The sequence below is a fragment of the Ursus maritimus genome, unplaced genomic scaffold, assembly GCF_017311325.1.
Source record: "Ursus maritimus isolate PB19 unplaced genomic scaffold, ASM1731132v1 scaffold_21, whole genome shotgun sequence".
Classification (NCBI taxonomy): Eukaryota; Metazoa; Chordata; class Mammalia; order Carnivora; family Ursidae; genus Ursus; species Ursus maritimus.
This window is the reverse complement of record NW_024424564.1, coordinates 47,812,070-47,881,305: the sequence shown is the minus strand read 5'-3', so window position 1 is coordinate 47,881,305 and position 69,236 is coordinate 47,812,070. Positions and strand designations below refer to the sequence as shown.

Genomic DNA, 69,236 nt, shown 5'->3' with positions numbered 1-69,236 from the left:
GGCTGGCCTAAGAGAAGGGGATCCCGGGCCGACAGGGAAGTCAAAGCTGGGGGAGAATGGTCTGGAGGCAGCCTCGGGAGCCAGGAGGACCCTGTCCCACCTCCAGGCTCGGCAGAGGGAGGGTATGAGGGAAAGAAGAGCCCCCTTAAGAAGGCTGCCAGGGGGGGCGCCTGGGTGGCACAGTGGTTAAGCATCTGCCTTCGGCTCAGGGCGTGATCCCAGCGTTATGGGATCGAGCCCCACATCAGGCTCTTCTGCTATGAGCCTGCTTCTTCCTCTCCCACTCCCCCTGCTTGTGTTCCCTCTCTCACTGGCTGTCTCTATCTCTGTTGAATAAATAAATAAAATCTTAAAAAAAAAAAAAAAAGAAGGCTGCCAGGGGAGTGGGGTTGTGGGGGGAGGCCAAGTTACAGTGTGATTTATAATTAGGAATGTTCCGAGTGGGGCTGAAGACTCAGGGACCCAGGCCATGTTCTCTCGCCCCTGGACCGTGAGCTGAGAGCCCCGGCTTGTTGGGGATCTAAAGAGTCTGGGCCTGGCAGCCTAGGGCTGTCCCAGCCAAACAGCCACCCCCTCCTCACGGTCCCCCTCATTCCCCCCCACCAAGGGGAGTTGAGCATAATTCCATCCCTGGAAGGGAAGTGTCCTCCAGAAACACAGGGGTATGAGCCACCGTGCCAGGATCCAACCGACACTCTGCTCACATACACGGACCTGGGGCCCAGGCCCCCCTGCTGTGGGCCCCCCCCGAAAGCATTGTGGGGGTGTGGTTCTTGATATCACTTCTTCAAAGACTGACAGGTCCAAAAGTCCCCCAACCTGGAGTCCGCTAGGAGCAAGAGTGGGGGTTCTTTGAGGATAGAAAGGTTGGGAACCACGAGCCCAATCTGACTCTCCTTTTCCCATTTGACAGGTGGGGAAACTGAGGCCCAGAGCACATGGCATCTTGCTCAAGTCATACCACCAGTCAGGGTCAGAGGGGGTGCAGAACATGGCCTCAGGCCTCCAGGCCCCAGACACTTCCCAATGGCCTGTCCTGCCTCTCCTCCCAGCTGCCAGCTGGTTCTCCCGGTTTCGGTGCCAAGTGCAGCTCCCTCGCCAGCTCTGCCATCTGCCCTTCCTTTCCTCCTGGTTCTTCCTCCTCTCCGCCCCTCCTCCCCCAGCCTTTGTTCTTTCTCCCCAGGCTCGGGCTTGCCTCAGAGCTTCCCAGGAGCAGGCGCAGATCCCTGCAGGAGCAGGTCTTGGGGCTCTCCCCATGTGGCTGGGTCTCCCTGAAGCGGAAGCTGCCTGCTGGGATTCCAGCCGCTCCACTTAACCTCTCTGGGCCTCAGCTTCTCACCTCAAGTGGGGTAACAGAACCCACTCGACCGGGACGCCACAGGCCTGGGTGGAGTGGATGTATAACAGGCCCTTTCGACACCCGTCTTCACAAAGCTTCGAGTCTGCCCCAAACCTAGCATTCCAATCGCAGGTCACAGATGAGGCTTGGAGAGGCCAGGACTTTCCAAGGTCCTGCTCAGGCGATCCAGCTCCCCACATGAAATCCCAGGCTCCCCCAGGCTCCCAAGCTCCCACACTGCCCCTGTGCACGAGGAAATGCCCAAGACACAAGGCAGGATCCGACCAGCCAACATCTGAAGACCTCCTTGCCACTGACTCCATTCCAGACCTAAGACAGATGGACCAGCCAAAGGTCAGCCACCAGCGGATGAAAAGATAAGAAGATTCCAAGACTGTTAGTGATAACCGCCAAAGGAGCATGTGATCGACCTCCATGGACGTAGTTCTCTGAGTCAGTGATGGGCCGTGCCAGGTGCTGGGAGCGGACAGGCTGGATGAGGCCACCCCTTTCCTGTCAGGACACGTGCCCGCAGAACCCTCTCAAGCCGCACTTCACACAGCAGCCACAGGGAGCGCTTCTCTGTTTGAAACCCCTCTCTGCGGCTGCCCACGGCCCTCAGATGAAGTCCAGTGTGTGCACCTGTCACCCGAGGTCTTTTGTGAGCCGCCCCCTGCCCGCCCCTCTTGAGCGCACTCGGGGTGTGACGTCACTCTCACTCACACACCCGGGACCCCCAAGAGCTCACCATCGTTTCTAAAGCCCGCTCGGACCTCACGCCTCCGGATATTTGCACATGCTGTTCCCTCCACCTGGAATGTTCCCGCCGCACTTCTTTATCAGAACCAACTCAGAAGTCACCTCCCCCTGGAAGTCCTCCATACGCCCCTGGCAGTGGTAGCGACTCCCTACTGGATTTTCTTCTTGTAGTGTCTCAAGCCTGAAAGAGTACGTGTCACTGGACTGAGGGTGTCTCTGGTGGGACACACAGGCCGGTGCAGAGCAGGGACTTGGCATTTGTGGAATGAATGACTGAATGCCAGAGCCAGCCAGAGGTTCTATCTCCACCCCGGACCCCCTTTCCCCACCCCACAGCTCCAGGATTTTGATGCAGGATGGCTAGGGAATGGTGATCTGGACAGGAGAGGGGACAAGGGGTCTCATCTCGAAGCTGCTGGGTTTCCAAAGCAAACTCAGCTTTTATAGCCAGCGTTCACTGGGATGATTGAGGGTGCCGGTGACAATGAGACCCCGTCAGGCCCCCTTGGTGCCACGGCAACCTAGACAGGGAGGCCAAGAGGGTATACTGAATGTGGACCCCGCAGACCTCCAAGTTGTGCCTTATTCTGTCGTGGGGGGGGGGGCGTGATACCCACCCCACTCACAGAATCCTGGGATGTTACTGCCAAGGCCCTTCAGAAATCAACCCTGAAAAGGCCGAAATTTCAAACGTTCTAGCATTCCAGATGGAATTAAACATTCCAGTTTAATGTTCTCAAACTGAACATTAAAACACCAACTACCCTCTCCTCTACCGGCGCCAAAATTCCTTCCCTGCAGGTCAGTTGGACCCTCTAAAAGTAAGATTGCAAAGGCCAGAGAAGGGGGTCCTTTATATGAAATCAGCTAGCTCCCTGCCAGAGCTCCGTGCCCCCCCCTTCCCCGGCTCTGGAACACAGAAAGGTGTCCACTGACGGTCTGCGAGCACCTCTGACCTAGCTTGTCCTCCTCACTAAGCTGGGGAGACTGAGGCACAGCGGTGGTCACAGCTGGTTCGGCGAGGGGAAACCTAAAGGCACCTTCTCCTGGCCGCCAGCCGGAACGGCCCTGTCTCCCTCCAGCCCTCCAGCCAGGTCAGAGGCAGCAGCTCTGAGCGTGCCCTCATCGTCGGGGCCCCACCTCAGCCATGCCCTCCTCACCCCAGGCAGGAAAGGTCCCAGTCAGCTGAGCCAGAGGGCTGCCAGCTCCCTGCCCACTTAACCAAAGCGCTCAGTGCCTGCTGTGCAAAATCACACTACCAGGCCTGGGGGCCAGTGGGTGGGGAAGGGGGGGCAGAGAGGAGCTACAGAAGCCAAAGAGGAGGTGCTGGGGGATCTGTGTCTGCCCCGGTGGCTCAGGTTCTAGGGCAGATCCAGGATTGCAGAGGCCCCGAAGCTTATATGGTATGGGGGTCCCTCTTTCAGAAATCAGATCTGTTTTTTACAAATTGCACAAAATCACCAGCCCACGAGCCCACGGGGCTAGGGCCGCTCCACGGGAGTGGTCCTGTTAGAGGGACCAGGCGTCCGGGTTTGTGTGGGACTGATGGGGCTCCCAGGACACAGGACTTGCAGCGCTAAAGCTGGGAAAGGTCCAGCAAACCGGGATGAACCGGTCACCCTAGCCCCGGAGCTCAGGCTTCGTTAGCTTGAAGGTGAAGCCTGGTGCCTCCCTGACCCCGTGCGGCCCCAAGGGAACACCAGGGCGAAGGACAGGTCTCCAACCGCATCTTCTCCATGCTCGTCAACGTGTTAAAACATGTTGGCCCACCACACATTTTCGAAAAAGCCTGGAAGGAAGCACTGGGCCTCCCTGAGCGGTGGGATCATGCATGATTTTTTTTCCTGATTGTTTTTACCGTGGTAAAACACACAGGATATAAAATGTCCTCATTGCTAGCTGTACGGTGGTATTAAGTCCAGTACGTTTATATTGTTGGGTGACCACTGCAAATGATGTTTATACTTTCCAGACATCAGCAAGCATTTACTTTCGTGATCAGAAAAAAATACTATATATGTTTTAAAGGTGTCAGTCAGCCAGTATCAGCCACCTGTGCTCACACAAAGGTAGTGAGCAGAGCTAGGAGGCGGTGGGGGGATTTGGGCATTAGATGGTGGTTGGCCCAGATGACCTTTATCCTGCCCAATCCCGAAAGCCGGCATTCTGACCTCTCCCAGCTCCCGGGGAAGCAACCAATGTGCTCTGGAGACTCCAAGATTTGGGTTCGGATCCTCTGTCTGCCGCTTATGTGCTCAGGAACCTTGGGTCTCTCTGAGCCTGCTTCCTCGGGTGATGCAGGCCGTAGCGGGATGAGCTGGGTGACCACGTGCGCCCCCCCTGCACACAGTGGGCTCTCCATCAGTTACTCCTCCTTCCTCCTGCTTGGAATGCCTCCCCGCACCCGGACGTGAACAGAGGAAAGCCCTGCTCATCCTTCAAGGCCCAATTTGATAACACCTTCTCCACGAAGCCTCTCTGATTCCCACGGCCGGGAGACCCCTCTGCTGGTTCTCACGGCCTCTGCCCGGGGGGTACCTGGCTTCCTTCCCAGTGGGACTGTGCCATCCCCGAGCGCTAAAGGCTGCGTCTGAGTCATGCTGCCTTCCCTAGGGGCCGAGCGGACTTGATGAAGCTTTGCTAAATGAAGCCATCACAGGCAGAAGTGCCCCAAGCAGGCAAACTGCCCACACCTCCCTCACAAAGCCAATGGCTTCGCCCTCCCAGGCCCGTGGTCCAGGGGCTGGCAAAGGGGAGCAGAGCACACAGCTGGCCCCTCGGATCAGGCAGGTGCCGCCCCAGAGCTCCATCTCTGCCGAGGGCCAGTCGGGGTCTCTGGGGAGCTGGAGACTGGCACAGATGAATGTTCTGGATGTGCCCAGGGTGCCAGGCCCGCTGCCAGGCCCTGTGCTGCCACGGGGGCTTCCCTGCCCTCCCCGAGCTCCCCATCTGGTGGGTACTTGAGAAGAAAGGGGTTTACACTTGGCTATGCTTCTTGCAGCACCACGAGGAGGTTTTAACGTTTTCAGACAAAGGACAGTTAGCTTCCTTTCTCTCTGGGAGGCCAGAGATAAACACCCAAACTGTCCCACCCATCAGACCCTAATATTGCCCCGAAAACCTAGCAAGTGAGGGAGCTTGAGCACCCTGAGGCCACAACTGGCCTTAGGTGTAGCCCCTTGGGGTCGCTGATAGTGACCCTGCCCAGTGTCCCCAATCCTAGACCTTCAGGTATGGGCCCACAAGAATAGGCCCCAGGCCTGCAGAGGCATGACCCTCTAGTGAGGGTATCTGGGCAATGGCCAGCAAACCCTAGGGGGCCCCAGGCACTCCCTCCTGTAACGGGCCTTCTTCTCCTGGGGTACTGCCCAGACCATTTGAACCCCTCCCTCTGTGCTCACGGTCTCTGTCCCATCCTCCTCCCCCACAGTCCCGGGTCTGAGCAGGGACCCCCTACTGCTGGGGGATTCTGACCCCCACCAGGCCGGAGGTCCAGAACAGGCCTCTCTGCTCTTCCCTGTGGGTAGAGGACCTCTTCCTTATCCCCTCCACAAGCATCCAGGTGTACTTGGGCGGGGGGCGGTCTGGATTCAGGAAATATCAGAGCCCAAAGTGGCTCCTCCCACGTCTCTACAAATCGGGAAACTGAGGCATGAGAGAGGAGTTGCCTCTCCCCACCTCAGTGTGTAACTCCTCGTTTCCCATAAACATTTCTTGGGTGGTTCCCAGCCCAAGGTCACGCAGCGAAGGAGAGGCAGTTCCCGGGTGGAAGCCAGGTATCCGGCTTCCCAACGAATCTCTCCATACCTTCCGGGCTAAGCCATCAAACCTGGTTTCCGGCCCTCACCTCCTTGAACGTCCGCGGCAGGCGCGGCGTGCACCCCGTGAGATGATCCACGCCCTGATCCACCCCACCAAAAAGGCCACCTGAAACCCGGGCTCAGTCCCACCGCCGCTGATCCGCCCGTGCGGCAGCGCGCACCCCGAGCCGCCAGCTGCATAGCTGCGGCCTGGAGGTCACGGCGATGGGGGGCCGCAAGCGAATGGGGGCGCCGGGACGCAAGGGCGCCGTCGGCAGAAGCGGGAGCCCCTCGCCAGCGCTGAGACCCCCGCCCGGGGCCCGGGAGGGAGGGAGCGGCGAGCGCCGGCACCCCGCCGGAAAGCTCCCCGCCGGTTGCGGCACCTTTGCCCGGGGTCCGGCGGGGTTGGCGTCCGTCCGGGCGCGCCGCCCTTGCTCGAGCCCCCACGACACGCCACCCCCAGCGCGGCCGGGCCACCCAGCCGTCCTTACCCAAGACACGACGCGCAGAATGGTGTGCGGCTGCCGGACCAGGGTGTGGGGGTCGAAGGCGCCCCCGGCTTTGCCCGCTCCGTACGCACCCCCTTCCATCGTGGCTGCACCCGCGCGGTGCCCCCCGCTCGGCGCGCGCCGCCGGCCCTGCGCGTGCGCGGCGCCCCCGCCCCCTCCCCGGCTCGCGCGGCCGGCGTGGTCGAGGGCTCCCGCCAGGGGGCGTCGTGCGCGGAGGGCGCCGGGGCGCGGGCGGGCAGTGGGCCGCGCGCGCTCGTTCGCGGGGGCGCGCGTGCTGCGGACCGGGCGGAGGGCGCGCTCGTCGCTAGCGTCGTGACCTCTTTGCGGAGCCCGAGCCGGGGGAGGCGGGGGCTGCCGCAAATACAGGACGTCCCCGCCCCCGGGCGGCCGCTCTACCCGGCCGTCCTGTCCCCATCACAGTCCCGCGGTGCCTAAGGCTCTGGCTGAAACCCTGTTCGTTATTCGTTTCCTGTCGCTGTCTGCCCCCCAACATAGTAGGGCAGGGGCCGCGTTTGTCTTCCTGCACAGTAGGTGCGGTGTGAAGATTTCGCAAATGGATGAATGGACCACGAATGAATAACCCCTCTCTCAGAGCCCTCCGAAGCACAGCCCCCACCTCCCCGAAGACCTTTCCACTTTGCCTTTAGGCTGACATCAAGTGGGCCCGTGTCTGCGCACCCCACACGCCCAGCCTGGAGGGGCCCCGACACCTGGTACAGAAGCGGAACCTGAGGAAAGGCGATAAATTTTTTTATTGGACGTAACACCTCCCCCCATACACACACTATCCTTTTCCTTAAGTCAGCAATTAATTACATAATTATTTGTTCATTGTTCTCTTCTGCTAGTGTGTGGGTTCTATCTCTTTCGCTGCTGGAGCCAATGGCCTGGCACACAGTAGGTGTTCAATAAATAGACCCTACTCCCCAGAACCGCGTCAAAATTTGGGTTAGACCTCCAGGTTTCATGGAAACAGGCAGGGTGGAGGAGTGCTAACTGGCTGCAGTAGCAAGAACACCTTCCAGCTCTGGCTCTTGAAATGACCTGCAGTCCTTATGGCTTCTCTCGAGGGCTCAGGTACCTCCACTCGTTCCAGGATCAGGTTGGATGAAGATATGCTTTGCTGCTGTGTCTTGTCATTCTGTGATGACAGGACACAGGTCTGTGCAGAGGAAACGTGTGGTGGGTGTGCGGGCACGTCTTATAAATATCACCTAGGTAAATGTCCATCTTAGGCTCTGTTCACTGAGGGTTAATTCTGTGCCAAGCTCTGTGCTAAGGGCTTTACATACATTACCCCCATGCAATCCAGCAACCTCATAAGGTAGCTGCTATGATTATATAAAACTTCTAGAAGAAAACACAAGAGAAATTGTTGTGACTTTGAGTTGGGCAAATTCTTAGATATAACGCGAAGAGCATGATCCCTAAGAGAAAGCAACCGATCAGTGGAACTTCATCAAAATTAAGAACTGCTCCTCAAAAGTCACTCTTACAGGAACGAAAGAAGGCAAACCACAATCTGGGAGAAAATCCTTACAAAGCATACATCTGATAAAGAATTTGCATCCCAAGGGCCCCTGGGGGGCACGGTTGAGTGTCACAATCTTGATTTTGACTCAGGTCATGATCTCAGTCAGGGTCCTGAAATCAAGCTCCGAGTTGGGCTCCGAGCTCAGGGAGGAGTCTGCTTAAGTTTTTCTCTCCCTCTCCCTCTGCAACTCCCCATGCTTGTACTCTCTCTCTAAAATAAATACATAAATCTTTTTTAAAAAAAGAATCTGCATCCCAAATATATAAAGAACCTGCAAAGTCAATAGTAAGAAAATAACCTGTTTTTTAGAAAATGGGAGAAAGACTTGAACAGATACATTTCACCAAAAAAGATACATAGATGGCAACTAAGCACATGAAAATATGCCCGACATCACCAGTCACTAGGGAAATGCACAGTAAAACCAGGACGAGACACTTCCACATACCTATTAAAATGGTTAAAAAATTTAATTTGACAAAATCGAGTGCTCAAGAGGATTTAGAACAACTGGAACTCTTGTACCTTGCTGGTGAAAATATGAAATGGTACAGCCACTTAGGAAAACAGGTTAGCAACTTCTTATAAAGGTAGCTTAGACGTTTACCATAGGACCCTGTAATCCCCTCCTAAGTATTTACCCTAGAGAAATTCAAAGTTATGTTCGCTAAACCCTTGTACAAGAATGTACATAGCAGGGGCACCTGGGTGGCTCAGTCGTTAAGCGCCCGCCTTCGGCTCAGGGCGTGATCCTGGCGTTCTGGGATCGAGCCTGGGATCGAGCCCCACGTCAGGCTCCTCTGCTGGGAGCCTGCTTCTTCCTCTCCCACTCCCCCTGCTTGTGTTCCCTCTCTCACTGGCTGTCTCTCTCTCTGTCAAATAAATAAATAAAATCTTAAAAAAAAAAAAAGAATGTATATAGCAGCTTTATGTGTAATAGCCCAAACTTGGAAATAACCCCAATGTCCCTCAACTGAAGAATGTATAAACAAACTGTGGGACACTGCGTGCAATGGGATACTACTCAGGAATAAAAGGGAACGAATGATTGATACGCTCAGTGTTACAGTAAGTAAAAGAGGCCTGGTTCAAAAGACCACAGACGGCATGTTTCCTTTTATGGGTCCTTCTTGCGAAAGCAAACCTATAGGGACAGAAAACAGATACTATGGTTGCTGGGGACTGGAAATGTGGTTGGAGGGCACATTAGAGGATTTACTAGTAAGGAGCATGGGAAAATTTGGGGGATGCTGGAATCCTTTTCTATCTTGTTTGTGGTGATGGTTATACAATTGGCAATACATGTTGGTCCATAAAAAGGGCGATTTTCACTATATGTAAATTATACACATTTTTTATATGGTAAAGAAATCTGTGTGAGTGTGGTGGGCTGAATGAGTAAGTAATATTCACATATTCATTCACTAAATCTTTATTTAAAAATTTTTTTTAAAGATTTTATTTATTTATTAGAGATGGAGAGAGAGCGCATGAGCAGCGTGGGGAGGGACGGGGGGAGAGGGAGAAGCAGGCTTCCCGCTGAGCGGGGAGCCCAACTTGGGCTGATCCCAGGACGCTGGGATTATGACTTGAGCTGAAGGCAGACGCCCGACTGAGCCACCATCAATAAATCTTTATTTGAAGCCCACCTTACCGAAGGCTTTGTGCTAGGCACGGGGGCATTCGGGGTGAAGAATTTAAAGACTGTTTCTAACCCTTCCAGCATTAAGATTTGATCACACCCATGAATTTAAATCTCAGAAAGAGTGGTGTTCAGTAACTTGAGCTCCAGATGGAGATATTCTTGGGTGGAAGTCCTGGTTCCCTCTGACAGCCACTGAGTCACCTCGGGCAAATGGCTTCACCTCTCTGGGCCTGTTTCCTCATATGAAAAATAGAAATTAGCATAGTACTTTATTATAAATAAACCTGAGGGGGTGCCTGGGTGGCTCAGTCTGTTGAGTGTCTGCCTTTGGTTCGGGTCCCTCTCCCTCGGCCCCTCCCCTCACTCTCTCTCTCTCAAAAAAATAAATAAATAAAACCTTAAGAAAAACAAACCCTGAGGATTATTGTCAGGATTAAATGAGAGAATGCACAAAATGTACTTAGAATAGTGCTTGATACAAAGAAGGAGCTCAGTAAACATGGTTGGCCTTCCCGTCCCAGTTGGTTTTCAGGGTAGGTACGTACAACAGGTGTGTAGGCATTTTCTTAGAAGCACAAAGTTACAAACGATGGGTAGGTTTCCAGGGTCCCCCATGAGCCTCTAGTTCATACCTAGCAGCATTGCCAGTTATAGAAATGTCCTTCTCTCTTACCGTTGGTGTTTACGTGTTCCCTGTTAACGGCAGGGCCAAAGGAGGAAGTCAGGCTGTCCTTTGTAGGTCAAGATTTTGCAAACCAAGAGCTGCCCAATCTTGCCATGTTCTGCACGGTAATCTGAGTTCCCAGTCCAGGCCGAGCTGTGACTCGCCATTGCTCCTCCTCTCCTTCCCCCTTGAGATCTGTTTTCTGTGAGAGCGCGGGGCTGCCTGGGCAGAGGGGCAATGTGTTCATTGAATTTGAGTGGATGAACCACAGCAGAATTATAATCTTAAAAATTTGCTACTGCGATGGGTGCCTGGGTGGCTCAGTCAGTGAAGGGTCTGCCTTCGGCTTGGGGGGTGAACTCAGGGTCCTGGGACTGAGCCCCACATAGGCTCTCTGCTCAGGGGGAGGCCAGCTTCTCCCTCTCCCTCTGCCTGCTGCTCCCCTTGCTCGTGTTCTCTCTCTGTCAAATGAATAAATAAAATCTTAAAAACAAAGCAAAACAGAAAAAAACCCAAGAAATAATTAACAACAACAAAAACTACTTAAAACCTAATATATTAGATTTTTAAAACACACTACTAAATAACCCATGGACCAAGGAAAAAAATTATAATGAAAATTAGAAAATACTTAGGAGTGCAAAGTAATTAAAGTGAAAATCTGGGAGCCTGCAGATAAATAGCGTGCAAGAGGAAATTTTTTTAATTTTTAAATGCTTAATTTTTTAAAAAGATTTTTTTTTATTTATTTGAGAGAGAGAGAGTGAGCAAGAGAGAGAGAGCAGGGTGAGGAGCAGAGGGAAAAGCAGACTCCCCACTGAGCAGAGAGCCTGAAGCAGGGCTTGATCCGGGGACCCCGGGATCGTGACCTGAGCCAAAAGCAGACGCTTAACCCACTGAGCCACCCAGGAGCCATTATTATAAAAGCCATTATAATAAAGATAATCCATGAAGCTAAAAGTCAGTTCTTTAAAAAGACCAAAAACCTGACATATTTTTTGCAAGACTGATCAATAAGACCGGAATAAACAATATTAGGGATGAAAAAAGCCTCTATCTACAGGTACAGCAGAGATTTTAAATAATAATTATTATAAAAAAAAGCAAGAGGATATTGTGAACAACTTTATGCCAATAGCCTTGAAAATAGACAAAAATGGACAACTCCCCACATATTTATAGAAAAATATAACATACTAAAACTGATTCAACATCAAAATCAGACAAAGATATTATAAGGAAGGAAAAGTTTCAGCCAACCGCACTCATGAATATCGTTGCAAACAGTGCTGAGAAAATACTAGCAAACTTAATCTTGCAATTCACAAGGTAATATGTCACAAACAAGTTGGGTTTATCCTAGGAATGCAGACTTGGCTTATTATTAGGAAATGGAGAAGTGTGATTTCTCCTATTAACAGATTAAAAGGTAAAAACCACAGGATCGTCTCCACAGACGCAAGAAAACTCTTCAATAAAACCAACACGCATTCAATAGAAAATCTCTTACCAAATTAAAAATAGAATGTCCTTAATTTAATAAAGATTATCTACAAAAATCGTACAGGATGGGTAAATTTCACAGATGAAACAGTAAAAGCATTCATTTTAGAGGCTCCTGGCTGGCTCAGTTCGCAGAGCATGGGACTCTGGATCTCAAGGTCATGAGTTCAAGCCCCATGTTGGGCATGAAGCCTACTTTAAAAAAAAAAAAAAAAGCACAAAAAAAGGAGCGTTCCTTTAAAAAATTGGAGAATAAACAAGAATGCCAGCCATCATCACTACATTCGACACTGCTCCAGGGGGGTCCCAGCTGGCACAGTGAGACAAGACAAAAAAGTTACATAAGGTATGAAGATTGGAAAGGAAGACACAAATATTTATTATTTTCACCTGATATAATTGTTCCACATAGAAACTCTAAAGAATGCACAAATTATCAGACTCGATAAGAGTTTTGTAAGTTTGCTGATCAGAATATCGAGATGCCAAAAGCAATTGTATTTTTATATTCCCATAGCCAGTAGTTAGAAAATGTAACTTTAAAAAGGGTGCCATTTATAATTTATTTTTTAAAAAGCAACTAGGAATAATTTAAAAGCAGGGAGGGGTGCCTGGCTGGCTCAGTCGGAAGTGCACGTGACTCTTGATCTTGGGGTCGTGAGTTTGAGCCCCAAAAATTGGGTGTAGAGATTACTTAAGTAAATAAATAAATGAAACTTTTAAAGGAGGGGGATAGACAGATCTTTAGAAAGAAAACTCTAAAATTAAAGGCAACAAAGACCTAAAGAAGTGGAGAGATAGTCGAGATAACTGTGTGTGAAGATCTCTATTCTTCCCATGTTGATGTGTAGAGCCAGTGCAATATATATATCAAATATCAAATATATACCAAATAGCAAAAGATTTTCAGTGGAACTTGATAAGCTGATTCCAAACCTCTTTTTTTTTTTTTTTTTTTAATAAATATTTACTTAGGGGCGCCTGGGTGGCTCAGTCGGTTAAGGTCTGCCTTCAGCTCAGGTCATGATCCCGGGGTTCTGGAATCCAGTCCCACATTGGGTTCTCTGCTTAGTGGGGAGTCTGCTTCTCCCTCTGCCTCTGTCCCTCCTCCCTCCCCCGTGCTCGTGCTCACTCTCTCGCTCAAATAAATACATAAAATCTTAAAAAAAATAAATTCTCTAGGCCGTTTAAAACAAAACAAAACATTTACGTATTTATTATTATTTTTTAAAGTTTTAATTTAAATTCCAGTTCATTAACATACAGTGTAATAGTTTCAGGTGAGAATGCAGTGACTCAACACTTCCATACAGCACCCAGCGCTCATCTGGACAAGTGCTTCCTTAATCCCTATCACCCATTTCACCCATCCCCCACCCACCTCTCCTCCGGTAACCATCAGTTTGTTCTCGATAGTTAAGAGTCTGTTTCTTGGTTTTCTTCTCTTTCTTCCCCCCTACGTTCTTTTGTTTTATTTCTTAAGTTCCACATGTGCATGAAATCATAGGGTATTTGTCTTTCTCTGACTGACTTATTTCGCTTAGAAGCTGATTCTAAAATTCTATGGAAAAGAAAAGGGCCAAGAATTGCCAATCCAATTTTGAGGACGAAGAGCAAGTTCCACCAGATAGACACAGCAGATGTAAAGGTTTATTATAAAGCTGTAGTAAATCAGATGATAGACCAAAAGAACAAAGGAACAGAATGCAGAGCCCAGAATTAGAACGAAGAACATTTGGAAATGTGATATACAGAAGTGACATTGCAAACGGAAGGATGGGCCATTTAGTAAGTGAGCAGTGCTGGGAACATTGACTATCCATATGGCGAAAGAAATGAGGTTGGGTTCCTACCTCACACCATTCACACAAATGAATTCCATGTGCTGGCTGGAAGTTGAAGACAGTTGCGCTCAGGATTCATTCACCCACCCCCCTCCTCACATTTGCCGAACCCAGTATGCCAACGAGGAGACTGCTAAAGCTGGTTTAAGGTGAAACCATGATTAGCTGGAGGCAGTAGCAACCAGGGGGACTGCTTTGAGCTGTCTGGTGGACCCTGAAGCTTTCTGCTCCCTACCATTCCCAGGGCACATCCTCCCCTCTCCTCAGATTTCTTGGGATTAACACAAACAAGGAACAGGCCTTTTCCTTCTCTCAATACACACAACAATTGAGATCCTTGTGCGGAGGGGAAAGGAACTCAGGGGCTAAAACAACTCAATACCTGAGTAGTACAACTCCCTGAAAATAAAGTCAATAAACGGCCTGACATACGCCATTTGAAGCAGAGGTATTATAGGACAAACAAATCAAGAATTTGAAACAAGTATGATGTGGAGATGGGGACAATTTAGCAATGTCAAAGAAGAAAAATAAATAAGGAAAATGAATCAAGCAGAAGAATATTAGAAATGAAAAATATGGGGACGCCTGGGTGGCTCAGTTGGTTGAGCGTCTGCCTTTGGCTCAGGTCATGAATCCAGGGTCCTGGGATCGAGTCCCTCATTGGGCTACTTGCTAGTGGGGGAGCCTGTTTCTCCTTCTGCCTGCTGCACCCCCTGCTTGTGCTCTCTCTCTGACAAATAAATAAAATCTTTTAAAAATTTTTAAAAAAAGAAATGAAAAATATGAATGTGGAAATAAAGATGGAGAAAATAGGAGCATGGATACAGCTAAAAAATGAATTAGTGAGGTAGGCAATTAGAGTGAATAAATGCCTTGGTAGAGTTTACCAGTGGGTGTGGTGCCCAGTTGTTCCATCAAACACTAGTGAAAGCACTTTGTAGAAGCGATCAAGATCACTAAATAAAGGCATTGACCCACAAGAACGTGGGTGGGCCTCACCCGATCAGTTGAAGGCCTTAAGACGGAAAAGAGAGTCTTCCCAGAATGGAGAGAATTTGGACTCCAGACTCCAACATCAACTCCTTTCTGAGTTTCCAGTCTGTCGGTCTGCCCTGCAGATTTTGGACCCAAGACTGCAACATCAACTCTTGCCTGAGTTTCAAACTTGCTGGCGTGCCCTACGGATTTCAGACTTGCCAACTCCCACAATCACATGAATTAATTCCTTGAAATAAATCATATATATGTGTGTATACACACACACACGCACGGGATTGGTTCTGCTGGCTCTGTTTCTCTGAAGAACCCTGACTAACACAGTGGAAAATGAAATCTCCCTGCACCTTCCTGCTTTATGTTGTAGTTACATGTATCGCCTCTGTATACGCCAGAAACCCCAGCTGTGGGAATTGCAATAAATCAAGAGGTGAAAAAAGGGACAGTTGGAAGAGGGACAAGGTGAAAGTGGGGGCCAGAGTGGCTTGATTGGTCTTTTTCTTGTCTTGTCTTGTCTTTCCTTTCCTTTCCTTCCTTTTCGTTTCGTTTCCTTTCTTTTTTTTTTAAAGGATTTATTTATATATTTCTTTGACAAAGAGAGAGAGCAAGAGAGCACAAGCAGGGGGAGCTGCAGAGGGAGAGGGAGAAGCAGGCTCCTGCTGAGCAGGGAGCCTGATGCGGGGCTCAATCCCAGGACTCTGGGATCATGACCTGAGCCCAAACAGATGCTCAACTGATTGAGCCACCCAATGCTTTTTTTTTTTTTCAAAGATTTTATTTATTTGAGAGATATAGAGCTAGCATGCACAAGAGTGTGTATGATGAGCAGTGAGGGGGCAGAGGGAGAGAGAGAAGTAGACTCCTTGTTGAGCAGGGAGCCTGATGTGTGGCTTGATCCCAGGACCCTGAGGTCATGACCTGAGCTGAAGGCTGATGCTTAACTGACTGAGCCACCCAGGGGCCCCACACCCAGTGTTTTTTAACATCTGTTGGAGATCCTTGCCTGACTCAATTAGGGATGACAAAGGGGTGATTTTCTACTTTTATTCTGTATTCATTAGCAGGACAGTTATCTGGTGTTTTGTTTTTAACAAGATAGTAGTAGGTCTTGGTTGGATTAGCAACATAGCCCACCTAGAATCCTAAAAGGTAAGTGGATGGGACCTGGGACCATCCATTAAAGACATTCTGGTCCAACCTCCTCATTTTCCAAAAAAAGGGACTCAGACCCAGAGATGGAAAGGGATTTGCTCAGAGTCTTCCAACATGAGCTTTGTAATGTCCCAGAAGAGCTTTCTGGTACACAAAAAAGACTTTTACAATTACTTGGATTTCAAGTTCAAATGATTTGCCCAAACCTTCCCTGGCTGAGTGGTGCTTAAGGGGATGTGCCCATCAGAATTATCTGGGGTTCTTTTCCGGCCTAGTTGTGCTTCCCCTTCCCCCAGCTTCTGATTCAGCAGGTCCCAGGGTGGTATCTATATTTTGAAAAAGTCCAGATGATTCCTGTTTTGTTTCTTCTCAGAAGTTCACTTTGATTTTTATTTTTAAAAATTGTTCAAGTAATTAACGATGAGTACATTCTTGTGAAGAACACAGCAGGCTATACAGAACCATCTGGGAAAGCCGCCTTCACACCCACCCCTCATGCCCACTGCACTCCTCACAAGTATCCCCAGTTTAAGCCACCTCCTGGTCGGCTGTCTATGAATTTACTCATTTTGCATGCGTGGACATGTATCTAATTTTTAAATAAATAGGATTATAGCATTTGTGTTGTTCCATGACTTGCTTTTTTTTACTTGATGATGTGTCTTGAAAGTCTTTTCATGTCGCTATATATAGACCTACCTAATTCTGGTTAACAGACTGCAAACTATTTCACTGTACAGAAATATCATTGAAGGAAACCAGAATATGACACCCCAAAATATGCTTCTTTGACATAAGAATTATTTTGAGCTGAAGGCAATTAAAAAGTAGCAAATACAGGAAAAGCTCTCTTTCCCTTCTCCCTTTCTAGGGTTTAAATTTTCCTTTACTGGAAACCACTCTAGACTCTTATGAACCCAGTGGCAGCACCAGAGGAATCTGAAAACAAATGGCATTCTGTTCGTTTCCCCCCATATATTTACTTTCCCACAGTTTGCCACCCTTGGAAGTCTAAAATGGTTTCCTTTGCCCTGTCGTTCTCTACAAATGTGTTGTTCTTTGCTGAATATGCCGAATAAGCCCAAGTTTTAGCCACCCCTTTGAGCTACTCATCCCCGGATTTCTCCCATGTATATATGAAATATACGTTGTTAACAGACTTCTGTTTGTTTTTTTTCCTGTGAATTTGTCATTTCTTATAGAGATCCAGCTGAGAACCTAGAGGGGCCGATAGAAGGAAAAACAATTATTGTGGTGATATATATAAATGGGTGTATTTATCTAAATCTAAAATATATATAGATTTTATTTATTTATTTATTTATTTATTTATTTATTTATTTGAGAGAGAGGGAGCACTCCAGCCAGGTGCCCCATTTGTGTTTTTAAATAGCATGGATGGCATTGGGCTGTAAATATTGCTGTTTCTTCCCTTTCTCGACTCAACATTATGGTGTTAAAACGTATCCATGTTACAGTAGGAACATCTGACTTGTTTATTCCCAGTGGTGCCCAGTGTCTCATCGTGCACATGCCCACATCTTATTACCCATCCCGGGGGTGGTGGACACCAGAGCTGTCTCCAACTCCTGCTCTATTTCCACTGTTCTCATTTGCTTCAAGAACCACTGAATTAAAGGAAAGGGAAGATAAGTGTTTCCATACCCACCTGATAAGGGGATAGGGAGCAGGGAGAAAGGGCTCCTATGGAAGAGCAGATAGGAGTTGTGACATTCAGATAAAATTTGTTTAAGCAATTATTCAGGTTACAGTGGTTAGTTCAGTTACAATGGTTAGTCTCCTTTCTGGCTGTGAGTCACCCAGACTGAGGATTTATGGTGGCTGTATCTTTCAGGAAGTCCTTTGTAAGGCAGCAGAGAAATTTAGGCAAGTTTTTTCTTTCTTGTGACTGATGTCTGTTCAGGTGTTTTTAGCTTAAAATAATCCCAATGCCACGGAAGTGAACTTTGGATCCCTACAACTGTTTGGTCCACAGATCCAAAAAAAATGTACTCTCTGGCCCTTTACAGAAAGCAGAAAGCATTTGTGGACCCCTGGCTAAGAGCTTGGACTTTAGTCCCTGACTGCTTGAGCTTGAATCAGTTCTCACCACTTTCAAGTGTACCTTTTTCTGTGGCTCTGTTTTCCCATGTACTGAAGGGAGGACACAGATGGGACCAAGCTCGTAGAATGGTTTGATTACAGGGTTACCATTTGCAAACACGTAGAACAGTGTCAGGCACGTAGTGAGTACTCCGTGAGTATTAAGTAATGATACCATCTTTTACTGAAAAGCAAACCCTAATTTTGATATGGCTTATGACAATTATTTTCCCCTCATGGTTTGTGTTTCTGGGGCCTTATTTTAAGACTTTCAGCATCTGTAGGTCACAGATTTTTCTCTCATATTTTTATATTATCTTTATAGTCTTAAATTGTTTTAATATACCTAGAATCTGCCTTTCTATATGGTGTATGTAGAAGATGCAATTTTCCCCCCAGAATAAGTTGGTTCTTCCCACACTGTATACATCACTCATCAACCCAACTGCCCCACAGCCTTGTGGCTCTTCAATCATGGATCAGGTCCTGATGTGTACAGAAATCTGCTTCTGTGCTCTTTCTTTATTTCCTTGGTCTCTGCCAGCCTCTCCCACACTGTTTCTATCACTAAAGCTAGAATATAAGCTCCCAGTGGGCAGGGAACGTTGTTTTATTCACTGAGGTATCCCAAATGCCTAGAACAGTGTCTGGCAAACAACAGGGACACAATAAGTGTATAGTGAATGAATGACTGTGGCATGTTTTAACGTCAGAGAAGGTGAGTAATGATTAATAGGCATTTACTATTTTTCAGGGGATCCTGTGCCCAAGAATCACACCAGGGTCACCCTAGGTCCTGAGAGAACCTGGCAGAAGTCGCCCAGCCAAGGAGACTATAGGACAGGTCACAGAAACCTTCTCACCTCAGAGGAGAGCTGCCTCCTTCTAGAAGACACACCTCACCTCCTCTTCCATCTCCAGCCCTCTCCCACCCTTCCAGGTATCTTGAGTGAACACCAAATGGATTCATCTCCAAATCCCCAACCCCCAGGGCAGAACCTGGCACACATTATAAGCCTAGAAGAGGTTGGTTGGGTGGGTGAACATTGAAACCTACGAACTCAACCCTCATACAGAATTCTTTAGTCTTGTAGCTCTCAATTTTGGCTACATTTTAGAGTTCTCTGGAGAACGTTCCAAACCGCCCGCTGTCTGGATTTCACCTCCAGAAATTGCAATTTGTTGTGTTAAAAAACAGAAATTCAACAGAGTAAAATTGAAGATCTAATTGGTTTTATTAAACAATTCATGAAACAGGCAGCAACCCACCTAGCAAGCAGAGGGGAGCTCCAAGAAGCTGTACAAAGTGGTAGCTTTTTTATAGGAAGGAGGGTGAGGCAAGGAAGTTACTAGCAAAAGAAACAGAAGGATTGTTCCAAGCAAGGTCACCTTCCCTTAGTGGGAAGGGCAGAGGTCTTCTTAGGTGGATGACCTCATCTTTCTTTGGGGAATGGAGGGGGCCCGTGTGATATATTCCTCATTGGTGCTGATCAGAAAATCTCAGACTCATGAAGACTGCATTTCTGGGGGAGGTGAAACTGCATTAGGTTAAGTATCAAGCCCAGTTTGGTGACTTGGCCTAAGGATGTCATTTTGGACCTGTGGTTTTCTTTTTAACGGTTCTGAGATTAAGCCTGGGAGTCAGAATCTCTGAAATCTCCCTGGGGTTATTCCAATGCACAGCCAACGCTGAAGACCTTCTACTTTACCTTGTCCCTGAAACCCCTCTCAATGTCTGCTGGCTTCGGGCCCCTCAATCTCTCAGAGCCTCAGTCATCTGGGCTACATAACGGGTAGTTAATAAGATGTATTTAAGGCCTTGCTGTTTAAAGGGTGTTCCGTGGAGCAGGAGGCGATCCAGTCTTCAGGGATCTGAACCCACATTCTAACAAGCTGCCTGGTGATTTGTTTGAGGATTAACTGAGATAATGGATATTATAATCACAAAATAAATTATATGTCATGACTATAACTGATGAGAGAAAAACTCTCTGAAGGTCTGAGATACGAGGGAAGCCATTCTAGATTTCCTTCTAAGCCAACATGACTGTATATAAACTCTGTTCAAACCCAAATCCTGATTTATGGCCCGCCACACATCCATCGTACACCTGCATTGTGAAAGAGTAGCCCGAAGGAAAACCATCTTGTCCTTGAGATATCGATCAATGTTCCTACTCCCTGCATTCCTTTCTGATAGAACTCTTGATTCCTGATGACTTGCTAACCTATAATCTTCTGAGCTTTTACAAGATGTAAAAAAGTATATAACCCGTAAAAATTGTTCATTCTCTGAAACATTTTCCTCCCTGTGAAGAGCCTGTTTCCCCAGTAGCTGTCCTAACTTGGGCTCAAATAAAATTCTTACTCTTAGAGATTTTAAAAAGGTTTGTTCGATTTGCATCAACATAACAGAATCTGGGTGTAACAGGCAATCCTACACATTCACTGAATGAATGAATGGATGAATGAATGAATGAACGAAAGACCCCCGCCCCTTGATTCAGATGTGATTGTTACTCTACTCCTAAGGAAACAAAGGCTCTGGTGGCTATTAGGTCAGTTGGTCAAACTAGGAAAATGCTGGGGGTTCTGGGCATGGTGTTTGCAGGGATGGCAAGAGGAGAAGGTTCCCAGAGACGTGAAGTCCAGGACACAGAATCACACCTTTGGTTCTGGGCGGAGGGGTTTCTAATCTTCATATTCCCCCAGGGAAGGGAAACACATGTTGGTTAGAGGGACCCAGGAGGTCCAAACCTGAGCCTCCATTGACAGTATTTACATATCCCCAGAACAAACAGGCTCACCCTTACCTTCATCCACAAATATTTATGAAACCTGCCTATGTGTTTGGTGCCGTGCCAAACGGAGATGCCCCTTCTTTAAAGCAACTGACATTGACAATTTAAAATCCACAGTTGGGCGGGGGGGGGGGGTGCATGCCTGGCTGACTCAGTCGGTAGAGCATGTGACTTTTGATGACTCTTGGTCTCCAGGTCGTGAGTTCTCCTGTTGGGAGTAAAGCTTACATACATACATAAAATCTACAATGGGGCGGGTAAGGTCTGAGGAGGGGAGGGAGACCAGTTTGTACTATCAGCTGATTGGGGAAGGCTTCCCAAGAGGTAACGTATAAGATACAATCCGAGGAGTGGAGGAAAAACGTGAAGATTTTGGAAGAAGGAAAAGAGCTCTCTGATTGTCCTTTTGCTGACATGCCGGAGCCTTGAGGATTATCTAGTTGGGTGTAGTTTTAGAAGATTCTTCCTTGCCCTCAAACTGTTTCACAGCTCTGTGGATTGTAGATAAAGTGTAGCTATGCAAATAGCCCTAATCTGTCCATACACAAATAAGTCGTCTCTGTTGGAAGGACACATCCCCCCAATGGAAAACTCCAGTTTTACATCTATTTGTAAATTCATTCTGACATTTCTTTGTTCCATATAAATGTGTGGTTCTGCATCTTTTCCTTTGAACCAGCTGTGGCATCTGTCTAGTTCTCTCGTTAATTAATGAGCTAAATAAAATCTTTGACATATGTTCATTTTATATCCGTACAAGAGTTGTGATCTTATCATCTCTTCATATTTATGCTTTAACAAGAATAAGTAGAAGTCAACCCGTGTTCCGGGCAGGGAGAGAAGCAGGTGCAAAGGCTCTGCCACAGGGAGGGCTGTGTGTGGAATGGGAGAGGTCTTCGTGGGGGGCCCCCTCGGGGACCCAGGGATGTGCTGGGACCATGGTCGCAGTCCCCCCCAGGTCTCATACTATGGGAAGGCACTGAAGGGTCTTGATCAGTGGAATGACTTGGTCTGATTCATGGTGTGAGATCTTACGCAGCTGCCAGGCAGAGAAGGGATCTCAGGGGCAGGACGGGGACAAAAGGATGCTTCTGGAGGCTGGTGCAGCAATCCGGGCAGGAGGGGACTGCTGCCTTGATTTGTGGGTTGACAACTGAGGAGGAAAGCAGTCTCTGTAGACAGCAAACAAATGGGGAGAGTGCAGGCAAAAGTCTAAAAGGGAACTCTGGCATCTGATGTCATTCTTAGGATCTATGTATGCTCTTGGCCTGGAGACACAGCAGAGAATCCAGTAGAGCCTGTCTTCCCGCCACCTCCATGCTAGTGGAGGCAGGAAAAGAGGTAAACCCTGGAAAAAGCTCATTCTGAGCAGGAACATGAGGGCTGGGGGTTGAAGGCATGTATTCTGCTGTGTGAAGCTACTAAATTATTTTTTTTTTAAAGATTTTATTTATTTATTTGACAGAGATAGAGACAGCCAGCGAGAGAGGGAACACAAGCAAGGGGAGTGGGAGAGGAAGAAGCAGGCTCATAGCTGAAGAGCCTGATGTGGGGCTCGATCCCATAACGCCGGGATCACGCCCTGAGCCGAAGGCAGACGCTTAACCGCTGTGCCACCCAGGCGCCCCAACTACTAAATTATTTTGAGACAATTTCTTTAGCTATAGAACGGAGCTGATAAGAGAGTGCTTTCCTCAAAGGGTTGATTGGATGATCGAATGAAGTGAAAGGTTGTTCTGCCCTCAATAACGGGCAGCTAACATTACTTCCCAAAGAATAATAAATGCGTTGGGCACATACAAATCATCGTCATAATATAAATAATACCAACCTGCATTGGTATAGTACTTCAAATGTTTTTGGACCTTCACTCTGGAGTAGAGGCACAAAGTAAGGATCTGTATTTGTTCCTTGCGGCCCCTGCAGCAAATTACCAAAAGCTTGGTGGCTTCAAACAGCAGAAATGTTCTCTCTCACGGTGCTGGAGAGGTCTGAAATCAGGGTGTTACAGGACTGGTTCCTTCTGGAGGCTCTGAGGAGGAAACTCTTCATGCTTCTTTCCCAGCTTCCGGGGGCTGCTGGCCATCCTTGGCTTTCCTTGGCTAATCGGTGTCCCTCTTCACATGGCCTTCTTCTCTGTGTTTCTCCTCCCCTTCGTTTCTCTTATAAAGACACTTGTCATTGGGTTTAGAGCCCATCCTAATTCAGGATGATCTAATCTGAAGACCCTTGGTTCAAAGAAACCTTTGCAAAGGACTGTTTCCCAAATAAGGCCACACTTACAGGTTCTGGGTGGACATATCTTTAGGGAACAACTTCAATCCACCGGAAGATCCATAGGTATTTATTTTCTCATATTGTGAACCAATTTCTCCAACCCCATCTGCTAACGAGTCCGTGCTCTCACACGGTTTGGGATGTCCCTTTTCTCCTGTATTTAGTTTCCATTTGTAGCCAGCCTCTGTCTGGGGTTCTACAGACATTCATCTGCCTGTTTGTCCTGCCACTACCACATTGCTTTTACTGCTGTGCTTTTGTAGTGCATAGGTCTTAATATCTGGTAGAGTAAGTTCCCATCTTGGTTCCATTTTTACAAAATTGCCTTAAATTTTCAAGGACCTTGACCCTCTCCATATGCCTTAGAATCAGGTTCCCACTATGCCTTGCCTCAATCCCTTGGGATTTTGGTTGGAATCCTAATGACTTTATAGGTTAGTTTGGAGACAATTGACAGTTTTAGGACATTAGGCCAGTCAATCCATGAATTGACTATGTCCCTCCATTTATTCGGGTCTTCTTTTTATGTCCCTTAATAGAATACAAACGTGTTCTCCAAGGAGGTCTTATACACGCTGTTAGGGTAATTACAGAAGGAAGAGCACTCAACAATTTACAGATGGCACAATTGTATATATCCCCTCTCCCTGGAGTGCTATTATCTACATTTCACAAAAAAGGAAACTGAAGCTAAGAAAGATAAAAGAACCTCCCCAGGGACACATAGTGGTGACAGAGCTGAGACCAGGTCCCCCAGCCTAGCCCCGGGTATGCCTGTGGCTTCCCACCGACCCTTGCCCCCAGCACAGCAAAGGCCTAGGTGAACGGACTTGGTACCATTCAATCTCTCACGGACACAGCAAAGCTGGGGACATACCAGAGGCTGGCTGCCACTTGATCATTTATCTTAAGATCTGCACGAAGAGAGACGTGGCATAGACATAGAGAAGAATGATGAGAACACAGGTGGCCTTGATTTGCTGGGCGAGGGCCTGCTTGGATGAACACCTGAAGGCCATCTTGCTTGTCCTGCTGCTCAGGAACCTGGTGCTAATGGGCACCTCTGTGGCCCCAAAGCTGCAGCCTCCTTCCTGCTTGCTGGCACCCTTGTCCCCAACCATGAGGCACAGGCTGATGGAGGCCACTGTGACCCCGCTCAGGGTGGCTGAGTTAGGTCCAGGGAAGCACTGGCTAAAAGGGGTGGTGGTGGCTGGAAGGATGGTGGTGACTGCATCCAGGTCTTTGGAGTCTGCCCAGCACAGCTTGGCCCACTCCAGGGGTTGTAGGCCACTGCCCTGCATGGCCCAGGCTGCCCATCGCATGGCCACCCACAGCCTATCCAGGCAGCAGAGCAGCAGGGGGACAGCCACCTGCTGCAGGATGGCTCGCAGCAGCAGCTCCACGGCCTTGCTGTTCTCGTGGTGGAAGTTGGCCAGGCTGTAGGAGGCCCGCTGGGCCATGGAGAGCAGGACTAGGCTTGCCTCCCACTTCAAGTGCTGCAGGATGCAGTAGTGGGCTCCATGCATCAGGGTGGTGAGCTGCCGAAGGCCCCAGCCCCACGCGATGGTCCGTGGCTGCCACAAGGCCCGCTGGATGGGCAGCAGCATGTCTATGCACAGCTTCCTGGCCAGGATGAGGGTGAGCCCCCTGCCTACCTGCTGGCTGCTGCACCATGGGATACAGAGGCCCAGTATGTACACTGAAGGGCAGCAGGAGGCCATATTTGTTATGGCTGCCTGCAGCCCCAGCAGAGGGGCAGAGAATTTCACCAGGCCAGGGCCACACAGGAGCAGGAGTAGGAGCTGCCATGCACCCCTGGCCAGTCGGCTCCCATTCTGTGGGGCATCGTCCTGGCAGCTGGTGGTGGAGGAGCAGGGATGGGAGGCTTTCATGACCCAGGCTCCTGCCCAGAGGGCATTGGGCTGCCTCCTGCCACAAGCTCACATTAATTGAACCTGTGGCCCAAATACTCTGTCATTTGGGCCAGGTGATTTTGCAACAATCAATGACAGCACAAAAGACCAACATGTGAGCTTATGTCAAAGAGGGGGCATTATTGCTTCAAAGGGACAAGAGAGGCAGCCTTTGAAAGTAAAACTGTGATGTTCTAGTTTGGGTCCCCTGTGTTCATGCCCTCATCTGACAAATGTGACCCAGACCTCTGTGCTCAGCCCTGCACTGGGTGCTGAGCACATGGTCTCTGCCTACAGGAAGCTTCCACTCTAGTAAGAGAGACGAACGTTAAAACATCCTCATGTAGTCCCCATTCAGCTCCTCCTCAGATCCTCCTACCCTTCCACATCTTGGGTTTTACCTGGCTGTAGAGAACGTCTGCTCTTTAAGTATTTGAGCAAAGCCTGGGACGCTTTTCTGCTCCTTACCAGAAATTCCGTTTTATTTTTTTGTTTTTTTAAAGATTTTATTTATTTATTTTAGAGAGAAAGAGAATGCACGTGTGCAAGCTGGGATGGGGCAGAGGGAGAGGAGAAGAAAATCTCAAGCAGACTCCTGCCGACTGTGGAGCTTGTCGTGGGGCTCGATCACAGCACCCTGAGATCATGACCTGAGCCTAAGTCAGATGCTTAACTGACTGAGTCACCCAGGCAGCCCTGCTCTCTTTTTTCTGGATGGTAAAGAGGGAGTTTCTTTTAGGGAGGATAGGTTGTCTAACACCTCCAGGGACATTGTCAAACCTTTTTTTTTTTTTTTAAGATTTTATTTATTTATTTAACACAGATAGAGACAGCCAGCGAGAGAGGGAACACAAGCAGGGGGAGTGGGAGAGGAAGAAGCAGGCTCATAGCAGAGGAGCCTGATGTGGGGCTTGATCCCATAATGCCGGGATCACGCCCTGAGCCGAAGGCAGACGCTTAACCGCTGTGCCACCCAGGCGCCCCTGTCAAACCTTTTTAAACTCTCTTTACAGTTTTAAATAGTCTTATTTGGTGTGTGATGGTGGCTGTCTTGTTCTGCTCTGTACTCCCGCAGTCTGGCACAGTCCCCAGCACACAGCAGGCCTTCAGTAAGAATTTCTTACTGAGTGAGTGACTTGGGACCCCGGAGGTCTTTCCAGTGAGGGGGTTACTGAACACCAAGTCTGATGTGAAAACCCAAGCTGGAGTCAGCTCTGTCCTTCACTGATTGCGTGACTTTTGTCAAATTATTTCCTCTTGGCCTGAGACTTAGTTTTGTCTGTAAGAGGGGACAGACAATATGGGTCATAAACCTTTGTTTGCAATTCTGAAATTGAAAACTTAAATCATTTGATAACAAAAACCAAACTGATCTGAACTTTTTAGGCAGCAAAATCAGCCTTGAACCGATGTGAAGACATTTATATTTATCCCACTCCATGAGAATATTCTTTTTTTTGACAGAATTAATGTGTTTCATTAAAGAGTTTGAGGAGGATTACATAAGTGCATGCACCATATTGCATGATTTATTTAAAACATGAAAAATGCTGAGTTTGGAAACACATCTGGCCCCAAAGATTTCCAATAAAAGACTGAGGACCCATCAGCACTGCCCCTCAAGGGAAGGTGTGAAGATTAGAAGATTTTTTTTTTTTTTTTTTTTTTTTTTTTTTTTAGCAAGGGTGCAAGCAATTGCCAGCCCCAGAATCAAATAACAGGACTGGGTGAGATGGAGGAGCAGGCGATATACGGGAGACAGTGTGCGGGCTCTCACACAGGGAAAAGGGTGGAGGAGTAGCCGGTTACAACAGAGCCTTGGGTGGCAGCCTCCTTCAGGAGTTAATGCCTAATCCCAACGAGAAACAGTACCCAGCACACAGCAGGCCCTCAGTAAGAATTTCTGAGTGAATGACTTGGGACCCCGGAGGTCTTTCCAGTGAGGGGGTTACTTCCATGGGAAGTAACAAGATGACATTTGATTCTTAAAACGATTTGGAGAGGCAAGCCGGAGATAGGAAGAGCACTTAGGAGCCTCCTGGGTCACGGGGGTGGGAGGTTGGGGTGCAAGCAGAGATCAGCAAGGGTCCCTGAGGCTGAAGAGCCAGGCTCCGAGGTTGGGCTGCTGGACCCGTCACCGCAGGTCCTGAGGGCGTTTTGCCGCCTCATTGACCCTAAGAAGCAGGGCCACAGCAGCTGGACACCGGGAGTAGTGGCTGGGATGAGGCTTCAGGGACGGGATGTCCGAAAACAGAACGCATTAAAGGCAAGTTGGTGTCGTGGAAGCGGCTCTGGGTTGGGAGCCAGAAAGCCAGGCTTTCAGTCTTTTCTCTCCAACTTTGAGCAGGTGGCAGCGGGGCAATTCGTCCCAACTCAGCGTGCCCGCTAAATGGCACCACCGCAGATTTATAGCGTCGGATGGAAATGGGATACCACGTGCGAAGACGCTTTGGACATGAAACCCACAGCTGGGTTATTCAATCCTGGAGGTGACTGCATTTCACGTGAAAAAAGACGCAGCTCTTTAGCTTCAGCGTAACGGCGTCTTTCAGCAACTTTGGCAGCTACCTAAAGCCCTACGGTCGCGGCATTCCAATTCTCGGCCACAGTTTCCGCGGCTCTTCACAAAATTAGAACCCAGTCGCTCGCCGTATAGTCTCTAATCCCCGCCCCCGAAGGTGGCGTCCAGCTCAGAACGAACGCGAGGCGAGGACGAGCATGCGTAGAAATGGCGGCCCGTATCCGCCCCACGACCCGGCGTCCACCGCGGGCGCGCGCGCGCCCCGGAAGGGGCGGGACCAGGCTGGGCTTTATAAATGGCTCGTCGCGCTTCCTCCGACCTCTACCGGCAGCGTTCGGCGGCGGAATGGTACGTGTCGCTATGGCGCTTTCCTCCTCGTTGGCGCGGCGGTGCGGCTCAATCCGTGGCGCATCGCCGTCATCTCAACTCGGCGGGCGCCGGGGGCCTGCTCGAGGAGCATGGGGGACTTAGTGAGACCCACAGTGAGGCCTATTTTCTGAAAACACCGGAGGCCTGTGGTTGGCCTGGGGCCCGCCGGGCGGCTGGCGAAAACCGGTGGGGCGGGCTCCGGTTTGGAGGCCCCCGAGTCCGGAAATTTTCAAGTCACAGATAATTTCTGCGTCTCGAGCTCACCAGTTTCGTGTTAATCTAGATCAGAGTCCGTGAGCACATTGGCCAGGAGGACCTTGAGTGGGGGCGCTGGGCCCTATTCGTGCTGACCCGGGGAGGTACCGAAATCAGGGTAGCACGTGGGAGGGGAGCCTAGGCTGGGGTTGCTGAGGCCTCAGGCTGACCTGGGTGCACGTTGGTACCACCCTTAAGGCTTCTGGAGTTCCCAGGAACCACAGATGATGAACTTACTGACGGGCGGACAGACACTCTGTGCTGATTGTCACGTTCTGATTTGGCTCTGTCGAGTTCTAGTGGCCTTCGGGTGTCAGTCTAGCCGGGGGGAGCCTGTGGGGTCATCTGCTACCCAGCTCTTGGGTCCCAGAAGCCGTTTTGTGCTGACTTGACCGGAAAGCCACCTGTGAAGTGATATTAAGGACATCACCTGGTGTGCTTTTGTCCTCAGAAGAAAGGGGAGGGTACATTTTCTTAACATTACAAAATGAGGTTTTGAGGCAAAGAGTCAAGTCATCTGGGCTGTGTGTGATCCTTCTCAAAATGAACCCAGCCCAGCATGTAAGCATGTTTATTAGCTGGGCTGCTGTGTTTGCGGCGGATCCTTCCACCACTGAGGCAAGCCGGGCATTAGAAGAGCGCTACTTAAGACAAGTTTGAGTGCTAGCGTAGATCTTTTCTCCCAGTCTCACAGGAAATTCTCCGCTCCCAGGCATGGGTCCCTGGGCTTCTTGCCTCGGAAACGAAGCAGCCGGCACCGTGGGAAGGTGAAGAGCTTCCCCAAGGATGACTCTTCCAAGCCCGTCCACCTCACAGCCTTCCTGGGCTACAAGGCCGGCATGACTCACATTGTGCGGGAGGTGGACAGGCCAGGATCCAGTGAGTACAAGTAGTATCCTTCACACTGGTTGGGGTTGGTAGTGGAGGGTGGGGATAGACTGGGCTGCAGTCAGGAGAGGGCAGACCCTCCTTTGACAGGATGGAAATCTCCATTAGGATTGATTACTGCTAAGGGCTACAGGTGGCTGGCATTACTGCTTTAGGTGGGGGGAATGTATTGAAGTCCGTGTTATCGTGAGCAAATTTTTCAAGAGCCACAGCATAGAGGAGTATGCTAATTAGGGACATTGTACCTGTGAGCCCTAACCTGAGAGCCTGAATGCTGTCCATGTCCCTGGGTTATGAAGTGCAAATAGAAAAATGCATTAAGTCAAACAGCACTGGTTACTGAATCACATGCTATCTACTAATGCTGGCATTGAACATCTGCCCTGAGCTCAGACCTATTACCACATCCCGTTATACTTAGTACTCCTGTATTATTTAGGTAATAAGGAATTTGCTTTTAGAGGTTTGTGATAGATGAGAATTGAAGCTATACAATTTGTCTTAGGGTCCTGATATTTTTTTGAGTTAGAATTACAATGTATGTGGTAAGGACAGGCCTGGGAGTCCAGACTGCTAAGTAAGGCCCCATTTCTGCAAAGTGGCCTGTTACCCAAATCAGGTTCCCCTCTTGACCTAAATGGGCTTTTCACACTCCTGCAAAATACCGTGATCCCATTCTAGCCAACCCACTCAAGTCTGACCACTCTATTTTCGGCAGAGGTGAATAAGAAGGAAGTTGTGGAGGCTGTGACCATTGTGGAGACACCACCCATGGTGGTTGTGGGCATCGTGGGCTACGTGGAAACCCCTCGAGGCCTCCGAACCTTTAAGACCATCTTTGCTGAGCACATCAGTGATGAATGCAAAAGGCGCTTCTATAAGAACTGGTAAGGGACGAGGAGACCCTGGACTGGGATTAGGAGAGGAGAGAGTACCCTGTGCTGGGCTTCTCTGTAGCAGGGAGAGAGCTGCTCTGGTGTCCGGTTTAGTTGCCTCCTGAACAGAACAGTTCTGAGGACAGACCTTGAGCAGCCCCTCTGGACCTTCATGTTCACCCTGGCAGGGGTTGGCTGAGGACTCCGTACTCAGTGTTCTCTTAGTTGCTGGGAAGTATTAAGAGTCCGGTTAGAAGCTGAGAGCAGTGTAACTCCCCCGGTCCTGCCCGGGAGTGTGGTTGGGTTAGTGGCTAAGCTGGAGCAAGAATAGTGTGTATTTGAATGCTTGTGACTTCCGTTAATTTTGTGGACCTCTGCTCAGCTCCGCTCGGCTCCGCCCGATGAGCTCCATCCAGGCTCCGCTTGCCGGTGGAAAAGGCTCCTTAGAAGCCGGCAATGAGCCCCATCCCCACGTGGTGCCAGTGTGCCTTCCGCTCACCCCCTGGAGGGGTGATGAAGGCCCGCACCCGGCCCCCTCCCCAACTCTGCTCTGCCCCTGAAGGCATAAGTCTAAGAAGAAGGCCTTCACCAAATACTGCAAGAAGTGGCAGGATGATGATGGCAAAAAGCAGCTGGAGAAGGACTTCAACAGCATGAAGAAGTACTGCCAGGTGATCCGGGTCATCGCCCACACCCAGGTGAGCACTCAAGGGGCACAAAAGTAGGGTGACTGCCCCACTGCTTCAAGTAGCGGGTGCCACCGAGTTATCTGCTGAGTTGATCCTCAGCTCAAACTGACTTTGTGCCAAGTCTCAGGATTTTAGAGTGATGGTAAGACCAGTTCCAGTTCCTTAAACTTGTCTGGATGGATGGGCCAGGGAGCAGCCCGGGGCACCAGCCCTGCCCTTAATTTCTGGGGCCAGGCTAAGGCCATTGTTGGTCTGAGAAAGCAGCCAGTGGTGCCTCCAGGCTGGTGGGTTGGTTTTTCTGTTGCCAGCAGAGGGCGCTGTCTCTCCATGGGTTTTGTATTAGGGAACCCATGCCCCATTTTAGGGAAAGTGGTTGAAGGAACTGGTGACTCCTTAATGTTGTAAAAGGTGTAGCTGAAAAATTACAATAGCATATCGGCCATTTGCGCTCAAATCTGACTTGCTACGAACTGCATGATCCTTTGCCTGACTTGGTCATAATGGTGATCTCACGTACAGTTGGTCTGAGCTGCCGTCCTAGGTTTACACCCCGTTCTTAGGTATTCAGTTTCCCTATGGTTAGCAGTGACAATAGCGGTTCAAGTTTGTGGTAGTGTCCATTACTGAAGAAAGTTCTGTGGAACAGCACTGGGCCACTCTTGATGAAGTTTTAGACTTGAATTCTTTTTCCCCCCTAATCTTTGCAGCTGTGCCCTTGACTGAGGTGCTGTTCCACTGTCGGGCAATGTAAATGCCTTCCTGAGAGACCGAGATAGATGGCCAGGGTAAACCAGGGCAGTGCCCCAAAGGGACGGGCCAAAAGCCTGATGACCAGGAACATGCAGCTAGTGGTCCTAGGGTCTTGTTCCAGGTCTGCTTGGGTTGACGTGGCCCTTGTATGTCTGTTAAGGATCAGCTCGTCATGGTGAACTTGGGCACCCAGTGGGAAGTTAGAACACAGGAAGGAGTCTTCACTTTGCCACTAGGGAGACATGAGGTTCAAGGTTGCCACACGGTTCTGCCCACCCTGAGTTCCTTTGCTGTGGAGAGCTGGAAGCTCGGGGGTCTGAGCCGTATCGATTCCCTCCTAGATGCGCCTGCTTCCTCTGCGCCAGAAGAAGGCCCACCTCATGGAGATCCAGGTGAACGGAGGCACAGTGGCGGAGAAGCTGGACTGGGCCCGCGAGAGGCTGGAGCAGCAGGTCCCTGTGAACCAGGTGTTCGGGCAGGATGAGATGATCGATGTCATTGGTGTCACCAAGGGCAAAGGCTACAAAGGTGAGCTTTGCGGTGGCTCCAGTTGTGGTAAAACTCAAGCTTCAGGCCCAGATCTTTGATGAGGCTCTGGAATGAGTGCTGGGCACATGGCCTGAGTAAGATGACAGAAACTTGTCTCAGTGCCTGTCTTCCGAGAATAGCCGTGCGCTCAGGTGGGAGGGACGTATGGAGGGCTGGGGGAGAGCCCTCACCATCCATCTGAACCCTGACCCTGTGCAGCCCACCGCAGAAAGCAGAGGACCGGGAGATTGGCTGGGCCTCTGCCAGTGAGGAACTCGGTGGATGCTGTGACGCGCACATGGTCGCATGCCAGTTCAGGGCTGATTGTCCAGCGCCTTTTCTTACAGGTTGAGAGCAGGTTTATGTCTAGGCTGGTGATCAGCCTGAGGAAATACGAGGAGCGAACTCCCGTTGGGCATTCGGCAGGAAGGGCTGATGGCATGAGTGCCAGACGCCCCGGTGACAAGCTGGCGTCTCTTCCAGGGGTCACCAGCCGCTGGCACACCAAGAAGCTACCCCGCAAAACCCACCGGGGCCTGCGCAAGGTTGCCTGTATTGGGGCGTGGCATCCTGCCCGAGTGGCCTTCTCCGTGGCTCGGGCTGGGCAGAAAGGCTACCATCACCGCACTGAGATCAACAAGAAGGTGAGCTGCCAAGGGGCTTTCGGTGGAGACGGAACGCCAGGAAGGGAAAGACAAGTCCCGTGTTGGGAGCGCGGTTTCCTGTTCCTGTTAGTGCTGCTATGGTGGGGGAGCTTCTGGAATGCATGTGGCCTTGCGGTGCTTCCCTTGTCTGATGGGCATGGTTTTGGTGCTTGGGTGTGATTTGGAAGGTGCCATCGAAGGTGGTTCTGGTACCGCGGACTCTGGGAGTGACGCCAGGATGAGAGCTTTGTCCGTCCCTTTGCCTTGGAGGGTTTGGGGAAGGCCTCCGTGCATTGTTGTTTCTGTCAAGCGGCAGTATTTTTAGGCCCAACCGGCTTTTCTTTCTGCCCCCGGCCTGGGGTGCCCCGTCACTAGAACTGATCGCTGCTTTCCAGAGTCCTTTGCTGGTTATTACCCCACTGCTGAGTTGAGAGTTAGGTGTCCCGAGTTACGTGTCCCTGTTGGCTGGCCTTCCCGCAGCCAGCCTGCTGTCAGGGACACGTGAGTCTGTCCCCCTGGAGTGTGAAAATGCTCATTTATTTCTTTACCTAGATCTACAAGATCGGCCAGGGCTACCTCATCAAGGATGGCAAACTGATCAAGAACAACGCTTCCACTGATTATGACCTGTCTGACAAGAGCATCAACCCTCTGGTGAGTAACGAGAGCTGTCTTCCAAAGCCTCTAAGGTCTTGGCTTTGGCAGGGATCCCCCCCACCTCGTTCCGTGTGAATCTGCGCCAGGCCTCACCTGCGGGGTGGGACCCTAGTGCTCTTGGGTCCTGGCTGACGCACGGAGGCCGTGTCTCCAGAGCCCGTTAACTGTCCCCTGCACAGACCGCATCCAGCTGTCTGTTCCTTGCACATGCTGTGTCTTCAGTCATCTGGTTGGGCCTGGCTGGTGCGAAGTGGGGTCTCAGCCAGCTGTTCGGTGATGAGGCTCTGGAATGCGCGCTGGGCACAGCGCCCGAGTGAGACTGCGGAAGCATTCCTTGCTGCCTTCCTTCTGAGAACAGCCCGGCGGTCGGCAGCCGGCAGGGCCCACCTGAGCCTGAAGCGGCCGCGCGTGTCATGTTGTCTGCGCGGTTCCTAGTCCTGTGCTTGGTCTGACCTGATGCCTTGGTGTTTCCAGGGTGGCTTTGTCCACTATGGTGAAGTGACCAATGACTTTGTCATGCTGAAAGGCTGTGTGGTGGGAACCAAGAAGCGAGTGCTTACTCTCCGCAAGGTGAGGCTGGGGCCCTTCCCGGCAGTCGGGGGTGGGGGGCCGGGTAGGCAGGAACTCGGCCCTCCGAGTGGAGGGGGGAGTGATGGGTAGCAGTGGAACACAGTGCCCGCACTTTGTGGAGGGAGTTCAGAGGAAAAGGGGGGGTTGCCACTCCTCAGCAGCAGCTTTGAAGTCCCGGGAGGAGGAAATTCCCAGTCTGGCGCGGCCCAGCTGTTTGCCTCTGCGCTCGTGTTTGCTCAGTCTGGCGGCAGGGCGAGCTCCTTGGGTAAACCCGCTGGCCTGGTGGTGTCGCCGGAGGGGCTGGTGGTGGTCCTCTGTGAAACACGATGGGGCAGCGGAGGGCCCGGCTGTTCGTAACTAACCCTCCCTCTTGGCCCATACATAGTCCTTGCTGGTGCAGACCAAACGGCGGGCCCTGGAGAAGATTGACCTTAAGTTCATCGACACCACCTCCAAATTTGGCCACGGCCGGTTCCAGACGGTGGAGGAGAAGAAAGCATTCATGGTGAGCACCCCTAGCTTGCCGCCCTCGGGCTGGGGTTGGGATGGCTCCCAGTCCATGTCCCCTGCCAGCCTGCCCATCTGCTGCTGGTGCAGGAGGCGGCAGCTGGGCTGGCTCCTGGGGGTCCTGAGCTTGTATCTGCGCCGGGAGCCCACGTAGCATCTCTCCTCGCGCTGGGATGTGGGTGGGGTATTGCTCGTGCCCAGCTGCTTTCCATCCTCTGACCTTGCCTGCTGCCCTCTCTCCACAGGGACCAGACCACAAAGACCGAATTGCAAAGGAAGAAGGAGCTTAATGTCAGGGGCAGATTGTGCAGCTGGTGGGGTCTCAATAAAAATGATTTTCCAGCGAGCTCTGCTTCTGGTTTTTTGCTTCCCTGTCCTGGCTGTTGCCACAGGGGCCTCGCGTTCTCTGAGAGAGGTTGCCCTTGGCCTCTGGGCTTCGCTGAGGGTCTTCTTTGTCCCCTACCACTTCAGAGCAGATGGGGTGTAAGGGGAGCTCAGAGCTGCACCCCAGTCTGCCCCTGGACTGTTGAAGCCGGCCCAGAGCAGCAGGCTTTGTGCAAATGCATGTTCCCCGGGTGAGGGCCGGCTCTGCTGTAGAGCTCGGTGTGTTTGCACAGCGTGGGTGGCGGCTCAGCAGGAAAGAGGCCGAGAGGATTTCATGTTCCCTGTGTTTTTAGAGTTGCTAATGGGCATGGCAGGGCCAGCTCTGTTCTGCTGAGTGTAAGAAGTACTTTAGTCACTAATCCACGTGGGATTGGGTTCCAGTGATGGCTTGTTGGGGTTCTTCGTGACCTGCAGCTATGTTACGACACTGGGGGAGAGGGCGGGCTTGCCAGGCAGAAGCACCTGGGCCTGCTAGGAACCTGGAGGTGCTGGTGTGGAGCTCCCCCAGCTTGTCACACAGGTTGGGGACATGAGCGCACACAGGTGAGATTTGGCCAGCTGGTGAAGCCATTGGGCCCCTTCTCCGTTCTGGGATGGAATGGTTATCCTCCACCCTGTGCTTTGTTGACCAGCGTATTGGGCATCTCATCTGGGCTTGGGGACCCGAAATGCTGCTGAGCAGCCTGGCTGCTCTAGGCTCTGAACACCCCGGCCTCTGATTCTGGACTGAGCCCGCTGGCGTTCATTCAGGAGACTGGGCCTCAGTCCTGGCCTTCGGGTGTCCCGATGCTCATGTAGGCTCCCTGCTAAGCCCATCCCGGGCCAGGGCTGCTTCACACAGTCTGCTTATGTAGCGTGTTTGGCCTCTGACTCCTTGAGACTGCTGCTGGACTTCCCAGCCCAGCCGTCCAGCAGCTGTCCTGCTTCTGGTGCACCGTGCCGTGGTGCTCACTGGGGGTGGGCTGGTGCTGTGGACGTGCTGCTAGGCCAAGGACATTCGAGGTGGTACAAGTTGTCCCTCTGGTTCCCAGTTAGCATGGTGCCCGGAGTGAGTGGGGTGAGGGTCCTAAAATGCCCAGGTTGGAGGCCCAGGACAGGTTGCTAAAATGATAGACAAGGGTTCCAGGACAGGCAGGGTGAGGTCTGAAATGCACAGGAGTCCCAAGCCTGGGATCCTCCTGTGATGTCTTCTGACCAGCCTTTCTGGAGCCCCTTCTGAGCTCTGGGGGAGTGGGCCTCAAAGCCCGCTTTGGGCTAATGCAGAAGACCCCTGTTGGCTGGCGCGGTGCCTCCCCACCTTGGGTCTCCAGGTCCTGAAGCCCGAGTGGCTGGAGCTGCATTTCGGGGCCCGGCCGCCAGGGGGTGAGTGGGCAGCATCATGCCGGAGCGCCCTGGAGCTTCATTCTAGGCTTTGGAGAGGGCAGTGACGCCTTCCCCCTCCTACCAGGGTCTCTTCACCAGCATTCTCCATCATCTTGGGGATCAAGCCCACAGTCAGAAAGGGTCAGGACCTGGTCCAAGGCCACCAGACACCTGGCAGAGCCGGCCACGGGGCCTGGGCTCGGCCTCGGATTCTCTTGTCAGTCTCCCCACCCAGTCATGTTCTGGAGAGGACACTGAGCTGGGCAGGAGCCCCGCCTCATCCCCTTGGCCTCAGCCTGGGGGCCTCCCCACTACCCTTAGACCTGCTCTGGAGCTCAGCTGCCCCGCCCCCGCCCCAGCCCGGGTAGGAGGCGTTTTGGTGGTTGGAGATGTGCTGGCTGGGCCTCGCTCCCTGTCCAGGGCTCTGCTCCGTTGTTGGCATGGCCAGAATGATGGGATGTGGGGTCCAGGGAACAAAGGCTCTTTTCTAAGGGCGGAAAAGAGTCTTCTGTGTGCCCCCAGGCTGAGGACATGCACACCACAGATACACGTCCCGGTGACGGGGTCACCACACCCATCTCTGTGCCCACACATGGACATGGACACAGCCCTTTTCAGGGGCAGTCTTGCTTGATAGGGACAGCCCTTGGCTGTTGACCATACCCTCCCATTCCCATCCTCTGTTTCTGCCTGCCCCGGCCAGTGAGTGACCTTGAGCAGTTCCAAGCCTCAGCCTCATCGGGCGGTGACTCACCTCCTCGGCAGGGTTAGTGGGACCAGATGAGCAAGACGGCCCCAGTGGGGGCGCAGAACAGCTGGGGTTGTTAGGACGGATCATAGGGTTTCCCGGGGGGCGGCGGGAATGGCCAACCATACGTGTGTGGGGTCAGCTGCCCTCACTCAAATCCTGAGCACCTGCCACGGACACAGCAGTCCTCCAGCCGCTGGCGGAGCAGTGGGGGACGCAACGGCCCTTCTCTCCAGAAGCTGATCTAGGTGGGTACGCAGACAGTAAACACGAGTAAACAAGACCGTTTTAGCAGTGACGGATGTGGGGCGCCTGGGTGGCTCGGTCGGTCAAGGGTCTGCCTTCTGCTCGGGTCATGATCCTGGGACCCTGGGATCGAGCCCTGCGTCAGGCTCTGCTTCTCCCCTCTGCTTGAGCTCTCTCTCTCTCTCTCTCTCTCTCAAAATCTTAAAAAAAGAAAAAAGCAATGGATACCATGAGGAAATAAAACAGGCCAGTGGGCTACAGAGTGATGGGGGGGGGTCCGCTCTGAGACAGCATGTAAAGGATCCAGCCCGAGTGAGCCCTACAGAGAGGACAGCCCCGAGGAGAATAGCGGGTGCAAAGGCCCTGAGGTAGGGAAGGCTTCCATGCTCGATTTGAGCTCCCAAGGGAGGCAGATCTGTGAAGGTGAAACTGGATCTCCCTGCCTACCTACCCAGGGCTTAGCATATAGTAGGTGCTCAGTAAATATTCCCTGTGTCTTGGGGACCCGTCTGTGCTCGTGTGTATGTCTGGGTGCCCCAGCCAGGGGTCTCTAGGCATTGCTGCGGGCCCGCAGTGGGTGGGGCAGCCGTCTCTGTCTCCTGCAATCTGCGCTGGCACATGTCACTGAGGGTGCTTCTCTGAGGGCCTATCGGCTGTGAGCTTCCTGTCACCAGAACCCTCAGACAGGCCTCGCTGGAATCCTGTGGTGACAGAACAAGGAGCCTCATTCCATTCCTCCTGGAAAAAAAAAAGAGAGAGCGAGAAAGAAAGAAAAGAAAATACCTGCTGGGAATTTCTGAGCAAGTGGGAACAGGGAGGTGGCGGTGGCAGGAGCCACTATTGCCTTAAAAGGCACGACAGAGCCAGTGACTTCGCTGAGCTCACCTGGGGATGGTCTTGGAGGGTGGAGGGGTGGGGAGCTGGTTGCACCTCCTGGGCTCACCCCAAGGTACTCTGCCCCCTCTCCCCGGATCTTCACGGGCAGGCTTGCCAGCAGCTGCTGGGCCCTCTGTCCTCTCGTCCTCGAGCCCCGACCCCAGCCCCCAGAGCCCACCCCTGCACTCCCAGTGGCCTCGCCCTCCTCCCATCCGCCCTCAGCACGCAGCTACTTGTCTGAAGCTCCCGTGGGTCCCTGCCCGCCCTCCATGCGGTGTCGCACCGCATAGGCTGGTACTCCAGGCTTGCCAACCTCTCCAGCATCACGTCCCCTCCCCCAGGGCCAGACTCCTGGCCTGTTCCCAGGAGCCCAGGGAGCTTTCCCTGCCCTCTCAGCAGTAGGCTCAGAAGCCCGGGCTGGGGCTAGGGCTGGGGCTGGACCCAGACACCATAGGAGGCAGGAAATAACAGCCCTGGGCTTGTAAGTGACAAAGGCGGCCTCCAGGAAACTTCTAGGGCCTATGAACACATCAGAACTATGAAAATGCAGAATCCTGACCGTGTCTCCTCCGTCAGTCCCCTGGACCTGCGACACAGTGCTGCCCAGGGCCCAAGCTCCGCAGCCCCGGGCCCACGGTGAGCAGTGCTCCCACGGACGTTGCCTCTAGAGGGCACTGCTCGGTGGGGCAGGTGGTACCAGCCATGAATACCTTACCCTCCCAGGCACCGCCCTGCGCACTTCACACACAGAGACTCAGTCTCCAGGATCAGCCCTGCAGCGGCTTCTCTTCCCACCGCATTTTGCAGAGGAGAAACCGAGGCGCAGAGAGGATGGGCGGCTTGCCCAAGGACACACAGTGGATAACCGAGAGGGCTGGGAGTTGAGGCCTGGCATCTCTTCGCCCTGACCCCGCGCTACCAGGGCCTGCCAGACATTTGGCTTTAGGAACAGAAGGAGCGGAGGACTCCTTCTTTGAGCACCTACCGCGTGCCAAGCCTTGTGCTCGCCCCTCTCAGAGCTACGGCAGCCCTCACAACCATCATTCCCATTGTACAGATGGGAAACTGGGGGTCCAGAGAGATTCGGGGACTCCTGCGAGGTCACAGAGCTGGACTGTGCTCTGCCGGGCATCTGACGTGCTGTCTCCCTGCGGGATCGTCACAGCCCCGGGAGCCGGCGCTCCTGTTATCACTTCTGTTTTCACAATGAGAAAACACAAGCTGGGTCATGGCCCCTCGCGTGGGACTCTCCGGAGTGCCGAAGCAGGGATTCGAATCCAGACTCCAGAAAAGGAGCGCCCACCCCTGCACCTCGCTGCCCCCGGGAGTAGGTGGCCAGAGTCTGCAGGTGAGGAAGGGGCGGGGCAGCGTTTCCCAGCAGCCCCTGCAGCACCACTGTCCCTTTGCCCCCACCCCCCAAGACTTCCAGCACGGGCCTTGACAGATGGGAGTGCAGGGGACGCTGCTGCACGGCTGCGACAGACAGGTGGGGGCCCTGGCCCCACAGCTGGCCTCCGGGCCCCCAGGCTTCATATGACTATGGAGAAGTGGCCGTCCCCGCTGGCTGCCGCCCGAGCCCAGCAGCACGCAGAGGAAAAGGGCTATGAGAGAAGACACTAAAGATAGTCGGCTCACCACTTCCCCATCCTCGCTGGCCACCACCTCGGCCCCGCTGGCTCCTAGCAGGCCCCCGCCCCGTGGCAGCCCACTCCTCAGAGCCCGGTTGCCCATCTGGGGGCACGACACAGGGACCCAGGCAATGGTCACCTTGGGAAGACTCTCCAGGCAGGGGCGCCCGGCCGGGCAGGGATGTGCCTCTTGCGGCTCAGACAATCCCCTCGACAGGAGGCAGGGGTGCTATCGTCACCCCCATTTGAACCACGGGCACACCTCGACACTGACGCAACCACACCATTTCCATCAAGGCCAGGGCCCGTGACCACACTGGCGTGACAACGCCGGGGCCCACTAGGACACATGCCGCCACTCATTCCTCTGTGTGTCCGTCTCCACCCGCTTGGAAGTATTTCTACCAGGAAAATTTGTAAAGGCCAGCGCAGAGTGAGGAGAGAGACTTCACGGGCTGTAGCAATCAGGGAAGGCTTTCCGAAAGAGGGAGGCTTGAGATGAGCGGCGAAGGCAGAGCAATACCCTGCCCACAGCTAACCTGAATGGAATGGATGGTTCTGGAAGGGTGCGAAAGCATAATTCAAAGGAATGAGCTTCGAATAGAGAAATGTCAGGCACAGCAAGAAGCAAGTTGGGGAGAGATTTAGAGGGGGTTTTGGGAGGTCTTCCCTGTGACCCTCCATTGTACCAGGGGATCCCAGTTCTCCAGACCACGATGGGGTGGGTGGGGGTGGGGAAGTTGACCCCCATGGTCCATCCGTGCACTGGGGGCCAGGCACCACATCTGGCACTTGCCAAGCATTGGCTCCTTTGCTCCTCCCATCTACGGGAGACAGGCACTAAGAGGACCCCATTTCACAGAAGAGGAACTTGGGCTTGACCCACAGGCTGCTCTGGGCCCCTTTACCTGGAGGATCAAATGGGGAGGAAGCCTTTCATAGAACCTGGTGGCTTCTGCCTAGGCTGTTCCCCTGCCAGGAATGCTTTTCCCTCTTTTCTGTAGTGGACAGTCCCAACTTGCCCTTCTGGGCTGGGCTCCAATGTCGCCTCCTCCTGGAAGCCTCCCCAGACCCCCACCCCCGCCCGCCGACCAGAGTGCCCTAATGTCGGCTCTTCCTGCTGTCTCAGCTTCTCTCTCCCCACCTCTCACGATGGCCATCACGTTATCAATTCTTGCTGCTGCTTTTGGCTCCGTGTTCAACCTCCCAGCCAGACAGCAACCTCCTTGAGTCAGGGGCTGCGTCTGTATCTGTTCTGCTCTTCTTGTGCCCTGTGTACCCAGCAAGTGCCGAGCACATAGTAGGTGTTCAATACAATAAACACCTGTTGAATAACCAGCTCACCAAAGGCGAGAATGAACATGCGAATTGAAGAATGAAGCGATTTTGCCAGGGTCACCCTGACGGTCAGGGCCACATGGCCCTGGTGGAACCCGGGGGGTCCTTGCCCTCCGTTTGGCTTCCCTGCTTCCATTCTGGAGGCTCATGTCCATTCTGCACTCAGCAGCTAGAGGGATCCTGTTAAAGCCCCCGTCGAACCGCACCCCTCCGTGCAGGGTCTCCCCTTTCGAAGACGGAAAGGGCTGTGGGATGTCAGCTGCACCATGTGAATGAATTTAATTCCGCCAAAGTGTACACTTAAAAATCCATAAAATGGTAAATTTTATGTGATGTGGCTTTTACCATAGTAATCAAACAAGGTGTCTCCCTTTTCGGCTCCAAACCCTGCAGAGCTCCCGTCGGATGCAGAGTGCCAGCCCGAGTTGCCCCCGTGCCCAGTCCCCGACCTCACCTCCCCCTCTCCCCGCACTCGTCCGTGCCACACTGGCCTCCTCTCTGTTCCTCTCTCGTGGCAGGCGCACTGCTGCCTCAGGGCCTTTGCACCAGCTCTCCCCTTGTCCTGGAATGCTTCTTCTCTAGAAGTTGGCTGAAATGCCGCTTTCCCAGCCCGGCCTCTCCTGCCCACCCTAGTGAAAACTGCAGCCCTCTCTCCCGACGTCCCCCTGTGCCCACCTCTTCTCTTTTCCACGACACTGTCGCTTGCCACCTTAGGGAGAAGGACCTTACTCATCACGTTGACTGTGTTCCCTGTTCCCTTATTTTGGTCATTGTTCTCCAGGTTCCAGAGAAGCTGGGGAGGGAAGGGATGTGGTCTGGAGCGCGTGAGAGAGAGGGAGAACCCAGAGGCGCCGCAACTTCCTCAAAGCAAATTTAGGAAAAGCTGAAGTGAAAAAGGCTTGGGCAGCTGAGGGCTTCCTGCAGCCGGTCCCAGGGGCCAGGGACACGCGGGTGTGCGTGTGCATCTGTGTGCGTGGCAGTGCGCGTGCGTGCGTATGTACGTGCACGCGTGTGTATGTACGTGCACGCGTGTCTGCCCGCATACCTGCGTCTGTGTGCGCGCACATGCGTGAGCTGTGTGTGCATGTCTGCGTGCGTGTGTGTGCTGCATGTGTGCATGGGTGTGCCGTGCGTATGTGTCCGCATGCGCGTGTGTGCGAGGGCGTGAGAGAGGGACAAGGAGAAGCGGCGTGTGTCTCTGCGTGTGGAGAGTGTCTGTGGGGCTGCTGGGAGAAGGGACTTGCCCTCTTGGGGCCTCAGGGCGTTGAGCTAGGGGCTCCTGGATACCCCAAGACTCCCGGGCACTGTGGGGCTCCGTGCTCCGCCCTCGCCCTCCCTGGGGGGTGCGACCTGGTGAAAGAGCCTGTGGGCTCGGGAGCCAGGCTCTCAGGGTCCGGGTCTCAGCTCTGCCGCTGATGAACTGTGGCAGCTTGAGGAAGCCCTTTAGCCCCACTGCCCGAATCTCAGAATCTGAAAAATGGGGATGACTGGACAAGAACCCACTTCCTCGTGTTTTTGCGGGGTTCGATGACCGCAAGCACGTGAGGGGCTGAAGCCAGCAGTGGGACCTCGGTTAAATCGGCACAGTTGCTATTGGTCTCAGATCTGGCCTGGGTGAGCCGGAGCCCAGCCGCAGAGAGCAGGCACCCAGGGGGCGGTCACCACCTGCCGAGGAGCGGGTGGTCAGGAGGAGGCGCCTGTTCCCAGCAGGTGGTCTCAGCTGCTGCCAGGGGCTGACGACGGTTTGGGGGGGGGAGGGGGAGGGAGGGAGGAGGGCGGAGGGCAAGGGGCTACAGGGAGCAGGGAGTGAGGGACAGAGATGGCTTGGTGGCAGCTGCCAGGAACTTGGTGAGATCTATGCCCCGCGGGATCAAGGAATGAGGCTGCAGTGTGGCCACCAGGGGACCCCATCCCGGAAGTGCCTGCCTGCATTTGTCCGGGGCAGCAGGGAGCCATGGTAGGTGTTTGAGCAGGGGCAAGGAAGCTTCAACACAAGGCTTCTGGTTCCAGACCGATAGGCGGAAACCACCGTAGCACAGTCTGGAACATTTCCCCACAGAATACCTAGAAAACATAACCTGTAAAAACAACACAGTAGTTAGAGCGCCCTCCTCGGGTATGGAGCGGTAAAGCCTTAAGGGACATAGGGGCCCAGGGGAGCGGGATCTGTAAAGCCTTCCTAGAGGAGGAGGCCCTGGAAGTGGATCTTTGTGGAGGCAATAAGAGACTCTGCTGTGGTGTGCTGGGTGGCTTTGGGCAAACCACTGCCCTCTCTGGTCTCCGCTCCCATTTGCCCTGCCAGGGCTGACCCAGGCTCCTCCCCAGCGGCTCTCTCGGTTCTGACATTCCTCCATCAAAGGTGAGGACTGCTGGAATCTGCCGGGGGCCAATTCGGGTTCTTGGTTTAGAAAGAGACCCCCACCTGCCTCGGTTTCCCCTCTGCACAGGGCGAGGTAGGGAGGATAATAATGCTTGATTGTCAAGGACTTTGCACGCCTCAGGGGCCAGATGCCAAGGATTGTTTTCCATTCCTAGGAGGGTGGGCCCTTCCTGCCAGGAGAAAATTCCAAGCTCCAGCAGCCGGGGAGGGGGTAGATCCTGCCACCACCCCCTGTGACCACATACCCGCCGCCCAAACCTGTGGCATCAACGGCTTTCTTTCTCTTCTCCTTCTCTCTTGGCAAAGGTACTTGCCCGGGGCCCAGAGGAGAGGCCCTCAGCTCTTTTTGTTTGCTCAGAAGCGCCCTCTCTCTTCCCCCTCTCCTTTCCCGCCTTTGCTAGTCAGGCTGAGACACAGCTCTGAGGCAGGGGCCCTGTGGAAGGACCCCCACCAGGGCCTGGCTCATCCCCCTACGGGATGTCTGTTGGTCTGGCCGGTGGGAAGATTGCGGGCTGGAGTCCTCTGGGACAATGGGATTTTTGTTTGGGAATTTGCAGCTACTCAGAGCCCGCTCCCACTATTCCTAAATCCATTTCCATGGTTATGATCTTTGGTTGCAAGACGCTGCATTTCTGAAATTATTTGGTTATAAGAACCTCGGGCCTGGAACGGAAAACGTTCCAATATTCGATGGTCTTGGAATTTTCTGGTTGTAAGAAACTGTGGTGCTAGAATTTTCTAGTTCAAAGGCTCTGTGGTTCCGGAAGTCTGGATCCAGTTGTCCATAGTCCCAACGCCACATCGGGGGTTGAGGGTGCCACGGGAGCTGGGGGGGCGGGAGGAGGGACTGGAGAGGGGGCAGTGGCAGGCGGCGCAGTGGCAGGCCAGGTGTCCCAGTGTGGACGGTGGTGGCAGCCCCTGTGCTGACAGCTGGGCAGGGGTCACTGCCTGAGCTCATGGCACCTGGACTTGACTCAGGACCAGCAGGGGATGGGATGGGAGGGGGACCCAGAAGAAGTCAAGCTGAGAACCTTCCACAAGCTCCGCCACCTCCTTCCCTCCATGGGCCCCCCTCCTGTTGCAACTGAACTCCCAGGGGCCAAGGGTGCCGAGCCCACCTAGGGCAGCCCCTCATGGAATGAGGGGAGACTCCAGACACAGGGAGAGTGGGAGGGGCTTTCCCAGTCCCACCGAGGGCAGGGGCAGCCTGAGACACCCCTCACCTCCCGCTGCAGGTCCAGGGCTCTTTCTACAGGGTCTCAGGCTGATCAGCCCCTCAAACATCTCTCTTCTTCCCTGGATGTATGGTGTCTGCTCACAGGCTGAGCCCCCACCTCACGCCCCTAGAACACCGGCCATCCCAGATCTTTGGCCTGCCAAGAGTCGGGAGCTCGGAGTTTGACACCAGGGGGCCTCAGTCTTCCCATCTGAGTGCGGGAGGTGGTGAGCTCCCCGCCCTTGGGCCCAGCCCATGTCCACTCTGACGGTCCAGTGTGCTTCTTCGGCACCCCACCCCCAACACCAGCCCTTCCCCAGGCTCCCCCTGGGCCCCCCTGGCTTCTGTGAAGGGGCTCCCCGCCGCTCCCGGCGCACTTTGGCGTCCTCCCAGCAGGCTCGTGGGAGCTGGAATTCGGAGCAGTCCCTGGCGTGTGTGTGCTGCATCCCGCCTGCCGGGGCACCTCCCCTGACGAGGGGCCAGGAATTCCTCCCGCTGGCTCCCAACAAGCCCCCGGGGAAGGAGGAGCTGTGGGAAGGGGCAGGGAACATACTGGAAGTTGGGACTGAGTGGGGGGTTGGGAGGGAGCCTTGGCCTGTGGACACCCAAAGTAGGACAGGCAGGTGGAGGGGAGAGTCAGGATGTGGGTGAGCTCTGACCACGTCCTCCAACCTTGTCTGTGGTCCCATCATGTGCGCCGGCGATGACAGCTTTGGTGTCCTTCTCTGCCCTTATATAGATTTGTCTGCTGATTCAAATGTTTACTGAGCAGCTACGTGTGCCAGGCATTACGCTAGGTGCTGGGGACACAGCCCTGAGTGGGGCAGAGACAAATGACATCCGCATGGGGCTTACATTCTGTGCAACGACAGCCGATCAACACAGACCCCATCTGAGTTGTGCTCCTGTGAGTTCCTGGGGACAGGGGTCTCTCCTGGGCACAGCCGTCTCCCACTGCTCATGCTTCTCTGGTCCTCACCCAGTAGGGTGCTGGGGACCATGGCCCTTGACTGGGTACAGTGTCCCAGGGAACATTGAGGGCAGAGCACTGTGCTGGGTTCCTTCCAGGATTTGCCCTTCTCCTGCTAGGTAACCTTGGGAGAGGCGCTGCTCAGTGTCCCTATCTGTAAGACGAGGCCCTGGGACCAGATGGGCACCTTCCCCACCCCAATGGCCTCTCAGTCCTGTTTCCAAGACACATGAGGGCCGGTCATCCTCCAGCGGTCTTTGCCTGCTGATGGGGGTAGCCCCGGGGTTGGTGACATACTTCTAGCTGCCTACCTGGCCCCGCCTCGGCTTGCCTGGTCCTCCAGCTGTGCAGCCCAGAGCAGTGATGTCACTGCTGGGGAGACAGTGACCTCAGGTGGGGGTTACCCTGCCCCAGGCTCCTCTGGCCTATCGCCAGACCTGCCTCCCATGGGGAGCCTTCACGGCTTACTCTGCCACTCTGAACACCTCCCAGCTCACGTGGACCCTCAGCATGGGCTCGGCCCTCATCTGGACACGAGTCAGGTCTCTCCAAGCCGATCTGGCACAGCCAGAGGGCAGGGCAGGGAGTTGTGGCTCAATCCTAACCCACTCTGTGCCCTCGGGCAAGTCACTCTCTCTTGCTGGGTTTCAACTCCTCTCCTGAAATACAGGTCCGTTTGGTGTCCCAGCGGAGAGTGGGTGGGGGGCGTGACCCAGAGCAGGTGGCCCTGGGTCTGTGGCCGGGAGAGAACTCCCTCAGTTGTCTGGATAATTCCAACACGCCCCTACTCTCCTGCTTTAACGGCGCCGACACGCTGATGTTGGCTTCATCGCCAGCCTGGGCTCAGCTGCCTCTTCCGTGGCCCCCAGAACACCGGACCCCCCCCCAAACTGCTCCTCCCTGGCCATCCCTGGCTCAGTAAATGGCACCACTGCTCACCTAGTTTCTTAAGCTAGAAACCCACGGTCCTCCTTGCTGCCCACAACAACACGGACACATCTCCCATCGGGAGCAAAACATCACGCATGCAAAGGAGCCCAGGCCGCTGCTGAGGCTGCGTGCAGGTCAAGGAGGGGCGGGGCAGGAGGATGATCCTCCTTGGCAGTCGGACGGTCCTCCTGGCAGTCGGGTGGGTGGGTGCTGACCAGAAAGAGAAGAAGGGAGCTTCTGGGGGCCAGAAGTGATCTGGCTTTTGATCTTGGAGCCCGTACAGGTATGTTGAATTAAAACATCTGATCATCAGTTTTGATTCTTCTCTTCTCTTGTCTATATTGTATAGCAGGAGACAAAAATCCCAGCTGGCGCACACCTTTCCGTCTATAGGGGGCAGGGATGTGGGGGGGTGGGCAGCTGCCAAACAAGGAAAAGAGGTAAATATGTTGTAAATCGGAGATTAGGGATAGGAGGAAGCAAAAGGACACAGCCAGGGAGGCGAGCCCTCGCGCGATGGAGGGAAGGAGCCTCAGGGTTCCTGCGAGGTGTCCCCGGCAGGGACGGCGCGTGCCAAGGCCCTCAGGAGGGAACTGAGACAGTTAGACAGATTGGTGCTGTTGTGGGTTAGAAGAGATCACCGTGAGGGCTCAGGAGAAATAGAAAGCAGAAAATGGGGATTGGAAGTTGTCATTTTAGGGGTGGATAAGGAAAGTTGAAATACTTAGGGGCTGATATTTTAGGTAGTGTAGCCCCTGGTTTAATTGCCGACAGAGCCCTTACCATCTCCCCAACCTGCGTCTACTGTTCTCCCTGGAACATGCTCGCCTCTCCCCGCCCGAGGGCAGCCCTCGCCCTGCACCCCAGCTCCCGGCTGCCTGGCCTGGATTGTGGGATGGGTACCCGCGTGACGGACGAGTGAATGATCTTTGACAGAGGGCCCTGCCTCTGTGCACCAGAACACGCCCTCACTACGGAGATTTGTTTGGACACCACTTTCCCCCTGGATGTTCTCTCCATGCCGCCCACCAGGCCTGCTCTGTTCCAAGCTGTTCCCTGCAGGAGGTGGAGGGCGTGGGCTGGGACTCACGACCTGGGCTAGATCTCATCTCAGTTGCTCCTCGCTGGGTGGCCTTGGCAAGCGCCTTCCTTCCTGAGTTGGCTTCCTGGACTGTAAAATGGGGATATTCACACCCAAGCAGGGTGACGTGAAGGCAGGGGTCGCCAAGGGCCAGCACAGGTCCGGCCCGTGCGGGGAGCTGTGAGCTGGCGTGTCCGGTGGCTCCCTGGGTAAAGGGGTTTGGGAGGGGAGTTTTTAGGGAAGAGAAATTCACAGGAGGAGGTGTCCAGGGATTTGGATTTTGACCTGGGTGACTTGGGGCAGCTGGCCTTCCCTCTCTGATCATCGCTTGGCTCCAAGACAGCTGGCGTGGCTGCCCTCCGAGGGGCTGGGGCCTGGGACAGGGGCTTGGGGAGCCCCACCTGGTAACAGGAGGCTGTGGGGCCGTGTCGGAGGCCAGGGGCAGCGGCAGCTCAAAGTGTCTGGGGCAGACAATGGGCACTGTGTGCGGGGGAGCAGGGTGGGGCGGCGTGGGTGGCACGGTGGCACCCCGGCAGGAATGTGCTGGCCTGTCTGGGAATGTGAGCACATCACTTCCCTCGTGGCCTGCTCCCCCACAGTGGCCTCGTGCCCACCCTGCCACACGGGGTTCGGCCGAGCCCGGAATGGCCAAGGAAGGCACGGGCAGACCGGGAATTCCTGGGTTCCCGCTCCCTGCAAGCCTGAGCAACCCCCTGGGCCTTGGAAGAATGATGGGGGCGGGCGCATGGAGCTTCCCCATGCCGTTGGCTCTCTGGGTGGCCTTGGGCAAGTCTCTGCCTCCTTTGAGGCCTCAGTTTCCCCATGTGTATGAATGGTCTCTGATGGCCCTGTAGGGACTTCCTTGCGTTAAAACATCTCTCGTGTCCCGATCACCTCCCTCTCTCTGCCTCCCTTGCCCTCCATGGAGTGGGGACTTGGTCTGTCTGGGTCAACCACGCTGTCCCTTGGCCCAGAACAAAGCGTGGCCATGGCTCCGCTCAGTAAACATTTGCTGAATGAAGTCCTTTTCATTACCATTCGGATCATTTTCTGCTTGCCCCCCTGGTCCTTTCTCTACGCTTCTCATCCTGCCTGTCTGTTGCCCTGTTCTGGGGATTTTCAGGACAGCAGGCTTCCCTCCCAGCAGCTTCTAGTGGGTTCAGGCAAGGGGAGGCACTGGCAGATGGGGCTGTGGGATGAGAGAAGAGGGGCGTCTCTCCCCTGTTCTCCTCCTTGGTCCAGCCAGGCCCCCCCACCCCCCCTCCCCTCTGGAGCTCCTGTATACGTGGCTTTCCTTCCTGCTACCCCTCTCACTTGCTCTTCCCTCAGCCCCTCCTTATCCCTCCGCTCTGGGGACGCTCCTCTGTCCAGCTCAGAGTGGCCCCTTTTCCAAGCTCTCTTCTTCTTTTTTTTTTTTTTAAGATTTAAAAAAAAAATTTATTTGTTCCAGAGAGAGTGCACAAGCAAGGGGAGCGGCAGACAGATGGAGAAGCAGGCTCCCTGCTGAGCAGGGAGCCAAATGTGGGGCTCATTCCCAGGACCCCGGGGTCATGACCTGATCTGAAGGCAGATGCTTCACCGACTGAACCACCCAGGTTCCCCAAAGCTCTCTCCTTCTACAGCCCCTCCTATCTGTTCTGGCCAGGATGCTGCCACGTGTGTTCATTGCATCCTCCCAGCCACTGGGCCAGCAGTCTGATGGCTTTCATGATCCCCATTTTACAGAGGCAAAAACGGAGGCCCAGAGAGGTGCTGTGAATGGCTCCAAGCCTTGCAGCCGGGGGGGTGTCAGAATTGGAAGCCCCGGTCTGTTACTCTGCCGTCCGGGGCCTTGGGTCCTGGGCAACCCTTATATTCAGCTTTCCTGATGGTCGCAGTGTTAAAAGCTTGGGATGCTCGGGTGGCAGGCCCAGCAGGCAAGAAGAGCAGTCAGTCCTGTTCTCCAGCTCACTCCGGCCAGCGGCCAGCGGGGCCGGGCTCTGGGCCAGGGGCATATCGCAGGCGCTCCCCCACTCCTCCCCGGGGTGGGGCTGTGGGGACCGGCGGCTGGGTGGGCCAGGGGACGGCTGCGCCAAGGCCAGCCACAGGGCAGGTGAAGTGGAGGTCTGGGAGCCTCCAACAGTCTCCATCTGTCAGCAGCCGTCTCTGTCCTGCAGCCCGGCAAGCAGACGGCCCCTCCCTGGGGAACTCCCCGACCGGCCGGTGAGCCCAGGGCCCAGACAGGCTCCCGAACTCCCGAGGTGGCCACTGGATGACTTCATGGGCCTTTCCCACTCCTGAGTCACCACCACTCACTCGTTGACCCCTTGGGCACCTTTGTGGGGGGGGGCGGCAGGGCAGGTCTCTGTTAACGGTGCAGGGGGAGGGGAGGGGAGGCAGACAGTGGTGTTGCCTCTGGTGTGCCCTATGAGAGGGCACCTCGGCCCCTCTCTGGCCTCAGAAACAACATCACCCCCTCTGGGGGGTGCATCTAAGTCCCCCCCCATTCCCGCTTGGGCCTGGGAGAACTGACCGGCTTGGGGCTGTGAATGCGGCCGCAGCAGAGCGAAGGGAGGAACATTTCTTCCCTGCTTCGCCCCCAACACAGGTGTGAATCAGCCCAGGTGAGGAAGCTGACTCACCTTCCCACCTGGCCCTGGAGAAAGGGACACTTTCCCTTCCCTGGGGGTTGGAATCGAACTTGACTGTTACTTGCAGAAGAGAGTGACTCTGACACTGGGTGGAGTGGGATGGGGGGGAGACACAATGCGAGCACTTAGGGTGTCAGGTCCCTGGAGGAAGACGCCAAGCACCGACTAAGTGCCAGGCTCATGGCATCCACTTGGCAGACATCATCTTAGAGAAGGCTTACACCAACCTGTCAGCACATACCCTCGGTTTGCAGAGAAGGAGACAGAGGCTCAGTGCGGAGAGTCACTCACTTTAGGTCCCATTGCCGGGGGAAGTGCCTATAGCCGGAGATCTGACCCAAGCCTGGGAATTTTGTTTTTGGAGGAACTTTCTTATCCCATCTTACGCCCTCAGCCCCCCACTGTGAGTTCAGCCCCATCTTTCTTAGAGACCAGGGGAGGCTGGGAGGTGCAGAGGCAGGGAGGGGCAGATCCAGATCCCTTCACACCCCAACCTGTGTCACAGGGTCCAGGGGTCGCCGGGGAAGGGGTGAGCTCCTCCTCTGTGCCCCCATCACGGGTTAAGTCTTCTCCCCAACATTCTGCTGTTGTTAATCTTTAAACAGCCTGATGATTAATTAATTACCAAAACCCACAGGGGCTCGGTTGAATGCACCTGCTGCCTGTGACCAGGGCGCCCTCTCCCCAGCCCCCTGTCCCCCAACCACAGTGTGGGCAGACAGACGCACAGGTGAGGCCCGCCGGACTCGCAGACGCAGATAGGGCAACACTGTTCCTGCTGCGGGCAAACCCTGCTCTGTCCCGGGCCCTGGCCGAAGCACGGCCTGCAGATGGCAGGGGACAGGGCAGGAGGCAGGGCCAGGGCTGCCAGAGGAAGGAAGACAACCCGAGAGGCCAGGCAGGGTGAGGAGGGCTGCTGAGGCCTCCTCCCGGCCTTGGTTACACGGGCTCTGTTGGAACTCCACTGGGCACACTGGGAGCTTCCCGAATCTTTGTGCCCTTGGTGTCCAGCACTGCGGTGGCACCAAGGACCATCTGAGCCCGGCAGGTGTCTGCTGACCAGACGAGACAGGCCCAGTGTGGGTTCTGACCCCTCTCCCCCTTCATCAGCTTGAGCCTCAGTTTCCCTCATTTGCCTGACTGTCCTGCTTGCCTCCCGGGATGAACAGAGCAGAATGATTCTCTAGTGGAAACGCTGGGGGCTGCAGATGGGGGCTGTGGAGGGGATTTGGGGGCAGGGCTCTTGCTGAGAAGCAGTAGGACAGGGCACAGGACTCCAAATTCAGAAAGTGACCTTGGCCAAATCCTTTCTTCTCTTTGAGCCTCTGTTTCCTCATCTGGGGGACGAGGGGCTGGGATCAGTGAATGCTCAGGACCTCAGGGGGACCGCTAATGGGTGAGTGGGTCCTTGGCGTCATGAAGCGGTCCCCGCCCACCACTCTCCCCTTTCCCTCCCTATCCCCACCACGCCCCGGGCTGCTCAGCTTACCCCCCTAGGAGGTGCTGGGCTGTGAATGTCAGCAGGTCATCCCTCCACAGACACGGGGACAGCCCATTATCTAGAGGTCTAAGGACCCCAGGTGACTTCCAGCCAGGTCCACCAAGGCACATGGGAGAAATGTCAGCCCTGCCCATGGTGACCATACTTATCTCATTTCTGAGGGGCTTGGCCTCCCAGAGAACCTGAGACACTGACCCTGGGAGGCCAGGGGTCTTTGAAGACGCGCTGTCTTCTGGGGTTTTAGAATTTTTGGGAAATTAAAAGGAAATGACACAAGTAATCCATAAATCCAGAAGCACACTCTCATCGTAGGAAGGCATATTGGCCTTCCCCCTGTTGGGGTTCAATCGAGTCCCCCCAAAATTCATGTCCACCCAGAACCTCCAAATGTGACATAATTTTGAATACAGTTTTTTTGCAGTTGTACTTAGAATAAGGATTTCAAAATAAAATGATAACGGAATTGGGTGGGTCCTAAACCCACCAAGAGTGTCACGGGAGCGAAGGAGCCACTTGAGACAGAGGCAGGGACTAGGAGGACCAGGTGACAAACCACATGGGCCAGAGCCACCAGAAGCCAGAAGAGGCAGAAAGGATCCTCCCCCGGGGCCTTGGGAGGGAGCGTGGCCCTGATGACGCCTTCGTTTCAGACGTCGGGCCTCCGGGACTGAGAGTCAACCTTTAGTGTTGACTTGGGTCTCCCAGTTTGTGGTGATTTCTTACGGCAGCCGCAGGGTACAGACCCGGGTCCCTGGGTCCCTCACAGTCTGCAGTCTGTCCCTCGGGGCTTCTCTCTGCTCTCCACCCATGACCATATCGTGTAGACAGAGACTGTGCCCTTAAAACTCGAATAGGCACACGTTCCACGGATGTTCGACAAACGGCTCTCCCCCACCCACCCAGGCGTACCTGGGAGAGCGTCCAGGTTCTTCCCCTCCAGCTGACTCTGTCCTTTCTATGAGTCCACGAGTGACTCTGTCATCCCTCCTTCAAGAAGCCTGGCTGATGGGCACGCGGGTCCTTCCCAGCTCTTTTCCATCAGACACAACGCCACGACGACTGTCTTAGCCCGGTCCCCCTTGGCGCCTGCATGGCAGTTCCTGGAGCATAGAAGTTTCCTTAGAAGGGGAGTTACTAGGTCAAAGCATAAGCTCGTTTAGAATTTGATTGGTTTTGTCAGATGGGGTCAACATGTATTAGAAACATAGACTCCTGAGAAGGAGAGAAGCATGGACGTATACTTTTGGATTTTATAATGTTGGATACTCCCAACCCCAGAATCAGGAGACGCGAAGGCATTGGGAGAGGGGCCCTGGAAAGGACATCCGTGCCGGGGTCTCACTCCGAGGGAGCCTTGCGTAACTTCTCCCAAACTCTCTGTGGGTCTCTGTCCCTCTGGGATGAGCAGGAGAAAGCAGAGGGGACAGGACTGGGGCCCTGAGCCCCTGGGGGATGCTGGGGGAGCTTGACGTGGAGTTAAGTGCCTCCACAGCCTGGGCACCCAGCCCCTCTGCCCCATTCAGGCTGCCCCTTTCTAGCTGAGGTACCAGGCCCAGTTGGGCCTCTGGAGCCCCACTCAATGGCCCCTCTGTGTGCAGCTCAAAAGATGAGCATGGAAAGGGCAGGAGGGAGGTGGGGGAGGTGGGGGCCACCCGTTTCTAAGGCTGATCTGCTAGCCCCAGCTGGAGGTCTGGGGTCTGGGCCAGGGCAGGGGGCTCTGGGCTAGACTGGCGGCCTGCCTCAGGCCACCTCCGACCTCACTCTGGCCGTCATGCCATCCCGGCTCCCCTCAGTGATTTGATCCTGCTTTTATTGAGAGGTAGGGGCCTAGGTCCCCTTCCCTTGAATCCGAGTCCCGTGGATGCTTGCACAATATGGAGGAAGTGATGCTACGTCAGAGCCTCGACCCAGCTCGCGTGACATGGCAGCTTCCACGACGTATCTCTTGGGACGCTTGCTCTTGGAACTCAGCCGCCATGCTGTAAGGAAGCCCAGCCGCTCCATGGAAAGGCCATGTGGAGAGGAGCAGAGGCCCCAGCTCTCAGCCCAATGGAGCTAACGGGGCACCCAGGTCCCAGCCGAGCTGCCCAGCCGAAGCCACTCAGAGCGGGGGTGGGACGTCCCTGCCGAGCTCTGCTTATTTGCAGCGAGGTGAGAGAAATAGATGCTTGCTCTTGTTAAAGCCACTGAAGTTTGGAGTCATTTGTTATCTAGTGATAGAGAACTGGACACCCCCAGGACCAAGAGAGTCACCACCAATGCCTGAGAATAGGCTCTGGGGTCAGACCCACAAGCTATGTGCTAAGACCTCTCTCTGCGAATAGTGATTGTACTAGTTCTTGCCCCATAGGGCCCTGAGAGGGTGAAATGGGGTGACGCAGGGAGCGGCCCGGCCCGGCGTGAGCACAGGGTGAGTGGTAGCTGTTAGGACTCTCGGCTGCTACTGTTATTTTTGTGGGCACCAGGCTTTATTAAAACAGGTAGATCCTTCACTGCTTCTTCCTTCAGGGGCCTCCCCCTCCAGGAAGCCTTCCCTGATCACCCCAGGTTGAGCTGCCACCTCCTCCATGCAGCTACAGCCCCCCGTTCCACCCCTGCCACGGTGTGGGTTCCCCCGAGTGGCCACGGCCTGTGTATAGCTGCCAGGCTGGGAGCCCCTCAAGGGCATCATTAGAAGGGCCAGCAAGTGGTTGAAGTGTCCACAGTAAGGGCGAGGTCTGTATGCACACGGGTGGGGGCTCTGGGGTGCTTCTGTAGTTGAATGCAGCCGGGGTGTGCACTGGGTGGGTCTGGGGTACGGCCGCTGTGTGTTTGGGCTGGCCCGTGTGCTGTGCGTGTGTGCGTGTCCGTGCGCGTGTGAATACCTGTCTGCGTGTCTGTAGGTGGATGCGGCCACGCCTCTGTGCGTGGAGTGCCCCTGCGCCCCTGCCTCTGCGGGAGAACGTGTTCATTCGCATGCATTCATGGATTTGCATGAGAGCCGTGTGCATGGGTGTGCGTGTGCGTGTGTGTGTGTGCGCGCGCCTGCGAGCATGCTTCCAGGGCCGGGCTGCTGCCGTGAAAAGCCTCTCGTCGTAGCAGCTGCTACATCCAGGTCCCACCATTCCTCATTTGAGAACTAAAAATAGCCCGTGTCCAGCTCTGTCCCAGCAGGCAGGGGGCCAACGGGCAGCCCCAGCGGGCACCTTAGGCGGTTGCCCTCCCTTCTCGGGCCACTGTCCTCCTTGCCTGTCCCTGCCCCGGGCTCCCATGAGCTCATGCAGGCCTTGCTCAGCCAGGGCAGGGAGGCGGGGGGGTGGGGAGGTGTGGAGGCCCTGCCCCTGGCCAGGCGGCTGGACTCAAGCAAGGCCTGATAAGGTCAAGCGTGGCGTGGGGTCCGCCCCCTCGCTCTGGCCAGGGCCAGCGGACGGACATGAGTCAGCACAGGGGGCATCGGGCAGCCCAGACCTGACCACTGGCTGGCCGCAGGGCAGGCCCGGGGGTGGGCTCTCCTCCCTGGGCAAGGCTGGAACGGGCCAGGAGGAATCACCTGCTGGTGTCTGCCAAGCCCTGACCTCATTCTCCATCTTGAGGAACACCGCCTCCACTTCCACCCAGAAAGCCCCTCTCAGAGGCCCCCGGGGGGCTTCCTGCGCTGGTCTGGTCATACCCCTTAGCATTCACAGGGCGGATGCCCACCCTGCACCAGGGTGCTTCCCGGTTTAGCTGGACTGCCCCGGGAACCCCCATACACCCCCCTCCTCGGGAAGTCCTCGATGAGCCCCAGGCTGTTCCGGGGCGTCTTCTGAGCTTCCGGCTCCCTCCGTCGGAGCTCCTCACTCTCAAGAGGGAAGCATGTCTTCTTCATCTCCGTGTTCACGTTGTGGTCCCTCGATCCTTCTCCATCATAGCCTGGGGGGAGGTGTCGTTTTATCCTCCTCTACAGGGGAGGAAGCCAAGCAATGGGACTGGCCCAAAGTCCTCATTTAACTGTGTGACTTTAGGCTAATGGCCTGACCTCTCTGGTTTCCTCACCAGAGGGCTCAACGCGGCACTAACCTCCTCCCGGTGACGCTGTGTGTGGTGTCAGGGGACACGGTGAATTCTTGAGGTATCCTGCAAATCCCACCTTGGGCAGGATGTCCTGGGGGATCCCCAGACATGGGCTCTCTTGGGGGCTGTGCAGCCCCCAGCTGGACCGGAGGTTCAGGGATGAAAATGCTTCTGGCTGGAACCCAGATGGTGCCTGGACCTGGGGTTGAGCCATTCCCGGAAGGAATCCAGCTGCTCTGAGCCCAGCTGGATGGACGGGAGCGTGAGGGGAAGGCTGCGGGACCGGGAGCTGGCCCACTAGCTCAGGAAGGAACCTGAAAGAGCCTCTGGCCCAGGGCGTGGGTGGGACCATGACACACCCCAGGCTGTGGCTCCTCAGCTGAGAAAGGGGAGGACTTAGAGGAGGAGGAAGGACTCTCCGGCCTGGCCCCTGAGCTCTGAGCCGGCCCCCCCAACTTCTGGTGCGCGACTCGGTTTCCTCATCTATAAAATGCGGTTATAACGACCTCGCCTCGGAGACTTGTTGTGGGGACTGAGTGGATCATGCGCACAGGGGCCTGGCGCACAGGGGGCCTCGTCTGGGGCACCTCTCCTCCCCCATCCTCTCTGCCTCCCAGACTCCAGGACACCTGCAAATGCCTCCCGGGTCCCAGGCTTAGAGAATGACACAAAGGGGGGAAGAGGGGACAATTAAAACAAACAAACACCTTACAGACCTGCTAACAGGCTCACGCACGTCCAACAATCAAAATACATCAAAGGGTGTGCAATGAAATGGCCCCCTCCCGTCCACCCCCTCAGTCCCCTGCTGGAGGCTTCTCCCAGAGACACCTATGCAGAGACTCTCGAATATAGATGATCTTTTTGTTTTCCACCTTAAGCCATTATCCCTAAAGGGCAGAGTCTTCCTTGCACCTCGGAGAGCGGCCCACACCGATACACACAGGGCTTCCTCGTCCTTCTCCGCGGCTGAGGTGGAAGGCGGCCCATCACTTCTTCCACGAGACTGTGGACGGAAGTGTGATTTATTTATTTATTTAGGAAAGTAAGGGAAAGCCTTAAGGGAAGTGTCCTTCCTCACACGTCTGCCATGGGGGCCCCGGGTTTGAGTGTGGACCCCGCCACACACCACATGGGCGGGGGTGTGGGGGCGTCTGGTGACTTGCTTCTCCTCTTTTGGCCTCATTTTCTCACCTGTGAGATGGGGGTTGTATCCAGCACTGAGATAATTTGCTAACTGATGGCCCATTGGCTGTACCCTGCTCGTGGAGGTGTTTTGCTCCCCCAAGTTTTCCAAAATCTGGAGATTTTACACTAAAGTCCTGGCTTTTGAAAATTCAAGCCTGGCAATAGGGGGCTCAAGTGCTTTGGATGGGGCAGGGGTGCTCTGCTTGGCCGCAGGCCCCACCACGCCCCATTGCCCCCTTCCATTCCCTCCTGCCTGACCTTGTCAGCCTCCTCCACGGCGGAGGTGTGGCTTTGGCTGTTGGTGTTAGAGTTGAGCAAGCATAATGGCGCCTTTGTGAGCTCCCCAAGGTCAGGGTTGCCAGCACCCCGCACAAGCCCAGCGTCATCCTCTAGAGTGTCTGGGACTCGGTAGCTGGAGCCACAGCTCGTGTAGACCTAGGGACCCAGGCCCCAAGCAGGAGGCTCCAGAGCGTCTCCCCTTCCAGAAGGGAAGCGGAAGTGCTGGCACCGTGTCTGGGAAGGGCTTTGGGCTCCGAGCCAGGCAGCTGTGTCCCAAGAGGCAGTGGCTAAGTCTTCTTCCCGAGGCTGGAGCCGGAAGCTAGGCTGCAGACACCTGGAGTTCCCATCTCCTGGTCCCCAGGATGCGGATTCCTGTACGCCACCCCCCACGCCTTCCTCTTCCCCACCTACGTTTGGCAGCCACATCCTGTAGGTTGGGCCAGGCCGAGAGGGGAAAGGGGAGGCAGGACGTGGGTGGGCTCCCAGGGGGACCTCAGTGGCATCCTTTGTCCAGGGCAGTTGAAATCTCTTCTTGGCCCCAGGGTGCCTTGAAACACAGTTTGAAAACCACTGATGGAGCCTTTTGACAAATGGAAAGCAGGGACCTGGGGTGAGGGACCGTGGGAGGGTCAGACCCTGGGGACCCTCACAGTTCCCCCTAATCCCCAGTCTGCACCAGAGCCTGGCACTCAAAAATGCCGCGTGTGGTGCCCCAGCCCTCATCCCCTGACAGTCCCCCTCCGCCTTGCTCTCGTTTGTCCAGAAGGCCAGGGAAATAATGGGGCTTCACTGCTTCCTATGTCGGACACCCCATTTCTCCAAGCCTCACTGGGCGGGTTCTGCCAAATGCCCACCTCCCAGGGCTGTTGCGAGCAGCAAAAGGGATGCTAGCAGAAATAAATAACGGGGATACTAATCCCAGCAGCACCCCTCTCCCAGCTCCAACCAGACGCTGCTGCAGCTTGGTGAAAACAGCTTTAATAAGCCCTAACTTGCACCCCATAAAAGTCCCTCATTTAAAGTGTGTGATTCAATGGTTTATAGGACCTTTACAGAATCATACAACCAGCATCATAATCTAATTTTAGATCATCCCTGAAAGAAACCCAATCCCCCCCCGCAGCCACGCCCCGTTGCCCTTCCCCCAGCCCGGGGAGCCACCTGCTACTCTGTGGATGTGGCTCTTCTGGACTTTTCGCATCAATGACACCACACAGTATCCATGGTCTTTCTCAACTGGCTTCTGTCACTGACCATCACGGGGTAAGGATCAACACTTCCTTCTTTTTTTTCTGGCTAAACAATATTTCATTGCGTGGATTCACCACATCTGACTTATCCATTCCTCCGTGGTGGACACTCGGGCTGTTCCCCTCCTTTTGGCTATTATGACGAATGCTTCTATGAACATTCCCGCACGAGTCTCTGTGTGGACATATGTTTTCATTTCTCTTGGGTGTATGCCTAGGCAGAGAGCTGCTGGCTCCGATGGTAACTGTGTTTAACATTTTGAGGAACTGTCAAATCATGTTCCAAAGCCGCTGAATCATTTTACATTTCCACCAGCCAATGCACGACGACTCCCGTTTCTCTGCACCCTCAGCCACGCTTGTTCGAGTCTGTCCTGATGACAGTCATCCTAGTAGGTGTGAAGTGGTACCTCATTGTGGTGTTGATTTTTTTTTTTTTTTAAGTAGGCTCCACGTCCAGCGCAGAGCCCAGCACGGGGCCCGAACCCACAGCACTGAGACCAAGACCTGAGCCGAGATTAAGAATCGGATGCTCAACGGACTGGGCCACCCAGGCGCCCCCGGGTTTTGATTTTCATTTCCCCAACCATGAATCATGGTAATCGTCTTCCATACATATTTTTTGGCGAAATGTCTATCCAAATGGCAGGATCTCATTTAACCCTCACAACGACATGACGACGTTTGTGATTCAGAAGAGCTCCTGAGATGGGGCGCCTGGGTGGCTCAGTCGTTAAGCGTCTGCCTTTGGCTTAGGTCATGATCCCAGGGTCCTGGGATCGAGCCCCTCATTGGGCTCCCTGCTCCGCTGGGAGCCTGCTTCTTCCTCTCCCTCTCCCCCTGCTTTTTTTCCTTCTCTTGCTGGCTGTCTCTCTCTCTCTCTCTCTGTGTCAAATAAATAAAATAAAATCTTAAAAAAAAAAAAGAAGAAGAAGAGCTCATGAGAGATGGTGGGGACAGGGCTGGCAAGCTCTTGGCCACCATGCTGGGCACTGAGTCTGGGGAAGAGGGACCTCACGCATTACAAAATCATCAGAGTGGAGGCCCTAGCTGATGGTGGGGGTTAAGGCAGTATTAGGAACCCCCCACCCGGGGCTGCAGGAACAAAGAACTGAGCCCTGAGTTCTATTTCTCTCTGCCTCTGTTTCATTCTGTGACTTTGGACAAGACACCGCCTGCTCTGAGCCTCAGTTTCCCTATCTAACATTGATTCTGCTGTGAGAACCAGGTTCGGTGCTACAGGTGAATACAGTGAAAGTAAGATGAGGGGCTTGGTGGTTCCAACCCTCAGGTGGCTCACCTCCAGTCCCCGGCCTGCCGGAGCTGGCTGTCCTCAGGGGCCTCTGATCCAGGTCTCGGCCAGCCCTTGCTCTTGGGCACCGAATGCTGGGAGGTCTGGGTCTGCAGGGAAGACCTCAGGCTGGTGGTGAGCGGAGAGCAGGTGGTCAGAGCCTGGGCTGCTAGTCTGTGGGAAGCAGCACATTTGTCTCTTGGCTGAGTGCTCCTCCCCACTGTTCACCTGCTGCTCCCACCTGGGGGCGGGCGTGAGGCCGGAAGCTGGAAGGCGAGAAGAGGTGGGTCAAGCTGGGGAGGAAGAAACTGAGCGGATTGACTCCCTCCCTCCCTCTCTCCCCAGTGGCTTGTCCAGCCCTGCGTGCCCGTCCTCCACGGTGCCTTCTAGATGGAAATGCTGAGCACAGTACGGTCCTCATCTCAGGAGACTTGCTGAGGGGATGGACCCCGCAAGCCTGGGACCCGTGCTGCGCGCGGCACACCCCAGGCCCTGCGCCACGGAGCTCTGGTGGAGCAGGACAGACAGACAGAGAAGCCAATGCAGAATCACAGCCGTTCCCTAGGGTGTTTGCCAGGGGCCAGGTGCTGCCCTAAGGCGCTCGAACACATGAAGTCATTTAATTCACCGTGCAGCACACTTCCGGCAAAACCACCATCACCTCTGCTTATAGATGGGGGAACTGAGGCTAGGAGACGAGGAGGGGACTGGGTCAAAGGGCCCCAGCGAGTTAGTTGCAGAGCTGGGAGCAGAAACCTGGGGTCCCGCTCCCAGCTCTGGGTCCCCTTCTCACCCTGCAGCCCCTTCCTCTTTTCCCCACCCCACCCTCTAGTACTCAGACCTGGTGCTTTGCCCCCCCTGCCCCCTACCTCACGGTCTCTGACCAGGGTTTGAGACGGCCGTCCGGTGTGCTGCAGGAGATCCAGGTTTAAGCCCTCACTGTGACTTGGGCAAGGCCCCCAACTTCTCCCATTCCAGGTTCTTCCTTGGTCAGCAAGAGGGCTGGGCTGGGTGCTCTTGAAGGGGCTCTGTCTTAGGGCAGCTCCGGAGAGCCTGGGCTGGGTCAGGGTGGGCTCCCTGGCGAGGTGTGGGTAGAGCTGGGCTCGGGGAAGGGTGGCTGCAGCCTTTGGGTCATTTTCCAGGGGACACTGGAGACCAGCCCCCCCCCCCCCCCCCCCCGCCACAGTGGCTTTCTGCTTCCCAACTCTCCACACCCTGAGCCCCATTTCAGCCTGGAGTTTGTGATAGTGGGATCGTGGGAGACCCGGGGGGCAGGTGGGTGGCCCTGCTGCTAGGAGGGCTCCGGCACCCCGTCTGCCCCGGGTTATCTCTGGTCTGGGACAGGCTGGGAAAGTGAGAAGCTGTGTTATCTCCTTCACTTCCCTCCGGAGATAGGGCTGCCTCAAAGCCCTCTTGTTCTGCCCCCTCACACCCACCGGCCCCCCCGGGAAAGTGGGGAGGCACCAATGCAGCCCTGAGGCCATGGGAGGGGGAGAAGAAGTGAGGCTGAGTGCACTGAGCACCAGGCAGGGAGCAAGGGGGGCCTGGAGGGTTTTCAGCCTCCCTCTTCACTCATTCACCGCATACTCACTGAGCACCTGCCATATGCCGGAGCGGGGGGGCGGGGAGGGGGGAGTTAAAGTAGTTCACACCCAGTGTGGCCCAGGCACTGGTCAATCAGGTGACTTGGGGGAGGCAGGACCAAGAATCCCCTTCTGGAACACAGGGTGCACACTAGTTATTAGTCAGGCGGAGATCAGGGGGTCTTCAGGGAGCGTTCGGGCAGGTGGGGGGCGTTTGGAGGCCTGGAGCAGAGGCTAGAATGTTGATTTGGGTGTATTTCTGGATTTTAGCAACTTGTAAGTCCTGGTGCCTCCCAGACGGCTGGGTGGTGATGAGGGGCCCTGGGGGCAGAGGCACCTGGAGTTCTTGTTCGGAAAATGGTCTGGGAGTGGCTCTTTCTGCCCAGAGAGGTGAGGTGGAAGCAAGGTCCTTCACCCTCCCAGTGCCAATGAGGGCCAAAGTGCTGCTATTTGCCCGTCTTTGGCAAAAATGGCCATTTCACATTCTCGGCCGCAGTGAGCGCAGACGAATGGAGGAATTCGGGTTTCCCAAGCCTCTTGCTAGGCACTGGGGACACGGCAGTGAGCAGGGCTGGCCAGGCCAGCACTCCGGAGCCCACGTCCTGTGGAAGATAGGGGACCGCCGGCCTCCGGCGTGGCACATGGAGAAACAGCACATGGAGAAACAGCACCCCCCCCCCCAGGCTGGCCGTGTCCTGGGCCCCGGATCTGGTGACCATGTCACCTACAGGGCAAGAGGGCCTTTGTAGGTGTGATTAAGTGAAGGATCTGGAGCTGGGAGTTTAGCCTGGATCTTCCAGGTGAAGCCCAGGTTGTCACAGGGGCTTTGGAAGAGGGAGACGCACTGATCTGTACACTTAAAACTAGTGAAAACGACAAGTTACGTTAGATGTGCTTTATTACAATTCGAGAAAATTCATAATGTGATAAACCCCATGTCAGTGACTTAAACACTTTCAATGACATGTGAATCGAGTCTCCATAAAGCTGTTCAACAAAACCAAATGGGAGTCATTCTCCAGACCATACACGCGGTGTTTTTCAAGCGTCAACGTCAGGAAAGACTGAAGGCCATCGCGTACGGGAGAGACGAAGGTGACCCGAAGGCCAAATGCCACGTGGGATCCTAGATGGGTTCTGCAACAGGGAAAGGACATGGGTGACAAAACTGGTGACATTTGACTAAAGTCTGTGGTTTGGGGGCACGTGGGTGGCTCAGTCGGTGAAGCGTCTGCCTTCAGCTCAGGTCATGATCTCAGGGTCCTGGGATCGAGCCCTGCATCGGGCTCCCTGCTCCGAGGGGAGTCTGCTTCTCCTTCTCCCTCTTCACCCCTGCTCATGCTCTCCCTCTCTCTCTCTCTCAAATAAATAAATAAAATCTTAAAAAATAAAAAAGAAGAAAGTCTGCTGTATCCCTTCTAAGGCCTTCATTCTTTTTCTTCTTCTTCTTTTTTTTTTAAGGATTTTTATTTATTTATTTGACAGAGATAGAGACAGCCAGCGAGAAAGGGAACACAAGCAGGGGGAGTGGGAGAGGAAGAAGCAGGCTCACAGCAGAGGAACCTGATGTGGGGCTCGATCCCATAACCCCGGGATCACGCCCTGAGCCGAAGGCAGACGCTTAACCGCTGTGCCACCCAGGCGCCCCGCCTAACTCCTTCATTCTGATGGATGCAGCCCAGTGATGTTGCAGGTTAACATTGGGGGACTCTGGGTGGAGAGCACGTGGGAGCTCTCAGAATTAACTTTGTAACTTCTAGAAGCCTAAAATGAGTTCTGCATAAAAAGGTTAAAAAATGGAGGGAGGGGAGAGGGCCGAAGTCAGAGAGACGTGATGATAGGAACGGAGATCAGAAGGAGGTCGGAAGACGCTGCGTTGCCGTCTCTGAAGACGGAGGAAGGGGCCGCAAGCCGAGGAATGCAGATGCCTCTAGAATCTGAAAGAGGCGAGGACAGGGACTCTCCCCTAGAGCCTCCAGAGGGACACAACCCTGCCCCCAGCTGGGTCTCCAAAAGTGGAAAGTAAAAAAGAATCGTGTTGTTTTAAGTGTCCACGCTTGTCGTCATTTGTTCCAGCGGCCACGGGAGACTCGCGCAGCCGGTAAGGGGGTCGCAGTGATGGTTGCCACCCCTGAGGAACTCTCAGAAAGGGCATGGCAGCATTCTTTAAGTGCTTTACATATGTCAACTCAGCGAATCTTCAGACACCCCTCTGCAGAGGGACTATTACTGCTCCCATTTTAGATGAAGAAACTAAGGCACAGAGAGGTTAAGTAACTTGCCCAAGGCCACACAGCTGGATGGGTCGGGCAGGTGGTGACTGCGCACGTGTGTAGCCCCTGCCCTCCCTGCCGGGCTTCACCCTATGTGTAAATGCTCACCCCACGTCGTCAGTGTTAGGCCCTTTACGCAGAAAACTTCATAACTACCCTATGGACTAGCTGTTCTTGTCATTCTCCATCTAACAGGCGGGGAAACTGAGGCCCAGTGAGGTGGAGGTCCTTGCCTGAGGTCAGAAGGACAAGGCTGGAGAGTGTACCCCCACGATGTGGCTGCCTCCTGCTGGGGAGCGGCCCCCAGCTCCCCTCTCCTGCCCTCATGTCCACATTCGCTGGGCTCCCAGAATGGGAATGGCATCCAAGTCAGATGTCCCCGCACCCCTGCATGCCAGAGACCGAGGGACATCCCGGCCCCATTGTTCAGGCCAGGAAGCCAACCCCTCCCTTGATGGCCAGGAGAGGCGGTCTTTGGGGGGAAAGTTCCTTCCCAGAGAGGTGAATGCCCAGGGAGCAGGCCCTGGCTGGGCCCAGGCCAGAAGGCACAAGCTGGTCCTTTAAGGGAGGCGCTGGGGTGGAACTGCACGCCAGGGTTTTCTTATCAGAAACCCTTTCTGGGGGATGGGAGTGGACCCAGGGCCAAGGGTGGCTGGTGTCCGCAACTGGGGTGGGGATAAGGGGCTCTTGGTTAAGGTCTGGCCCCCTCCCTCTCTGGGCTCGGTTTTCTTTGCTGTGAAGTGAGAGAGTGGGGCAGGGGCTCTCTAAGCCCCCGGGATTCAGTGCGCGCACTCCCCTGTTCATCCACAAAGACGCAGTGAAAGCTCACGGTGGGGGGTGGGGCGGGGGGGGGGGCGCATCCACGCCAGGTCTGCTCCTGACAGCCGTGAGACACTCCCTTACGGTGTGTTTTGGAGGTGAGGATGCTGAGGCACAGAGAGGTTAAGAAATGCCCAAGGTCACCAGCCAGCGAGCTGAAGCTGGGGTGTATGCCTGGGAATCAGACTGCTGGGCCGTGGAGACCACCAGCCACACCCGCTGGCCTGGATCAGGGCTCCCTCTCCCTTTCTCTGCCCCCTGCCCAGCCGCAGAGGGTGGGGCTGGATCAGGGATTGGAGGTTGGGGAGTGAGGGTCTTCTTGTGGGAATTGAGAACATGGGTGTTGCTGGAGCTGTAGTCTCTCCCCGCCTCCCCGTCTGGACAAGGGCTCCAGAGCCAGCTGCAAACCCTCCACTGGGTTAGGGAGGGCTTCTTGGAAAGAGGCGGCATCTCAGGGGAGCAGGAGTAAGTGTTAGGCAGGTAAAGGGAGGGGGAGGAGGCATCCTGGTCAGGAGAAACCCCAGGTCCAAAGAAACATAGGGGCTCCTGGGTGGTTCAGTTAGTTAAGCATCCGACTCTTGATCTTAGCCCAGGTCTTGATCTCGGGTCGTGAGCTCAAGCCCTGCATTGGGCTCCACATTGGGCACGGAGCCTACTTAAAAAAACAAAACAAAACAAAACCCCACGAAGAATTGGAAAATCTCTAGCGCCTGACTTTTCACTTCCAGCTTTCAGGTGCATTTGCTCAGGGCTGCTTGGGCCTGTGCTGTCCTGGGGGCCCCTCTGAATTTCCTCTGGCTGGGCTCTCTATTCACCTGCCGGGGCCTTCTGGTACCTGTCTTCCCCACTGGACTGTCAGCCACGTGCGGCTAAGGACCTGGACTCAGGAGCCTGACCACCCCGCTCAGATCCTGCCTCTGTCCCTTGAGGCTCTGTCACCTGGCCCAAGTGACTTCCTGTTACTTGTCTCAGTGTTACTACTGTCTTTGGTCTTAACTGCTGAATCCTTCCAGCCAGGCTCACATCACACAAGGCTCGTGGACTGAATGTGTATGGGACGGGCAACCAAGCGGCTGAGCATAGTGTGGGGGCGGGCTGGCCAGGTGGGGTCTGGGTGGTGGTTGGGGGGTGGCTAGCCTGAGCAGCGGGCCCCTCCCTCCCCCCCCGGGGCCATCTGGGAATTGGCCGGGTCTGCAGAGTGTTCAGGAGATGCCAGAAATCCACGTTTGTGAAATCTCCCAAATTTTAAGGGAAGGCCAAATTCTAGAAAATGATTGGGGGTCCAGGAAAACACTGGAGGGGCTGCCAGACATCACCCCTCTCTGCCTTCTCACGGGCCCAAGACCCGGGTATGCAAATGAGCACCTTGATTTGCATATAACCCAGTGCAGAGTTGTCTTGAGGGAGTGGGTTTTATCCGTTTTGTTCATTAAAGGATCTCCAGGGCCTCGGCCTGCACCTAGGGGCCCCTTATCTGTTGACTGCAGGAGGGGATGATTAGAGGGGCCCGTAATGATGGAGGCAGATGAGGTACGGAGGAAGGACTGCGGAGTCGCCGCCTGGCTCAGCGACCACGCACAGTGCAACGCCACTTCTTGGGGCCTCTCTTTGTTCCTCTGGAGAGTGGGCGCAGCTCGGGTCCTTTGGAAAGCAATTCGACCAACTGTGCCAGAAACGTGTATGACTCACTGACCCAGTAATTCCATTCCGGCCAAGGAGATATCTCTAAATACGGAAAAAAGAAAAGCTTCCTGTGCAAAGATGTACCGAGATATATGATTGATGCCGTTGAAACACTGGAAATCACAGAGATGTCCAACAATAAGGGCATGTTAAATAAACTATGGAACTTCCACTGGACAAGCTATTAGGCGGCCAATAAAAATGAGGATCCGACGGGAGGGAACAGAAAGGAGGTGAGAGAGAAACTAGCCAGGGGAGTGCCCACGCTCTAATGGCAGGTCCAAAAAGCAGGATACTACCGTTTTGTTTTTTTTCTTCTAATATACGGTATGATCTCAGCCACGTTTAAAAAAAGTTCCCAAACAAAAAACTATGGAAGGAAATACATCAAACCTTAACAATGATTGTCTCTGGGTGGCGGGGCCATGGGTGGTGATTTTTCTTCCTTATTTTGACTTTTCTGCATTTTTCAGATTTTCGTAAGTGAGCGTGTATTGTTGCGCTCATAGTCAGGGCATTAAAAACGAGAAAGAATTAGAGTTCGGGGGTGGGAGCTGACGCTGTGTAAGATCCGCCCAGGTCTCTGACAGGGAAGGTCAAACTGGCCTGCTGGGCATCAGGGAAGTTTCTGGGCTTGGAGCTGGCACCCCAAGCGTCAGAACCAGGACCGCCGGTGTGACCCTGGGCAAATGTCTCTGCCCTTCAGCACCTCAGTGGTGTTCCTTGTCAAATGGGGCCGGGTCCCCTCTTTCACAGGGGGGGAGCGAGAACAGGACACGAACGAGGCCCTGGAAGGCCTTCAGGAATTCTCACTGAATGAACAGAAATGGTACCGTTCTTATCAGTTCCTGGGAAGGCCAGTTCTGCTTTAGGACACCTCCGAAAGATGTCAGCATTTCTGCCAGGGAGCCCCTGGGAATGTTTTCAGCCCCCAGAGGTACAGATGTTCCTGACTCACTTTGGAAAGTAGAACTGGGGTGATTTCCAGAAATGTATTACCAAGTAGAGGAGAAGCATGACTGGGGGTTAGAGGCCTAAGATCTGGTCCCAGCTCTTCCCCTACAGCTGTGTGACCTTGGGCGAGTCACTCAGCCTTCCTGGCCTCAGCTTCCCCTATGCCATGGGCTCTGGACACAGAGAGTGCTACAATTCCTAACCTCTCTCTGTTGAACCCAGACCTTAGAAGCAGGGACCCTGAAAAAAAAAAAAAAAGAAGAAGAAGCAGGGACCCTGGAGTCCCAGAGGGAGCCCTTTATAGCCCAGGGTCCCCAAAAGCTCCCATGGGTGACTTGTGACCTCATTTCTTGTCTTCATTTCCCAGGAGAGTTGGGGGAGGGTTGGAAGGACATTTCCCAGCTGGTCTCTGGTAGCTCAGTCTGCCGTGATGGGATTGTCCTCAGTTTCCCTCAACGTTCTCTGTCGCATTTGACTCCTTTAGAGGGTCTGGCAGTGCAGGGCAGGGTGGGGCTGCTTCCGGGCAGGCAGTGTGTAACCAGGCAGGGCACCCGAGCACATGCGGCCCGCACCACACTCCCAGCCCGGGGGTGACAGCCACCCTGTCCTGGTGCCACAAGGACCGTCAGAACCTCAGCCCTGGATATTCCCGGCCTTCCGCTCTGACACAGAGTGGCTGTGTTCCCATGAACCCGTCATAGGACCGCAGACCTCACTATGATCTCATTAGCCATTCCGATCCGGCGTGTCTGCCGCGTCCCCCAGGCTCGCTTTCCATGGAGTCATCGAAGTGAACCTTTGCAACCATTCCGTGAGATGGGCCCTGACGCTCTCCACCACTGAAGATGGGGGTCGGAGGCTCAGAGAGGTTAAAAATCTCGCCCAAGGTCACTCAGTCGGCAAGGGGGCAGGGCCGGGATTTGAGCCCAGGCTGTCTGGCCTGAGTCCACACTTGTGACCGTGATGCTTCGAGATCACGCAGCCTCTTCCAGCTGCTGCTTTGCCAAATGAGAAGCTCAGCACAGGTCAGTGGCTTCCCAAGGTCACACAGCAAGTTAGTGCAGAGCCCAGACCTGCTCCAGACCCCTGGACTTGGAGTAAGAGGTCTTTGCACAGGAATGCGAGTGGGTCTGTCATCCCCGGCTTATGGCCCCAGCGTGGTGTTTGCCACACAGGCTAATGGGTAATGGGCTGATTGGACCCAAATAACTCTCCATTCATTCGTCCATCGGCTGAGATCCTTCCCGGTGCCAAGCCCTATGCCTGGCCCTGGGGGATGGCGATGAGCAAGACCCATCTGCTGCTCATAACCCAGGGACTTCCAGAAGGAGGTGACAGCTGAGATTTGGTCAGAGGGAGGAGGGAAGACAGGGTGTTCTGCGCCTGGGGAACGGCTGATGCATTTGGGGAAACCCCATGGCTTCTGGGAGGTTGGCAAAGGGGAAGGAGAGAAGGCTGCTAGGGTCTGACACTGCGGGGCCAGTGGGTGGGTGAGGGGGGACGGTGGTGAGGGAGTCCAAAGTGGGTCAGCCACTGACAGAGAGGCCAGGCTGGGAGTCTGAGGCCCACCCACTGGGAGGGGAGATCCAGTTAAGGAAAGGATGTGGCTCCTGACTTCCTGGGTCACAACTGGAAGAGGAAGTGGGGGTTGGGGCTGGGCTGGGTGGGGCTGAGGTCATGAGGCAGGAGGGGCGGTGACAGAGCAGCACCCCAGGCCACGGCTCTGCAAAGTGCTAGTCCCTCAGAGGCGGGAAGGGCGAGAGGGAAGCTGACCTAGCCTCTGAGGTTCTCTGACCACATCTCCCTGCTCTCTTCCTCACTCGCTTCCCTACTGGCCTTGTCTTTTCTCCAAAGCAGCCAGTTCGTTCCTGCCACAGGGCCTTTGCACCTGCTGTTCCTGCTGCCTGATATGGCTCTCTTAATCATTTACCTCTTTAAATGACACCCCCCAGAGAAAGCTTCTAAATGAGGCTTCTAAACCACTCTGCCCCCTCCCCATCCACCTTGCCTCCCCCAGCACCACTCGTAGTTTGTTACTGCCCATCTCTGTGAGCCATTTCATGCCACTTGCTCGCTTGTTCACTGTCTGTTCCCCGTCTCAGGACATAAGCTCAGGAGGACAGGGGCTTGGTCGATCTGGTTCATCACTGAATCCCCAGCTCTTGGGGACAGTGCCTGGCACCCAGTGGGCCCCCAACACCATGGCACTGAGTACTCACCATGTACTAGGTACCACCCTATGGGCAGTAACTTATTTAATCCTGAAAGCCCTGTGGGCAAGGGCTAATCCTGGGTTGGTGAGGCCTGACGCTGAATGAATCTTGGGACCTTTAAGGAAAATCGGTCATGATTAGAAATAAAAAATAAGGATTTTATATGTACCTTGGAACGGCTATGCACGTGAGGGGTGCTGGGGCTTCAAGTTAAAAGACTGCTATAAAGCTTTTACATCTGTTGAATACATGAATGACAAATGACTTATCTTCTCTGGGCCTCAGT

At 54.2% G+C, this 69,236-nt stretch overlaps 2 protein-coding genes and 4 non-coding genes across 8 annotated transcripts in view; 5 read left to right on the top strand and 1 right to left on the bottom strand.

Moving 5' to 3' along the window:
* Positions 1 to 6,551, bottom strand: part of SYNGR1 (synaptogyrin 1) — a 27,049-nt gene extending 20,498 nt beyond the window's left edge. For all 3 annotated transcript variants that reach the window (XM_040637560.1, XM_040637561.1, XM_040637562.1), the window contains exon 1: positions 6,390 to 6,551. In XM_040637560.1, the coding sequence (XP_040493494.1) occupies positions 6,390 to 6,488 (99 nt within the window). In that variant the 5' untranslated portion in view covers positions 6,489 to 6,551. The remainder of the gene's footprint in view (positions 1 to 6,389) is intronic.
* Positions 6,552 to 27,555: 21,004 nt separating this feature from the next.
* RPL3 (ribosomal protein L3) lies at positions 27,556 to 34,441 on the top strand. Its single transcript, XM_040637559.1, has 10 exons — positions 27,556 to 27,711; positions 28,674 to 28,866; positions 29,594 to 29,762; positions 30,313 to 30,448; positions 31,531 to 31,717; positions 32,201 to 32,361; positions 32,914 to 33,015; positions 33,493 to 33,588; positions 33,974 to 34,093; positions 34,341 to 34,441. Exons 1-10 carry the CDS (start codon positions 27,571 to 27,573, stop codon positions 34,383 to 34,385), a joined length of 1,350 nt encoding a protein of 449 aa, XP_040493493.1. The 5' UTR covers positions 27,556 to 27,570; the 3' UTR covers positions 34,386 to 34,441.
* Positions 28,207 to 28,270, top strand: LOC121104509. Its single transcript, XR_005836829.1, has one exon. It is a non-coding gene; the product is annotated as a small nucleolar RNA SNORD43 (small nucleolar RNA).
* Positions 30,258 to 30,312, top strand: LOC121104521. The gene has a single exon (XR_005836840.1). It is a non-coding gene; the product is annotated as a small nucleolar RNA U82P (small nucleolar RNA).
* Positions 31,765 to 31,858, top strand: LOC121104519. Its single transcript, XR_005836838.1, has one exon. It is a non-coding gene; the product is annotated as a small nucleolar RNA U83B (small nucleolar RNA).
* LOC121104518 lies at positions 33,284 to 33,377 on the top strand. Its single transcript, XR_005836837.1, has one exon. It is a non-coding gene; the product is annotated as a small nucleolar RNA U83B (small nucleolar RNA).
* Positions 34,442 to 69,236: the final 34,795 nt, after the last annotated feature.

Excerpts from the sequence above, each read along its gene's own strand:
- RPL3 (XM_040637559.1), top strand. The coding sequence starts at position 27,571 with ATGGCGGCCCGTATCCGCCCCACGACCCGGCGTCCACCGCGGGCGCGC. Across the intron at positions 33,016-33,492 it reads ACAAGAGCATCAACCCTCTG|GGTGGCTTTGTCCACTATGG; the intron begins GTGAGTAACGAG and ends TGGTGTTTCCAG. Across the intron at positions 33,589-33,973 it reads GAGTGCTTACTCTCCGCAAG|TCCTTGCTGGTGCAGACCAA; the intron begins GTGAGGCTGGGG and ends GCCCATACATAG.